The 72,089-nt window shown below is 33.7% G+C and overlaps 1 protein-coding gene and 1 pseudogene across 1 annotated transcript; both read right to left on the reverse strand.

The window, feature by feature from the left end:
* Positions 1 to 34,235: 34,235 nt before the first annotated feature.
* On the reverse strand, positions 34,236 to 39,365 carry LOC107627897 (ATP-dependent DNA helicase PIF1-like; annotated as a pseudogene).
* Positions 39,366 to 62,317: 22,952 nt separating this feature from the next.
* Positions 62,318 to 71,663, reverse strand: LOC107626038 (disease resistance protein RML1B-like). Its single transcript, XM_016328809.3, has 5 exons — positions 71,121 to 71,663; positions 64,566 to 65,661; positions 64,180 to 64,479; positions 62,685 to 64,071; positions 62,318 to 62,583 (listed from the first exon to the last, which is right to left on the reverse strand). Exons 1-4 carry the CDS (start codon positions 71,615 to 71,617, stop codon positions 62,719 to 62,721), a joined length of 3,246 nt encoding a protein of 1,081 aa, XP_016184295.1. The 5' UTR covers positions 71,618 to 71,663; the 3' UTR covers positions 62,318 to 62,583; positions 62,685 to 62,718.
* Between the last annotated feature and the right edge of the window lie 426 nt (positions 71,664 to 72,089).

Raw genomic sequence — 72,089 nt, forward strand, 5'->3', positions numbered from 1 at the left:
CACCTCTCAATCTAGTGCACAGGGTTCAAATTAGACAAGGCCAGCTCAGCCCTATTGTCTTCAGTGTGGGAGTTACCATTCCGGTATATGTTTCAAGGCTACTGGTGCATGTTTTGGTTGTGGTCAATCTGGTCATCTTAGGAGGGATTGTCCAAATCCTAAAGGAGGCTTTGCTCCAGGTATTGCACATCCTACAACACCAATGCCATCATCTTCAGCTATGTCTATTGGGAATTCTTCTGGTCCTAGTGGCAGAGGAGCTGGTGGTAGGGGTCAGACTTATAACAGAGGAGGGAGCCAAAGAGGAAGAGGTCAGACACGTGTGTATGCTTTAACACGTCAAGATGCTCAAGCTTCTAATGCTGTGGTGGCAGGTACTTTACAAGTTTGTTCTTTAGATGCTCGAGTGTTATTTGATACGGGTTCTCATTATTCATATGTATCTCCACATCTTGCATCTCGTTTCAATAAACAACCTGAACTGTTATCCCACCCATTTCATGTTGGCACTCCACTTGGAGTTTCCACGGTGGTTCGAGTCGTGTTTCGGTCTTGTGTTGTTAGAATTAATACCGTTGAAACCTTAGCTGATTTAATCCTTTTAGAACCAATGGAAGATATTGATGTCATCTTAGGCATGGATTGGTTAGTAGCTTGTCATGCTGATGTGGGCTGTTACTCCAAAACTGTGAAGTTTGACATACCGGGTATCTCACCTTTTGTTTTTAAGGGTGATGACTGTCCCACTTTAGCTAGCATCATCTCATCTATGAGTGCTATGCAATTGATGGATAAGGGAAACCAAGGATTTCTGGCAGTTGTTAGAGATGTTGATGCCGAAGTGCCTAGTCTTGATCAGGTTCCTATTGTTAGAGAATTCCCTGACGTGTTCCCTGATGAGCTACCGGGGATGCCGCCTGACCGTGAAGTTGAGTTTTCCATAGAATTAGCTCCGGGAGTCCAACCTGTGTCCATTCCTCCCTATCGTATGGCTCCAACTGAGTTACGAGAATTAAAAGTTCAATTGGAAGATATGCTAGAGAAAGGATTCATTCGTCCTAGCACTTCTCCGTGGGGAGCTCCTGTTCTATTCGTAAAGAAGAAGGATGGAACGATGCGACTATGTGTGGATTATCGTCAGCTCAATAAGATAACTGTTCGCAACAAGTATCCATTGCCCAGGATTGATGATCTGTTTGATCAACTTCAAGGAGCTACCTGTTTCTCAAAAATCGACCTGCGTTCAGGGTACCATCAATTGAAGATAAAAGAGGAAGACATTCCAAAAACTGCTTTTCGTACTCGCTATGGGCACTATGAGTTCTTAGTAATGTCCTTTGGTCTGACGAATGCGCCTGCAGCTTTCATGGACTTAATGAATCGAGTCTTCAAACCTTTCTTAGATCGCTTTGTTATCGTCTTCATCGATGATATCTTGGTGTATTCGAAAAGTGCTACGGAGCATGAGTATCATTTGAGGATTGTGTTACAAACCTTAAGGGATCACAAGCTCTATGCTAAGTTTTCTAAATGTGAGTTTTGGCTTGATCAAGTGACATTCTTGGGGCATGTGGTATCAAAAGATGGAATCATGGTGGATCCAAAGAAGGTTGAAGCCGTTCAGAAGTGGCCAAGGCCTACTACAGTGACAGAAATTCGTAGCTTTCTAGGGTTGGCCGGCTACTATCGGCGATTCATCAAGGACTTCTCAAGAATTTCAGCACCATTAACCAAGTTAACTCAGAAGAATGTGAAGTTTCAATGGTCAGAAGCTTGTGAGGGAAGTTTTCAGACACTTAAGTCTTGTCTAACCTCAGCACCAATTCTTGTTTTACCTTCTGGGTCTGGGGGATTCTCAGTCTTTTGCGATGTATCTCGGATAGGACTTGGTTGTGTATTAATGCATCATGGCCGCGTCATTGCCTATGCCTCGCGACAACTCAAGAAGCATGAGCAGAATTATCCAACTCATGACCTGGAAATGGCAGCGGTCGTCTTTGCTTTAAAAATTTGGAGACACTACCTTTATGGTGAGACTTGTGAAATCTATACGGATCACAAGAGTTTGAAGTATATATTTCAACAGAAGGATTTAAATTTGAGGCAACGGAGATGGATGGAGTTGCTAAAAGATTACGATTGTACCATTTTGTATCATCCTGGAAAGGCAAATGTTGTAGCAGATGCCCTCAGTAGAAAATCTATGGGTAGCTTGGCCCATATCACTCTTGGAAGGAGACCAATTGTTGAAGAAGTCCATCAATTGGAGGCTAGTGGAATTCAATTTGATCTTGGAGAATCAGGAGTTTTCTTAGCACATGTTCGAGCCCAATCTTCCCTGATAGAACAGATCAAGGTTGCACAAAGTGATGATCTGAAACTAAGAAAGCTTATGGAAGATGTTCGCAATGGGAGGAACTCAGACTTTTCTCTTGATCAAGATGTATTGCGTCACGGTCAACGCTTATGTGTGCCAGATAACCACAACTTGAAGAAAGCTATTTTGGAAGAGGCTCACAATTCGAAGTACACAGTTCATCCGGGCTCTAATAAGATGTATCGAGATTTGAAACAATTATTTTGGTGGGAAGGCATGAAGAAAGACATAGGAGTTTTTGTTTCTCATTGCTTAACTTGCCAACAGGTTAAAGCTGAACATCAAAGACCTGCTGGGTTATTGCAACAAATTGAGATACCTGAATGGAAGTGGGAAAGGATTACGATGGATTTTGTAACAGGTTTACCTCGTAGCTTTAAGGGTTTTGATTCAATTTGGGTAATTGTGGATAGAATGACAAAGTCAGCTCACTTTCTTCCGGTAAAAACAACTTTCAGTGCAGCTCGATATGCTCAACTTTATGTTGATGAGATAGTTAAGTTACATGGAATTCCAGTGTCCATTATTTCAGATCGCGGGCCCCAGTTTACCTCTCATTTTTGGAAATCTTTTCAAAAAGCGTTAGGAACTCGTTTGGATCTTAGCACAGCTTTTCACCCTCAAACCGATGGACAATCAGAGAGGACGATCCAGACATTGGAAGACATGTTAAGGTGTTGTGTTCTAGATTTTGGTGGGAATTGGGACAACTATCTACCTTTGATCGAGTTCTCTTATAATAATAGTTATCAAGCCAGCATTCAAATGGCACCATTTGAGGCTCTTTATGGGAGAAGATGCAGGTCACCTATTGGGTGGTTTGAGGTTGGTGAGGTTAAGCTTTTGGGGCCAAATTTGGTACAAGATGCGGTTGAGAAGGTTCGCATAATAAGAGAACGTTTATTAGCAGCTCAGAGTAGGCAGAAGGCTTATGTTGATAACAGAAGGCGTAACTTAGAGTTTTCAGTGGGTGATCAGGTATTTCTGAGAGTGTCGCCTATGAAGGGAGTGATGAGGTTTGGGAAAAGAGGCAAGCTTAGTTCTCGATACATTGGTCCATTTGAGATACTGGACAGAATAGGTGCAGTTGCTTACCGCTTGGCATTGCCGCCTGAGTTGTCTATGATTCATCCAGTCTTTCATGTATCAATGTTGCGCAAATACCTTCCCGACCCATCTCATGTGCTTGCACCACAAGCCATAGAGCTAAAGAAAGATTTATCATTTGAAGAGGAACCGGTGGCTATAGTTGATCGCCAAGTAAAGAAACTACGTTCTAAGGAGATAGCATCTGTGAAAGTTGTTTGGAAGAATCATTCAATAGAAGAAGCAACTTGGGAAGTGGAGAACGCTATGCACGACAAATATCCGTATTTGTTTGAGTCTGCAGGTAACTATCACACTTATAACCAAAAAAAAAAAGGATGGAAAGCACGTGGGGGGCACATGCCCCCACTTAAATTTTCTCCCCTTCTCCCCCATCTGTCGAAGACTCCCGTCCCCCCTTTCCTTCTTTCATTTTCTTTTATTTCCTTCCAACAAAACCTAAAACCCTCTTCTCCTCTTCCCTTCTTTCTCATTCATCTCTCCCATCTTCTCATCTCTTCTTCTTGCAAATACACACCATCATTAAACCCACTTCTTTCATCTTAATTCCTTCTCCTTCTCTTCTCTATTTTATTCATTCAAATTTCTTTTATCACAACCATAAATCATGGAGCTTCAACCTACTTGGTGAAGAAAGTATTCAACTTTTGAGTTCTGGTTATTATTGAGGCTTCAAGGTAACTCTTTGACTCAATAATTAGCCATATCTCCAATTTTTGTCATCTCTATATTTATAGGTATATATAAATCCGAATTAGGGTTATTAGGGGTTAGAAAATTTGGGGCTTTTTTCAAGGTGAGTAAGATTATATTAATTGACAACATTAGTAACTCACAAATATCATTATTGTCATATTTCTAGAGTTGTAGAATTATTGGACATCATTTGGTAGCTCGTTGACGCGCTCAGAGTTGCTTCCGGTTCTTTGGAATCAAGTTGTGAGTGGATATTATATCTATAATTGTTTTTAAATATATTATTATCAATATCTATGTTGAATCATTAATTTTGGAGTTGAAAATATTTTATTATTGTGATTTCTAAAATTTTTTAAAATAAATATTGATTTGTGAAACTTACAATTTTATAAAAATACACACGAGACGATATTTATATATTTTGTAAAGTATAAATGTTTTCTTATTTGACCTTATGTAAATTTTAATTAAATTTTAGTATGCAATCCTATATATATTGATTTGCTATGGAATTTAGTAGTATGTTATAAGCACTAGAGATTTTTATAAGTGATTTGGTTTGGATTGGTTTGGGAGACTCTGACTAGAAAACCGTAGTTAACGGCGGTTATGACGTTAACCTAGATGCATCTGGCTCAGACCTCAGCTAGCAGGGGGGTTGCTAGCCTAACGTGTAGGCCACACGTTGGATCTGTTATACCGTACGGGCACACTAGAGGAAAGGGCTACCCTTAGAGGTGGAGCCGTCCTAGGTGTGTAATATTTGATTTGATTTGACTTCTGGAATGAGAACTCCCATTTCAGTTCATCCGCTTAACTATTTATCTAATGTTGGTATAATTAATTAATATGAATTTCTCATCTCTGAAAAGAAATATAATTTTCAAGGTAAACTCTGTATTGTCTCGTGTGGGTTATAGATGTAATGTTTGCTCACTGAGTTGCAAAACTCACCCTATTATATTCCCATGTTTTTCAGATACAGGAGTCATTCCAGGTTCCATTCCACCTGCTCCTCAGTAGATCTTAGTCATTTTGGTGAGCCCTTCTTCTTTCCAAGGGCTAAGTAATTATGTAATGGAACCTTTGCTCAAAATCTAGATTATGTCAATGCTCCATATGTCACAGGCAGGATCCTCGTGTGGGTTATGTTATTTTGAATCTTGAACTGTTTAGGTAGTAATTATGATTTGGTTATGTAAGACTTATGGTTTTAACTATATACTCTAGTTATCAACTTGATATATATATATATATATATATGATGCGTATTTTGGATATATTTGGTTGTGGATATAATTTGGAGTATGTTGTTGTTGTTGTCTTGGAAATGGAGGTTTATTATTAATACAGGGAGTTAATATTTATGTTGGTAAGGTCCTAGAAACAGAGGAGATTCTGTCCATTTTTCTGAAAATTTGGTCGTTTGGCTTGCTGAGGGACTTGTCCCTTGAGCGCCAGTCATGGCTTTGTTCGGGTCATGACACAGAGCTTGGTCTCAAAGAGATCAAGCTTTGCAGCTTGGAGTAAAGATCCTCATGGCAGAAAACAGTGGCTCAAATGTGGTGTCCTACAATCTTATCGAAGGACAGTCAAGCAACAGACCGCCTCTTTTCAATGGGAAAAACTATACCTATTGGAAAGAGAGAATGAAGATCTTTGTGCAAGCAGTAGACTACAAACTTTGGAAGATCATCTTGGAAGGCCCTCAATTTCCAACTAACACAAGTGCTGAAGGAATAGTCTCTCTCAAACCAGAAGCAAGCTGGACCGAGGAAGATAGGAAGAAGGTGGAGTTAAATGCCAAGGCAGTAAACCTGCTCAACTGTGCTATCAGCTTCGAGGAGTACCGACGAGTATCAAGATGCACAACGGCAAAGGAAATCTGGGACAAATTGCAAATCACCCATGAAGGAACCACCATTGTAAAGAAGACTCGGACAGACATGTTGAATAGAGAGTATGAAATGTTTGCAATGAAGGAAGGAGAGTCTATTGATGAGTTGTTTGAACGATTCAACATCATCATTGTTGGCTTAGATGCTCTGGGAATTACATATCCTGATTCTGTGCTAGTAAGGAGAGTGCTGAGATGTCTCACAAAAGAGTGGAAAACAAAAGCTTTAATTATTTCTGAGAGCAGTGGCTTAGATTCTATGACAGTTGATGATTTGAGAGGAAATCTTCTTGCTTTTGAAAATACATATTTAAAAAAAGATTCAAAAAAGAAAGGAATCGCTTTCTCTTCTATGACTAACTCTCTGAATGATGAATCCAGTGATAACTCCTCTGAACATGAATTTGTATTCTTTGCCAAAAAATTCAGGAAAATGATGAAGCTCAAAGGTAAAGGCAGCAGCTCAAGGAAAGTGAAGAAAGACCTTAGCAAAGTAACCTGTTACAACTGCAAAGAAATGGGGCATTTCAAATCTGATTGTCCCAAGTTAAAGAAGGAGGAGAAGCCGAAAAGAGGAAAGAAGAAGGGACGGATGGCTTCATGGGAAGATTTGGAAAATGACTTGGATGATGATGATGATGAGGAATCCGAGACCAAGTCACAACCTTGTCTCATGGCAGATCACATAGATCAGGTAGTCTTTCATAACCCTAACACTGAAGATCTTCATCTTATGATAGACCACCTTTCTGAAAAAATAAGATGTTTTCTGTTAGAAAATCAAGAACTTGAACAACAAATCACCATTCTTAAAGCTGAAAACAGTTTTCTTAAAGAGAAAGTGAGAGAGGCCGAAACTGCTTGTGATATTGTTGAAGAAAATAAGCAGTTAAGAGCCCAAATTAAGAGCTGTGAAAGTAATCATTCCGTTCTTGCATATGTGGATTGTTTTAAGCAAAATGAAGAGTTGCTTAAAGAGGTTAAAAGACTTAAGGAAGACTTAGCCAAGTTCACCCAAAGTTCTGAAAATCTGAATCAAATCTTGGCTAGTCAAAAACCTCTTTATGATAAGGCTGGGTTGGGGTTTTATAAATCTGAAAAATCTCATTTTGAAAACATTGCTTCATCTTCAAATGATACAAGGTATCAAGACCCAACCTACTTTAACAAAACAACAACTCCAAGATTTTGTAGACTATGCAACCGAAATGGACACTTTCCCATTCAATATTTTTTTGGTGAAAGAATGATTGGTGATAAGGTTTATAAAATTGTTTTTGATTACAATGGCTTAGGACATAGAAGATGGTTTAACGTAAAAGGATCCAAAAAGATTTGGATATCTAAGGTCACTTAAGCTTGTTTTTTAGGTATGCCTAGCATCCAAACGGAAGGAAAATATGTGGTATATGGATAGCGGATGCTCTAGGCATATGACCAGAAAGACAACCTTCTTCATAAAGCTTGATGATTATGATGGAGGACTTGTCACATTCGGTGATGATGCAAAAGGAAACATTGTGGCTGTTGGAAAAGTGGGTAAAAGTTTCTCATCTTGTATAAATGATGTCCTTCTTGTACATGGCTTGAAACATAACTTACTTAGTGTTAGTCAATTATGTGATTTGGGTTTTGAAGTTATTTTTAAGAAGTTTGTTTGTTTAGTTGTTTGTGAGAAAACTGGAGATGTTCTTTTTGAAGCTAAAAGATGCAACAATGTGTATGGATTAACTCTTGAGGATTTAAAGGAAAAAAATGTAACATGCTTTACATCTTTTGAATCTGAGAAATGGCTTTGGCATAGAAAGTTGGGACATGCTAGCATGTATCAAATTTCTAAGCTAGTCAAAAGAAATTTGGTTAGAGGAATTCCAAACATCAAGTTTGATAAGGATCTTACTTGTGATGCTTGTCAATTGGGCAAACAAGTAAAATCCTCTTTTAAATCAAAAGATAGAATCTCAACCAAAAGGCTATTGGAGATGTTACATATTGATCTCTTTGGTCCTACTAGAACTCGAAGTTTAGGAGGTAAACACTATGGTCTTGTGGTGGTAGATGATTACTCTAGATTTGGTTGGGTAATTTTCCTTGCCCATAAGAAAGAGAATTTGAAAATCAAGATTTTGAAAAATTCTGAGATGACTTAGGAATTTCTCATAATTTTTCATGTCCTAGAACCCCCCAACAAAATGGGGTGGTTGAAAGAAGGAATAGAAGCCTTCAAGAAATGATTAGGGCTATGTTATGTGAGAGTGAAATTCCTAAATTATTATGGGCCGAAGCTGTGAACACAGCATGTTATATTTTGAATAGAACAATCATTAGAAAAGGGTTAAAGAAAACACCTTATGAGTTATGGAAAGGAACCCCTCCAAATCTTAAGTATTTTCATGTTTTTGGATGCAAATGCTTTGTGTTCAACAATAAGGAAAACCTTGGAAAATTTGATCCAAAATCCTATGAAGGAATGTTTGTTGGATATTCCACCACAAGCAAGGCCTATAGAGTTTATCTCAAAGAGCATAGAACCATAGAGGAATCCATACATGTTACTTTTTGTGATTCTAACTTAATTCCCAGTATTATGAAGGATATTGATTCAGATTGTGAAGAGGTTGGAACAAATAAAGAAAATCCCAAATCTGTGCAAAATGAAGAATCTGTCAGCCCAGTTTTGTCTCGTCAGATTGGAGGAGACATTTCCATTTTGTCTCCTGAGCAGGCACGAGCAACTGAAACAGTGAGACCACCAGAAGTTCATCAAAGCTCTACACCTGTCTGAAAGCCTAGAGAATGGAAGTCTATGAGGGGTTATCCTCATGACTTCATCATTGGTGATCCCTCTCATGGTGTAATAACAAGATCCTCCACCAAAAGGCAAACCGAACCTAGCAACTTTACCTTCTTGTCACAAATGGAGCCCAACAATGTCAAACAAGCTCTTGAAGATCCATCATGGGTCAAGGCCATGCAAGAGGAGCTAGCTCAATTTGACAAGAATGAGATTTGGACACTAGTACCTTATCTGGATGGTAAGAAGGTAACGGGTACTAAGTGGGTATTTAAAAACAAACTTGGTGAGGATGGACAAGTTGTTCGTAACAAGGCTAGATTAGTGGCCCAAGGTTATGATCAAGAAGAGGGTATAGATTTTGATGAGTCTTTTGCTCCGGTAGCTAGAATAGAAGCAATTAGATTGCTTCTTGCCTATGCCGCCCATAAAGGTTTCAAAATATTTCAAATGGATGTTAAGTGTGCTTTCCTTAATGGCTTTATTGATAGAGAAGTGTATGTGGCACAACCCCCCGGTTTTGAACATAAAGAGTTTCCTAATCATGTTTTCAAATTAACTAAGGCTCTTTATGGTCTTAGACAAGCTCCAAGAGCTTGGTATGAAAGGCTTAGTGCCTTCTTGTTGGAAAATCAATTTCAAAGGGGTACCACCGACACTACTTTATTTATTAAAGCATCTAATGATGATATACTCCTTGTTCAAGTTTATGTTGATGACATTGTATTTGGATCGGCCAACATTTTCTTATGTGAAGAGTTTGGAAAACTCATGACTAGTGAGTTTGAGATGAGTTTAATGGGAGAGCTTACTTTCTTTCTTGGCCTCCAAATTAAACAAACTCCTAGTGGTACCTTTATTTACCAAGGAAAGTATGCAAAAGAACTTATCAAAAAATTTGGCCTAGAAAATTCCAAATCAATGGGTACTCCTATGCATCCTAATACAAAACTTGAAAGAGATGATGATGGCCAAGATGTGGATGAAACAAGGTATAGAGGAATGATAGGATCGCTTATGTATCTTACATCCTCTAGACCGGATATAGTCCAAAGTGTGGGTGTATATTCAAGGTTTCAATCTCATCCAAAAGAATCCCACCTTACGGCCGTTAAGCGCATCATTAGATACATTAAGGGAACTTGTGATTATGGGCTATGGTATCCTAAATCTAATGACTTTTGTGCAGTAGGGTTTTGTGATGCAGATTTTGCGGGAGATAGAGTGGATAGACGAAGCACATCCGGCATGTGTTGCTTCCTTGGAAGCTCACTCAATATGTGGTCAAGCAAAAAGCAAGCCACAGTGGCTTTATCCACAGCTGAAGCAGAATACATTTTCGCATCTGCATGTTGCTCACAATTAATTTGGCTAAAAACACAATTAAAAGATTACAAATTAAAAATCAATAGTATACCCTTATTTTGTGATAATATGAGTGCTATAAACATTTCAAAAAATCCTGTTCTGCACTCAAGAACCAAGCACATTGAGATAAAATATCATTTCATTAGAGAACATGTGCAAAAGGGAACTATTGATATTCAATTTGTAAAATCTGAAGACCAAATTGCTGATATTTTTACAAAACCCCTCTGTGAAGACAGATTCTGTACCTTGAGAAAAAGTTTGATTTAAGTTTCATTAAAAATTTGTGAATTTTTTAACTCTGTTCAGTTTTGTCTCGTAGGTTTGGACGAGATAAAAATGCGGGCTCGATGGAGGAGCTATGATCAAGGGGGAGGCAACGCAGATTTAAATTTTTGGGTCCCACCTAATAATTCCTGACCCCACTTTACCGTTATGGTAGTTATTTCTCTATGCAAATAAGAATCTTCTTCCTGTGTCATCATATCTTTGGAAGTGGTTATTGTCAAATCAAATCCCTCTCTCCATCTAATCCCTTGATTTAAGGCAACAACTTTTTAGATTTTTGATTTCAAAAATAAAAAGGGAAATCATTTTTGGGTAATAACTACACCATAATGGTCATTAACCGTCCACTAATGGTCATTACTTCCACTAAATTCTCTCTCCAGTCCTCATTTAATGTGTCTCTCACCTTCCTTCTCCCCCACTCAATTCGGTTTCTTCACCCTTTCATATTCGATTTCTATTCTCTCCTAACCATGTAAAAGAAAACTGCTCCCAGAAAAAGTGAAAGGCTCTTATTCTCTCAAAAACATCCTACTCCACAATCACACACTCACATTCACATTCATTCTACATCATCTTCATCACCCTCACCCCCTTCAAAACACACAGACACAATGAGAAGAAAGGTCATTGCCACAAAAACTTCCTCAAGGAAGAAGAAAGACCGTGTTCCTGTGGAAGAAGAAGAAGAGTCTCATACTTCTCCCATTCCTTCCCCTCCACAATCACCACCAAAGAGATCAACTCCCCATGCATCCGGGAAGAGTGCTCAAAAGACTAATGGTTTTGCTCTTCACGACACCACTGAACCTCCAAATTTGGAATCCTTGGAATTCAGAAACAAGTATGGCAAGACTCACTCCCACTTTGATCCGAGCAGATTCAACTCTTGTACCTCTTTTGAGTTTCACAATGAGGTTATGGAAAAACGTCACTTGTGTGCAACCTACCTTGTTAGTCTCGACACTCTCACTAACAAAGGCATCAACATCTCCTCTCTGTTTGAACTCCTCAACTGGAAGCCACTTCTTCTCATTCAGAAACCAGTCTATCCTGGCCTAGTCCGAGAGTTCTACGCCAATATGCGACTCATTGACGGCACTCTTCATTCCTATGTCAAAAGGGTTCAAATAGCCCTTGATTCTGAGACCATTGGAGCGGCCCTGGGCTTCAAGGATGAAGGACCGCGAGCGTACATGGTAGACAAATGGGATACACAAGTCGGCGTTTCATACAAAACGGTTCTTCAGCACATCTGCGAGAATCTTTCTGGCTTGCATGGAACAATTCCAACCCACAAAGCTCTAGGACCAGTCAACTCTCTGCTTCACCGAATCATCACCCATATTCTGACCCCCCAAAGTGGCTCACACAACCGAGTAACATTTTCTGACTGTCTCATATTATTTGCTTTGGTTACCTCTACTCCGATATCCTTTGGCTATATTATGATTAGGCATATGTGGGATTCTGTTAGAAGCACCAAAAAGACTAACCTGCCTTATGGTATATTTTTAACTAGAATTTTTGAATACTTTAAAGTTGATCTGTTGAATGAGGCAGTAGAGAACAAAGTATCCTCAATCAGAGGAGGAGGAGCGACTAAGGGAACCAAAGGGGGCAAATCTGTTGCATCGGATAGTGACAATGAGACCCGGCCAGAGTCTTCCAAAACAGTCAAATCCATCAAAGAAATTTTGGGTGAATTCTCAAACATGGCAGACATGATGATTCAATCTCACAAAGAGGCTCGCAAGCAAGCCTCTGAGAGCGAGAAAGCTTGGAAAAATTGCAAAGAAAGGGTCGGCCTGATGTTAGCAACTCTTAAGGAGGATCTGGGCGATAATAGTGAAGAAGGCGCTGAGGACTCTGCTTTTCATCTATCAGATGATTGATGACTGTTGTTTTATGTTATTTGATATTGGCATGATTAGGCTTAATCTTTTTTTTGTAGTAGCATGACTTGATACTCACTGCTTCTTGACACTTTGACATATTTGACATCTTATGAATATTTTGTTATATTGTCACTGCTTTCTTGCTGCAGGTACATAATGCCCCTTGATGCCAAAAGGGGGAGGAAATGATCCAAAATTGAAACTGAAAAAACAGGGGATGAAATTCTCTTTGAGAACTCATGATCACCCTTGTTGATAATGGATAATGCATTGTGAAAATGAATTAGGATTATGGTTGATGATGTTTTGATTTGATGATGTCTTGATAATTTAGCATTCGGTTCTACATTTTTTTACTGCCATTACTTGATGATTATCTTGGTGAAATATGTGAATTACCTTGATAGAATGATTGATGATTGAACTTATTTTTGGCAGTTCCTTTAGTTTGAAATAATGAAAGTTGCTGTGTTTGGAAAGAATATATCATGTTGATGAAAAATATTTTTTCCACCATAACCATGATTGCTCTGATTTAGTGAAAAATATTTGAACAGCAAAATCATTTTCCAATGTTGTTTGAGCAGAAAATCAAACTTGTGATAGCAAATAAGTTTTGTATATCATTCAAATCTGCTCATAAATCAAGCATTCAACATTTCAAAATTAATATGTTGAATAACATTGTTTCTTGAAGCTTGATTAAATTGTTACAAGTTAGTGCTTCCCTTGGTAAGAATAGCATATATCAAGGGAGAGCCATGTGATATTTTGAAATGGGAGAAATTCAATCTTCAAAGGGAGCTCTCCTACTCAATTTTATTTTCAAAAAAAAAAATTCTTTCCATTTCAATTTTAATAATGTTTGTCATCAAGGGGGAGATTGATGAGTTTGGAAAACTCTAAACTAAATTGATGATGATCAAACATTATTAACAGCAAAATTATTAATCTAATTTTGATTGATATATTAATTAAATTAATTTTGCTGTGCAGTTTTTTATTGGGCCGAGAATAAATGAAAAGACAGCAAGCCCAAAATTAAAACTTGCAATCAACCTTGCTTAATGTTTCTTACATTTTGGCTGAATGGTTATAATAGATGTTGGGCAGGAATAAATCTTATTACTTCAAAGTCCAAAGAATGCTTTCCCATTTGCTCATGGCTTGATCCAAATTTCATCAGGAAAACAAATGTTATTATTGGGCCAGAAATTAAATGTTGTTGCAACTAAGCCCAACTTCACATTTGATGAGAGTTCCTCATGCATGATCCGAAACAAATGAAAAAGAAAGCAAAAATGCTTCCAACGGATCCAAGCACTTCACCATGTGATGGATTCCAAAATTCATTACATTGTCATTTATTGCATGGGAACTATGAGAGAGAAAGTTGCAGCTGAATTGATTGATGGCCATAGTGCTACACGCCACTCTAGCTAGGGAAGTAAAAGCAACTCGTTTGAATTAATTTATTCAAACACTAGATTGTTTTTTCTTTCACAATTTCTTCTCTCTCATCTCTTTCTCTCTTCTTCTTCGGTCCTTGTCCAGGAAATTATGGATGCTATGTTCATCTACCAAGAAAAAGAAGAAGTTGCATGCTTCAAGACCATCATGAAGATGGCAAGAAAACACAAAAAATATAGTGGCTGAGATTCTTATCACATATGGTAAGATATGGTGATGATATCTTAGCCTCTCCATACCAAAAATGGAGGATGAAGATTCGGCCAGCAAGGAGGAGATTCTTGAAGCATGGCTTGTCTTTGATTCTGCTCAACCACCACAGGAAGTAGCTAGAGTGGCGAAGTGATGGTTGAGGCAGAGATTGAAGCAGATGAAGTCATCATCATCATGAAGCATCAAGGGCCAGAAATCCATCTTGGAGAGCAAGCCAAGGATGGAGAGCTCGTATTGATGAAGAGTGATGATCAAGAAAGGACTAGAGGTAATTGCATGTTGGGTTTTGCATGGTTATCTCTTCTCTCTCTATGTGGCCGAACCGGTTCTGTTTCTTGAAGGAGTTAGAAGTTAAGCTTGGCTTTTGGCTTCAATAGTGGAGGCTTCCCTCTTCTTTAAAAAGAGAGAACAACCACTGTTTGGAGCAAGGAGTAAGATTTGAGAGTGCAAGGCACAGAAGTCTCAGAGCTACCTAAGCTAGCAGTTTTTCTTCTCCTTCAATGTATTCTGTTTTGTATTTTTCTGTTTAATTTTGTCATGTCTTGAGTCTCATGGAAAAAGGCAAACAGTGAGGTTTGTATGTAAAAGCCATAGAGCGAAAAAAGGCAGAGAGTGCAAAATTAAAAGAAAAAGCCATAGATGTCTTAGAGTTCCTTTGTTCATCTATGTTGTGTTTCATGATTCTGTGGGAATCCCCTTGTAAGTTGGGTTAGCACTTTACAGTTTGTAATCAGGTTGATTATAGTGAAATTCCATCATTGTTGTGATAGAGACTGGATGTAGACTGCACTGCACTTAGCAGCTGAACCAGGATATATCTGGGTGTAATCTTCTACTCTTCTCTACTACATTTCTGTTTCTACTGTACAGGAGCAAAAACAAAAAATATCTCGTGCCAAGTGACGAGACAAAAAGAAAAGTCTCGTGGCTAGGGACGAGACAAAAGAAAAAGTCTCGTGTGAAATGATGAGATAAAAAAACAAAAAGTTTCCTGAATTGGTTTCACAAGTCAACAAGGGTTATCAAGCAAAAAAAGAAGGCTAAGATTCAACCCCCTTCTCTTAGCCACCGTAACCATCATACCTTTTAAATGTAATACTATACAAATATTAATACTTTTAATGTGAGATTTTTCTATCACACTCATCTTTAAAATTAAAAAAAAAAAATTGGTTATTGCTTGTTAAAACTAAAACATTAATTTTTTTTTAAATTACTTTGGTGTGTGCACGCAGTAATATGTGTATACAAAATTTTGTTATATATATTTCATATTATTATTAAAAGAATTTATTTTAAATTAAAGTGTTAATAATATAACATGTTTTTTTATTAATAACTTATGTAATTATTCTATTCTATATAAATAATACAGAACAATACTTTTCAAACATAGCATATAATGTCAAATAGTTTTTTATTCCGTATGATGACCATAATTATAATTTTGATAAAAGGTGCTTACATATTTCTTATTAAAATAATTAAATTACTTCTTATTCTAATAAAATGTACTTTTATAAGTAAATCCAAACATAAAATATTTTTATTTTTGGTTTTAAAAATTTTTCAATTGTACAAACAATAAAAAAAATAAAAAGTTGGATAGTTGGTCCTCTAAGGTTGAATCCACACGGACAGTTATGTATTAGTGTCCGTAGAGAGTGACTCGCAAGTCATTATAAACTAAAAACAAAAAATTTTTTAAGAGATTAAAGGTGAGTTTGAATTAGCTTTTAAAAAAATTATTTATTTTTTTTATCTTTTGAAAAGAAAACTTTTACATACAAATATTATTTTATATTTAAATAAGTTTTTAAAAATAATTTTTAAATATTAAAAATATATTTTGTTTCTACTTTTTACAAATAAGGTATTGTTAATTTAAAAAAAATTAAATAATTTACTTTTTTTTAATAAAAATATTTTTTTAAAAAACGTATTTAAATAAGTTTTAATAAATAAAAGTATTTTATTAAAAAAATATATTTTTTTACTCAAAAAAATCAATCCAAACTAACACTAATTTATCAAAATATTTTAAAAGCAAATAATAATTACATAATTACATAAGCATTATTAATGGAGAACCAACTTGCATTGTAAGTGAATAGAATAATCCCCCAAAATATGTATGTGGGGTTCATTTACGTAAAATATATGGTGTGAAAGCACAGAGTCTGTATGATGTTTTTACGTGTTTAGTGGTGATCTTTTGTATTTCATTTTGCTTAATGATGCTGTTCTCAACTTTTCTTCATTGCCGTGATGCAACATGATCAAAATATACCAATCATTCTATCTGTATAATAAAAATCAATCACTAATCAATTAATTAATATATAAAAATATGTATTTATTATTTTAATTATTTTTATATTATTATAAATATATTTTATTAAAAAAATATATAAATTAATAAGTCAACTCCAAACTAATAAATCATGTTAGCTTCTTCCACAACTTGCTTCCTCTTTCATATCTATCGGTTCTATTATTATTGAGTTCTGTTAGGGAGACAATGGCTTATTTGAAATGAACATCCTTCATGAGTACTAGGAATAATAAACATTTTTTCAAAAGATTAAATTGATTTTCAAGTTCACTAAGAATCAAACTCTTGACCTTTCGGATTTAAAGCTCTAATATCATGTCATGATACCACTTATTCCAAAAACTTCAGTTGATGAGAAAATGTAACATTAATGGTTCTCCATAAACTTCTATTGTACAAATATTTCATTGGCTCCTCATACTTTCCCAATATTATTTTATTCTTCGTTGCTTTCGGTTATTGTATCTTTCGCAAATGGTTCAAGAATGTGAGAAAGTAGAAACAAAATATAAAAATAACACGCTTTTGGTCTTATGGCAATTACCAAGTGGTTACCACCAAGAAGCTTTTGTCATTTGTTATAAATTTCAGGTTTATTACCTATTGTCTCTATATTATTTACTCAATTTTATATTATATCACTATAACCTTAAAGATTAGAATTGAGTTCATATTTTGAATTCAAATTTATAATAAAGTCCTTTAAATAATTTTATTAGTAGTTATTACCAAAAAATGGTTAGGTATGTTATTAGGTAAAAATTCGTATATAATTATTTTTTTTGTAAAATTAATAAATAACTAAATTGTCAATCATTTACATGGCAATCTCTCAAAGAAGATCATGTGAGTAGCTTATATGGGCTTCACTCATTCAATTAATACACGCCGTGTCTCTATATCCCTTTGTGTATTACAATTTCTATGTTCTTTCCCTCTTTATATTCCAGTTCAAAAGTTTTAAGTCACCATACAGTGTGGTTGGTTGATTTTTTTTTTTTTTTTAATTAAGTTAGCATATATAGCGTGTGCTTCTTTTTCTCTAATAAACATGCTTGTCTATTAAAATAAGTTTGCCTACTACAATTGAATGAACTCCAACCACAACATGCTTTTATTTCAATAATTAAGGAGCACAAAATTCTTTGAAATATAGTCACCGGTAGCTGAGGTGAAAGGGGAACATATACCTTAGAAAGCAACCAAAATGCATGACATGAATGTTAGTTATTTTAATTGCGGTCTAATCAGTTAGCAAAGCCAGTAAATGAAACAAACAACAGAATCTCAACCCAACAAGTAGAAATCACAAATCAAAGATGAATTGCTAGTCATGATGAATTGCATCCTAAACTAACTGCCAAAATTGTTGTTTTGGTCAGAGTTCTTGAAAACAAATAATTTTAAACTGTTTCTGATTTCAATGATTTGATATGAGGATGTATCAAAGATTACCATACACAACTGAAAATGATGAAATTGTAATAGGAATGTTTAATTGAATATTCACTTCCCTTTACATTAAATGCTATAAGCACTTAAATAAATTAAATCATTTACCAAAAATTATCTGACAATTTTGTTTTAATTTTTAAGGTTATCCAATCTCTTCAATAAAATTATGTGGATTGAAATTGAGTAGGGTTTAAATGGAATAATACATAAATTGAAAATTCAGAACAGAAACTCCTCATTTATGTAAAATTATTGATGTATCTTAATTTGAATCATCAAAATAAAGAAAAAAGAGCATATATATAGTTTGTTTACCATAGCTTTAGAAAAAAGGTGTCGCAGTACCAAGAATCATAACAAAAAGTGGTTCAATTACAAGTACAGTATTCAGACAGCCATTGAGATACACAAACTAAAGCAGAATTTTGAAGAACACAAAAGTGAATGAACTGCATCTGTTTGTATGCAAACTTTCAAAGAGTAGTACAAGGTGGGAATTAGAGGCATGAAGTTTTATAAAGCTATGGTTAGTGATTAACCAACCACAAATTAAACAGATCAAGCTTTTCCAATATTTATATTAGAAGTATCTGAAATTCTTTGGTTAAATTTCTGCAGAATACAATAGTTAGCAAATAATATAAGTCTGCTTAAACTTTTTATAGTTGGCAATGATTAGAATGAATTCACATAATTGATAAAATTGAATTTTCTTATTATTAGCATAAATAATTTCATACTGCCTATATTCTATTTGGAATGTAAGAAATATTGCTATATGCATAGCTTAAATGTAAAAAGTGAAATAGGGATCTCTTATTGAAAAAGAAAAAAAAAAAATCTAGATTGTAATGCTCTTAAAGATTTAGATAGCATACAATAGACTTTTATTTAGAGCCTGTTGTCTGATCAATCAAATGTTTCTGTCTATGAGACTTGAGTTGTTGAATCATTGCTCATGCAAAATAATTTCTTAATATATAAAAATATAAAGGTAAGCAGTTGCAAAAGCAGGGGAAGTAAGGGGCAATTAATTGAAGCAAACTGAACTGTCTCTGCAACAGAAAGATCGGTTTAAGCAAGAAGGCCCTACAATAATTAAAAATATCTGCGAAAGATTGATAAGTATTTTTTCACCCCAAAGAAGCTTACCTAATGATGGAAGTAAGGAGGCATTAATTCCATCATTTTATCTTCTTCCCATGGCCATCCAGGTTCTTCCATGACTTCCAATTATCTGAGTTGGAGTTTTGATTTTCCTCTAATCTTCCAGATCATCTCACTTTTCAGTGCCTGTAGATTCATCAGCCTTGTGATGAGAGTTCAACTTCAGATCCAATTCAAAGCTTCCTTGACAATCAAAGCTTTGGAAGTTTGTCATAAAATCTTTGAATCATCAACTACACATACTATTTACTACAATGTTTATCGACCATTGTATATTCAACCATATTAGATATACATTAAAATCGTCATCAAAATTAGTAACTAATATAAAATACATATTAAAATATAAAATATATATTTAAAATAAATTAAACTACACATGTATTGATATAAAAAAATAGTATATAATTAATTTTAGTAACTAATTTTAATATATAAATAGCACTCTTGTTATAACATTAGGTTACCCATCTTATAATTCTAGCTATGAAACAAAACATCTTCTACCTTACTCTAACCGACAAGTTCTAGTGTTCCACAATCAAATCTTTATCTTTTATACATTCTTATATTATTGGAAGGTTATCAGGTGTACCGAGAACACCGGTGTTCCAGTTGTTTTAACCGTTGATCTTAATTATAAAAAATATATATAATATATATTAATTAAAATCAACGGTTAAAACAACTGGAACACCGATATTCCTCGGTACACCTGATAATTTTCCTATATTATTTGATGAAACTACTACATAGATTAAACTTTCTTTAGCTATAACCATATGTATGTTCTGGCTTCTTCTTCCACAAATTATTCATAACTTGTATGCAAGACGACTATATAAATGAAATAATAACCAGCTTGATTCATTACAATTTATTTATACATAACACAAAAAATCATATGTTGGCTACATGAATAACATATGAGTAATTTTGTTTAAATATAATTTTTGGTGTGTATCTTGAGTTCTTCTTCTAATTATTTGACATGACTTAAAGGTGTTAAGATTCGATATATGCTTAAATTTAGAATGTTTGATGTTGTCAAATTCATTTTTTTATTTAGCTTTACTACTTGACCAGAGAGTTACTAGTCCACCGTTCTAACTTGTCAATTAAAAAATTATAAACTCATATTTTGTTTAGATTCACTGTATTAACTCTAAATTTTAGTGTGACTCTACACATCTTAATATCCAATTTTTTGATTTTCTTATTTTATCTTCAGATTAGACTATAATGTTTCAATAAATGTTTTATTTTTAAATGCATAAATCATAACTCACAAAGTATAAATTGGTTTTATGATGACTCGTGCGATGATATAGCTAAGTATTGAATAAATTAGGCCTAATTTTGAAATGATGAGAGACAAATGAAGTTGATTCTATTTACACTGCTGTTGAGCAACAATAATGAGAGTGTGTATATGTAGGTAGAGAGACAGAGAAATAAAACTTAGTAATGATGCATTTCTTGAAAATTCAATGGAGGCAAGCTTGGATTATTGGTCGTATTATATTGGTTTCGGGGCTTAAATGAATACTCAAACCATAATAAATTAAAATCGCGTGAATTTGAGAAGGCTTTACATGCAGTAATACATAAATTAAAACTTAAAGAATAAAAACTCCCCACTTATGTAAAAAAAAAGTGTGGCAACAAAAGAATCATAACAAAAAGTGGTTCAATTACATTAGGATACACAAATCAAATAAGAGTTTTACAAGATCACAAAAGTGAATGCGGGTGCTTCTGTTTGTACAAACTTTCAAATAGTTGTACAAGGTGGGAATTAGAGGCATGAATCTTTTGCTGACATTGAAAATCAAATGCAGTGGTAGTACTCCCCAGATTACTCTACAAATGAATAAAATAAGTGCATTTCAATAACATCTCAAATTAAATGTGCACACTCTATATAATTATAAATTTATAATCATCTTAGAATGTGAGCAGAGTCGATTGAGATGATGAGAACGGAGGATCTGACTTGGGAGAGGAGGACGGAGATGATGGAGCTGCATGTTGTTTTTCCAACTCCCCCTTTTCCTCCCACGAACACCCACTTCAGTGTCTCTTCTTCTAGAATGTTCCTCACCGTACCTTCCACCTCTGAAGTCTTCTCCATTCTATGATTATATAACAAACACACCCACTTCTCTCTCTCTTTCTCTCCGTGATGTGGTTTTTGGTTTGATGATTGAATGAATGAATCTGGAGACAGAGAGAAGACGGGGTGGTTCGTTTTCTGTTATTGTGCTTGTTTGTTTGTTTATGAAGAAATCTAAGCTGAGAAAAGTAAACTTTTATTTGTTCCTTTCTCAGATTCTGGAAATATTCAAGAGGAAATGGAAATCTTACGTGAAAATATATGATGAGTTTGGAAAACTCTAAATTAATATTAGTGATGATTAAATATTATTAATATGATTAATTGTAAAATTATTAATTTGATTTTAATTCATATGTGTTAATTAAAATAATTTTGTTCTGCAGGTTTTGATTGGGGCGAAAAGAAAAGAAAAATTGTTGCAAGCCAAAAAATGAATTTTACTTTCAACCTTGGTTAAATTGTTTGGCTGAATCAATATTTTGTTAATGGGCCAGATTCTATTAACATTATTATTAGCCCAATTCAAATTTTAGTTGGAAACCCAAGGCTTGGTCCGAAACCAATTTTGAGAGAAAGCAAATGCCAATGAGCCTTGGTTCTAATGACATTTCTCCCCCTCCCCACTTCAAAGGTCTAGGGTTCAAACCCTAGAGAATGCAATTGAGGAAAAATGTGATAAAAATGTGTGAGGAGTGTGTGGGTGTGTTGTGTACTTAGGATTGGGGGTTGTCCAATCCACCGACCAAAAAATGTGGTGGATTTCAAAATCCTCTTTGCTTGAATTAATTGTCTTGGAAACATGAGAGAGAAAATGTCAAAGTGATTTGATGGCATTTAGAGTAGCTTACACGCTACTACACAAGAAGCATGGGGAGTTGATCTTAATTAACTTAAAACATTCATTACTCTCATGCTTTGCTTTTTCTTTCTTTTCTCTCTACTCTTTCTTCTCTTTTGGTCATTTCAACAGAGAAAGCATAGAAGCTAAAGCTAGCTACCGAAAAGAAGAAGAAGCAAGCAATAAGACCATCGCAATGATGGAAAGAAAAAGAAAACAAAAAGTATGTTGTGGCTGAGATCTTCACCAAAATAAGGTAAGATTTGGTGAAGTAAGCTCAAGCTCTCCATACCAAAAATGGAAGAGGAGATCTCGGTCAAAGAAAGAAGATCCTTAAGGGATGATTTGTCTCAGCTTTTGATCAATTGTCACAGGAGGTAGCCACTGTAGCTACGTGGAGAAGATGCAGAAGTTTGAGCAGAAGAAGCTATCATGCATCAAGAAGCATCAATGGTAGGAGTCTGATGAGCGGATAATTTATACGCTTTTTGACATTGTTTTTACATAGTTTTTAATATGTTTTAGTTACTTTTTCGTATATTTTTATTAGTTTTTATGCAAAAATCACATTTCTGAACTTTACTATGAGTTTGTGTGTTTTTCTATGATTTCAGGTATTTTCTAGCTGAAATTGAGGGACCTGAGCAAAAATCTGATTCAGAGGCTGAGAAAGGACTGAAGATGCCGTTGGATTCTGACCTCCCTGCACTCGAAGTGGATTTTCTCGAGCTACAAAAGCCCAATTGGCACGCTCTTAATTGTGTTGGAAAGTAGACATCTTGGGCTTTCCAGCATGTATAATAGTTCATACTTTACCCGATCTGATGGCCCAAACTGGCGTCCAAACGCCCACCAGAGACCCTTTTCTGGCGTAAAACGCCATAACTGGCACCAAAGCTGGAGTTAAATGCCCAAATTGGCACCAAAACTCGCGTTTAAACTCCAAGAAGAGCCTATGCACGTGAAAGCTTCAATGCTCAGCCCAAACACACACCAAGTGGGCCCCGAAAGTGCATTTATACTATCTACACTTAGTTACTCATTTTCTGTAAACCTAGTTTACTAGTTTAGTATAAATAACACTTTTCACTATTGTATTCATATCTTTAGATCATTTTTGAGACTATCTTTGGATCACTTTTGATCTCTTGATCACGTTTTGGGGGCTGGCCATTCGGCCATGCCTGGACCTTCATCACTTATGTATTTTCAACGGTGGAGTTTCTACACCTCATAGATTAAGATGTGGAGCTCAGCTATTCCTCATGAATTAATGCAAAGTACTATTGTTTTTCTATTCAATTCACGCTTATTCTTGTTCTAAGATATTCACTCGTACTTCAACCTGATGGATGTGATGATCCGTGACACTCATCATCATCCTCCCTTATGAACGTGTGCCTGACAACCACCTCCGTTCTATCTGCAAGAGCTTGAGTGTGTATCTCTTGGCCTCCTGGTTCACGACGCATGGTTGCCTCTCCTGACAACAGAGCCTTCCATTCCGTGAGATCAGAGTCTTCGTGGTATAAGCTAGAATCAATTGGCAGTATTCTTGAGATCTGAAAAGTCTAAACCTTGTCTGTGGTATTCCGAATAGGATCTGGGATGGGATGACTGTGACGAGCTTCAAAACTCGTGACTGTTGGGCGCAGTGACAGTGTGCAAAAGGATCAATGGATCTTATTCTGACACGATCGAGAACCGACAACTGATTAGCCATGCGAGAAACCGTAGCGGATATGTTTTCACTGAGAGGACGGATGGTAGCCATTGACAACGGTGATCCACCAACATACAACTTGCCATGGAAGGGAGTACGCATGATTGGATGAGGACAATAGGAAAGCAGAGGCTCAGAGGGAACAAAGCATCTCCATACGCTTATCTGAAATTCCCACCAATGAACTGCATAAGTATCTCTATCCTATTTTATGTTTTATTTCTCGTTTAATCATCAAAACCTCAATAACCATTTGAACCCGCCTGACTGAGATTTACAAGATGACCATAGCTTGCTTCAAGCCGACAATCTCCGTGGGATCGACCCTTACTCACGTAAGGTATTAGTTGGACGATCCAGTGCACTTGCTGGTCAGCTGCGCGGAGTTGTGAGAAAAGTGTGAACTCACGATTTCGTGTACCAAGTTTTTGGCGCCGTTGCCGGGGATTGTTCGAGTTTGGACAACTGACGGTTTATCTTGTTGCTTAGATTAGGTAATTTTTATTCTTGTTTCTTGTTTGAGTCTAGTGTCAATTTTTAAGTTTGGTGTCAATTGCATGTTTTTATTTTTCTAGCATTTTTTGAAAATTCATGCATTATGTTCTTCATGATCTTCAAGTTGTTCTTGATGATTGTCTTTGTTTGATCTTGTGATTTTCTTGTTTTGTGTCCTTTCTTGTTTTTCATATGCATTTTTAATTTGTTAGTGTCTAAGCATAAAAAATTTTCTAAGTTTGGTGTCTTGCATGTGTTTTCTTTCTTAAAAATTTTTCAAAAATAAGTTTTTGATGTTCATCATGATCTTCAAAGTATTCTTGGTGTTCATCTTGACATTCAAAGTATTCTTGCATGTTTTCTTTGTGTTGATCTTAATTTTTCATGTCTTGAGTCAATTTGTTGTTTTTCTCTTTTCTCATTAAAATTCAAAAAATCAAAAAAAAATATCTTTTTCTTATTTCACTCATAAAATTTTGAAATTTTGGGTTGACTTAGTAAAAATTTTTTAAAAACTTAGTTGTTTCTTGTTAGTCAAGTCAAATTTCAATTTAAAAATTCTATCTTTTCAAATCTTTTTCAAAAATCAAATCTTTTTCATTTTTCTTCTTAATATTTTTGAAAATTTTAAAATTGATTTTCAAAATCTTTTTTTCTTATTTTCATTTCATATTTTCGATTACTTTACCAACAATTAATGTTTTGATTCAAAAATTTCAAGTTTGTTGCTTTCTTGTTAAGAAAGGTTCAATCTTTAAATTCTAGAATCATATCTTTTAGTTTCTTGTTAGTCAAGTCATCAACTTCAATTTTCAAAATCAAATCTTTTTAAATTTCTTTTTCAAATCTTTTTCAAAATAGATTTCAATCATATCTTTTTCAAAACTTAATTTCAAAATCTTTTTCTAACTTCTTATCTTTTCAAAATTTATTTTCAAATCTTTTTCAATTAACTACTTGACTTTTTTTTTTATTTAAAAAAAATTTTACTAATTCTTATCTTTTTCAGAACCACCTAACTACTTTTCTCTCTCTAATTTTCGAAAACCACTAACAACTTTTTCAAAAATCTTTTTAATTAACTAATTGTTTTAAACTCTAATTTTATTTTATTCCTTTTCTTAATTTTCGAATACTAACTAATTTTTAAAATAAAAACAAAAATATTTTTCTTTTTTATTTTATTTAATATTCGAATTCCCTCTCTCTCTCTCTCTCATCTCTTTCTATTTATTTTATTTATCTACTAACACTTTTCTTCTACTCATAATTCGAATCCTCTCTCTCCCTCTGTGTTCGAATTCTTCTCATTTTTCCTCTACCTCATTCTTCTCTTCTTCTCTTCTTCTACTAACATAAAGGAATCTCTATACTGTGACATAGAGGATTCATTTTCTTTTCTGTTCTCTTCTTTTTCACATGAGCAGGAACAAGGATAAGGATATTCTTGTTGAAGCCGATCCTGAACCTGAAAGGACTCTGAAGAGGAAGCTAAGAGAAGCTAAAGCACAACTCTCTGGAGAGGACCTGACAGAAATTTTCGAAAAAGAAGAAGACATGGCAACCGAAAATAATAACAACAATGCAAGGAAGATGCTTGGTGACTATGCTGCACCAACTTCCAACTTCTATGGAAGAAGCATCTCAATTCCTGCCATTAGAGTAAACAACTTTGAGCTTAAGCCTCAATTAGTTTCTCTAATGCAGCAGAACTGCAAGTTTCATGGACTTCCATCAGAAGATCCTCATCAGTTCTTATCTGAATTCTTGCAGATCTGTGATACTGTTAAGACCAATGGGGTTGATCCCGAGGTCTACAGACTTATGCTTTTTCCCTTTGTCGTGAGAGACAGAGCTACATGGTTGGACTCACAACCTAGAGAAAGCCTGAACTCTTGGGACAAGCTGGTCAATGCATTCTTAACCAAATTCTTTCCACCTCAAAAGATGAGTAAGCTCAAAGTGGATGTCCAAACCTTCAGACAGAAGGAAGGTGAATCCCTCTATGAAGCTTGGGAAAGATACAAGCAATTAACCAAAAGGCGTCCTTCTGACATGTTTCCAGAATGGAGCATCATATGTATATTTTATGATGGTCTGTCTGAGTTATCCAAGATGTCATTGGACCACTCTGCTGGTGGATCTCTTCATCTGAAAACACCTACAGAAGCCCAGGAACTCATTGAAATGGTTGCAAATAACCAGTTCATGTAGACCTCTGAGAGAAATCCTATGAATAATGGGGTGACTCAGAAGAAAGGAGTTCTTAAGATTGATACTCTGAATGCCATATTGGCTCAGAACAAAATATTGACTCAGCAAGTCAATATGATTTCTCAGAGTCTGACTGGATTGCAAGCTAAAGACGCCTCCTCTGAAGGAGAAGCTTATGACCTTGAGAATCCTGCAATGGAAGATGTGAATTACATGGGAGAATCCTATAGAAACACCTATAATCCTTCATGGAGGAATCATCCAAATTTCTCATGGAAGGATCACCAGAAGCCTCAACAAGGGTTTAATAACAATAATGGTGGGAGAAACAGGTTTGGCAATAGCAAGCCTTTCCCATCATCTTCTCAGCAACAGACAGAGAATTCTGAGCAGAGCCTCTCTAGCTTAGCAAACATAGTCTCTGATCTATCTAAGACCACCCTCAGTTTCATGACTGAGGCATAGTCCTCCATAAGAAATTTGGAGGCACAAGTGGGTCATCTGAGTAAAAGAATTACTGAAACTCCTCTTAGTATTCTCCCAAGCAATACAGAAGAGAATCCAAAAAGAGAGTGCAAGGCCATTAATACAACCAAAATGGCCGAACCTATAGAAGAGGAGGAGGACGTGATTCACAGTAAGGAAGACCTCATAGGATGTCCACTGGACTACAAGGAGTCCCCTATTGAGGAACCACAAGAATCTGAGGCTCATCTAGAGACCATAGAGATTCCACTGAACCTACTATTACCATTCATGAGCTTGACGAATATTCTTCCTCTGAAGAGGACGAAAATGTTACTGAAGAGCAAGTTGCTCAATATCTAGGAGTAATCATGAAGCTGAATGCCAGATTATTTGGTAATGAGACTAGGGAGGATGAACCTCCATTGCTCATCAATGAACTAAGTGCATTGGTTCAACTGAAGTTGCCTCAAAAGAAAGAGGATCCCGGAAGGTTCTTGATACCTTGCACCATAGGCACCATGACCTTTGAAAAGGCTCTGTGTAACCTAGGATCAAGTATCAACCTCATGCCACTCTATGTAATGGAAAAACTAGGGATCTTTGAGGTACAAGCTGCAAGAATCTCACTAGAGATGGCAGACAAATCAAAGAAACAGGCTTATGGACTTGTAGATGATGTCTTGGTAAAGGTTGAAGGCCTTTACATCCCTGCTGATTTCATAATCCTAGACACTGGAAAGGATGAGGATGAATCCATCATCCTTGGAAGACCCTTCCTAGCCACAGCAAAGGCTGTGATTGATGTAGACAGATGAGAGGTAGTCCTTCAGGTGAATGAGGACTACCTTGTGTTTAAGGCACAAAGATCTTCTTCTGTAAACATGGGGAAGAAGCATGAAAAGCTTCATTCAATTCTCTCCATGCAGAGTCAAGCAAAGCCCCCACATTCAAACTCTAAGTTTGGTGTTGGGAGGCCACAATCATGCTCTGAGCACCTGTGAAGCTCTGTATGAGCTTCCTGTCAAGCTATTGACATTAAAGAAACGCTTATTGGGAGGCAACACAATTTTATTTATCTATATTATTTACTCTTTTATTTTATTTTTCATTGTTATTTTATGTTTTCTTTAGGATGATGATCATGTGGAGTCACAAAAATAACTACAAAAATTAAAGCAAAATAAAAAACAACATCAAAAATAGCACACCCTGGAGGAAGAGCTTACTGGCGTTTAAACGCTAGTAAGGATACCAAAATGGGCGTTTAACGCCCAGCCTGGCACCATTCTGGGCGTTTAAACGCCAGAAATGGGCAGCAGTCTGGCATTTAAATGCCAGAACTGGCAGGCAAACTAGCGTTTGAATGCCAGTAAATGTATAAAAATGGGCGTTTAAACGCCTAGTCTGGCACCTTTCTGGGCGTTTAAACGCCAGAAAAGGGCATCAGCCCGACGTTTAAATGCCAGGAATGGCACATAGAGGGCGTTTACACGCCAGAATGGTGCAGGGATGAGAAATCCTTGACAACTCAAGATCTGTGGACCCCACAGGATCCCCACCTACCCCACCTCACTCTCTCTCCTCTTCACACTTCTCCATAACACTCTACCCAAAACTCCACTCTCGTATCAAATCTTACCCTCTTCCCCATATTCTCTTCACCACTCACATCCATTCCCTAATTCCCATAAACCCATCATACAAACCACCTACCCCCACCCACTCAAATTCAAACCTTTTCCCTCCCAAACCCAACCCTTCTCACACGAACCAACTCCCTCTCTTACACTATAAATACCCCTCCTTCCTCCTTCATTTTCACAAATCACATACACTCAAAACCCCCCTTGGCCAAACCCTCTCAAGCCTCCATCTCCCACTTTTCTTCTTCTTCTACTCTCTTCTTTCTTCTTTTGCTCGAGGACGAGCAAACCTCTTAAGTTTGGTGTGGAAAAAGCCTTGCTTTTTAATTTTCCATAACCATTAATGGCACCTAAGGCCGGAGAAACCTCAAGGAAGAGGAAAGGGAAGGAAATTGCCTCCACCTCCGAGTCATGGGAGATGGAAAGATTCATCTTAAAGGTCCATCAAGACCACTTCTATGAAGTTGTGGCCAAGAAGAAGGTGATCCCCGAGGTCCCCTTCAAGCTCAAAAGGAGTGAATATCCGGAGATCCGACATGAGATTAGGAGAAGAGGATGGGAAGCTCTCACCAATCCCATTCAACAAGTCAGAATCTTAATGGTTCAAGAGTTCTATGCTAATGCATGGATCACCAAGAACCATGATCAAAGTATGAACCCGAACCCAAAGAATTGGCTCACAATGGTTCGGGAGAAATACTTAGATTTCAGTCCAAAAAATGTGAGGTTGGCATTCAACTTGCCAATGATGCAAGGAGATCTTCATCCTTTCACAAGAAGGGTCAACTTTGATCAAAGGTTGGACCAAGTCCTCATGGACATCTGTATGGAAGGAGCCCAATGGAAGAGAGACTCCAAAGGCAAGCCGGTTCAACTAAGAAGGCTTGACCTTAAGCTTGTGGCTAGAGGATGGTTGGAGTTCATCCAACGCTCTATCATTCCTACTAGCAACCGATCCGAAGTAACTGTGGATCGGGCTATCATGATCCATAGCATCATGATTGGAGAGGAAGTGGAAGTTCATGAGATCATACCTCTAGAACTGTACAAAGTGGCTGACAGCCCTCCACTTTGGCAAGGTTAGCATTTCCTCATCTCATTTGTCACCTATGCAGTTTAGCTGGAATTGTCATAGAGGAAGACATCCTCATTGAAGAGGACAAGCCCATCACTAAAAAGAGGATGGAGCAAACAAGAGAGCCCACTCATGGACCTCAATAAATGCATGAGGAAGTCCCTTATCAAGAAATCCTTGAGATACCTTAAGGGATGCATTTTTCTCCACACAACTATTGGGAACAACTCAATACTTCTCTAAGAGATTTGAGTTCTAATATGGAGCAACTAAGGATGGAGCACCAAGAGCATTCCATCATCCTCCATGAAATTAGAGAAGACCAAAGAGCCATGAGGGAAGAACAACAAAGGCAAGGAAGAGACATTAAGGAGCTCAAGCACTCTATGGGATCTTCAAGAAGGAGAACTAGCCGCCATCACTAAGGTGGACCTGTTCTTTAATTTCCTTGTTATTTATTTTTCTATTTTTCGATTTTTTATGCTTTATGTTTGTCTATGTTTGTGTCTTTATTACATGATCATTAGTGTCTAGTGTCTATGCCTTGAAGCTATGAATGTCCCATAAATCCTTCACCTTTCTTAAATGAAAAATGTTCCTAATTACAAAAGAACAAGAAGTACATGGATTTCGACTTTTATCTTGAAATTAGTCTAATTATTTTGATGTGGTGGCAATACTTTTTGTTTTCTGAATGAATGCTTGAACAGTGCATGTTTTTTATAGTGAAGTTTATGAATGTTAAAATTGTTGTCTCTTGAAAGAATGATGAACAAAGAGAAATGTTATTGATAATCTGAAAAATCATAAAATTGACTCTTGAAGCAAGAAAAAGCAGTGAAAAACACAAGCTTGCGAAAAAAAATAGGCAAAAAAAATAAAGAAAAAGAAAAAGCAAGCAGAAAAAGCCAATAACCCTTTAACCAAAAGGCAAGGGTAAAGAGGATTCAAGGCTTTGAGTAGCAGTGGATAAGAGGGCCCAAAGGAATAAAATCCTGGCCTAAGCAGCTAAATCAAGCTGTCCCTAACCATGTGCTTGTGTCATGAAGGTCCAAGTGAAAAGCTTGAAACTGAGTGGTTAAAGTCGTAATCCAAAGCAAAAGAGTGTGCTTAAGAACTCTGGACACCTCTAACTGGGGACTCTAGCAAAGCTGAGTCACAATCTAAAAAGGTTCATCCAGTTATGTGTCTGTGGCATTTATGTATCCGGTGGTAATACTGGAAAACAAGATGCTTAGGGTCACGGCCAAGACTCATAAAGTAGCTGTGTTCAAGAATCAACATACTGAACTAGGAGAATCAATAACATTATCTAAATTCTGAGTTCTTAATGGATGCCAATCATTCTAAACTTCAAAAGATAAAGTGAGATGCCAAAACTGTTCAGAAGCAAAAAGCTACTAGCCCTGCTCATCTAATTGGGACTAAATTTCATTGATATTGTGAGATTTATTGTATATTCTCTTCTTTTTATCCTATTTTATTTTCATTTGTTTGGGGACAAGCAACAATTTAAGTTTGGTGTTGTGATGAGTTGATAATTTATATGCTTTTTGCCATTATTTTTACATAGTTTTTAATATGTTTTAGTTACTTTTTCGTATATTTTTATTAGTTTTTATGCAAAAATCACATTTCTGGACTTTACTATGAGTTTGTGTGTTTTTTTGTGATTTCAGGTATTTTCTGGCTGAAATTGAGGGACCTGAGCAAAAATCTGATTCAGAGGCTGAGAAAGGACTAAAGATGCTGTTGGATTCTGACCTCCCTGCACTTGAAGTGTACTTTCTCGAGCTATAGAAGCCCAATTGGCATGATCTCAATTGCGTTGAAAAGTAGACATCTTGGGCTTTCAAGCAATGTATAATAGTCCATACTTTTCCCGAGATCTGATGGCCCAAACTGGCGTCCAAACGCCCACTAGAGACCATTTTCTGGCGTAAAACGCCAGAACTGGCACCAAAGCTGGAGTTAAACGTCCAAACTGGCACCAAAACTGGCGTTTAAACTCCAAGAAGAGCCTATGCACGTGAAAGCTTCAATGCTCAGCCCAAACACACACCAAGTGGGCCCCGGAAGTGCATTTCTACACTATCTACACTTAGTTACTCATTTTCTGTAAACCTAGTTTACTAGTTTAGTATAAATAACACTTTTCACTATTTTATTCATATCTTTAGATCATTTTTGAGACTATCTTTGGATCACTTTTGATCTCTTGATCACATTTTGGGGGCTGGCCATTCGGCCATGCCTGGACCTTCATCACTTATGTATTTTTAACGGTGGAGTTTCTACACCTCATAGATTAAGGTGTGGAGCTCAGCTGTTCCTCATGAATTAATGCAAAGTACTATTGTTTTTCTATTCAATTCACGCTTATTCTTGTTCTAAGATATTCACTCGTACTTCAACCTGATGGATGTGATGATCCGTGACACTCATCATCATCCTCCCTTATGAACGCGTGCCTGACAACCACCTCCATTCTATCTGCAAGAGCTTGAGTGTGTATCTCTTGGCCTCCTGGTTCACGACGCATGGTTGCCTCTCCTGACAATAGAGCCTTCCATTCCGTGAGATCTTAGTCTTCGTAGTATAAGCTAGAATCAATTGGCAGCATTCTTGAGATCTAAAAAGTTTAAACCTTGTTTGTGGTATTCCGAGTAGGATCTGGGATGGGATGACTGTGACGAGCTTCAAGCTCGTGACTGTTGGGCGCAGTGACAGTGTGCAAAAGGATCAATGGATCTTATTCCGACACGATCGAGAACCAACAGCTGATTAGCCATGCGGGAAACTGTAGCGGATATGTTTTCACTGAGAGGACGGATGGTAGCCATTGACAACGGTGATCCACCAATATACAGTTTGCCATGGAAGGGAGTACGCATGATTGGATGAGGACATTAGGAAAGCAGAGGCTCAGAGGGAACAAAGCATCTCCATACGCTTATCTAAAATTCCCACCAATGAACTGCATAAGTATCTCTATCCTATTTTATGTTTTATTTGTCGTTTAATCATCAAAACCTCAATAACCATTTGAACCCACCTGACTGAGATTTACAAGACAACCATAGCTTGCTTCAAGCTAAAAATCTCCGTGGGATCGACCTTTATTCACGTAAGGTATTAGTTGGACGACCTAGTGCACTTGCTGGTCAGCTGCGCAGAGTTGTGAGAAAAGTGTAAACTCACGATTTTGTGTACCAGAGTCCTTCTTGGAGTGCAAGTCAAGAGGGATGGCTCAGATTGGTGAAGCTTGGTGTAAAGGGAAGACTTAGAGGTAATTGCATGTTGGATATAGCATTCGGTTATCTCTCCTCTCTCTCTGGCCGAACCAGTTTTCTTGAAGAAGAAGTTTAGCTTGGTTCAAATGGTTTCAACCGTGGAGGCTTCCCCCTTTTATAAATAAGGGAGAACAGCCAGGGCTTGATGCAAGGAGTGAGAGTGCAAGGCACAGTGTTCACATAGCTACCTAAGCTAACAGAAGTTCTTCTCCTTCAATGTTCTCTATTTTGTATTTTTCTGTTTAATTTTGTCTGTCTTGAGTCTCATGGAAAAAGACAAACGAGGTTTGTAAGAAAAAGCCATAGAGCGGAAAAAGGCAGAGTGCACAAAATTAAAAGAAAAAGCCATAGATGTCCTTAGAGGTCCTTTGTACATCTGTGTTGTGTTTCATGATTCTGTGGGAATCCCCTTGCAAGTTGGGTTATCACTTAGCAGTTGAAAGCTTGGCAGTGACCAAGTCAAGTTCAGTCTTTGGGTTTAGATTCTGGACTTGTCCCGGATAGGAAGGGTAGTTCCTAGGGAGAATTGGTGTTTGTAATCAAGGATGATTATAGTGAAATTCCATCAATGTTGTGATGGAGACTGGATGTAGACTGTATTGCACTTTGCAGCTGAACCAGGATATATCTTGGTGCAATTTTCTCTCTCTTTTACTCCATTTCTGATTCTGCTGCACAGGAGACAAAACTGAAAAATATCTCCTGGCTGGTCACGAGACAAAAACGAAAAAATCTCGTGGCTAGGCTCGAGACAAAAACAAGAAATATCTCCTCAAGTGTTCTGAAGGACAGCAAAGGTTACTAAGCAAAAAAAAGGGCTAAAGATTCAACCTCTCCCTTCTCTTAGCCACTGATAAACCATCAATATATTTTACTTTTTTTCTGAAAAAAAGGGGAAAAATGAAGAAAGAAACCAATTTTTTTACTTATTTTTCTGTTTAATTAAAAATAATTTCATGAATTAAAATAGTCCTTTATGTGGTTTTAATAGTCCTATAAGTGTAGACAAATCACAGGTAATAGGAATTATTAATGTGGTTTTAATTACACCAAATAATGATAATTATTATTATTGTTATTAGCGGCTTAACAGGCACTTCAGTAGTTTTTTTTTATGGGATTTAAAGTTAATTATTTTGATAAATTTTAAAATTTTAAATTCGAATAACATAAAAATAATAATATAAAATAATCAATGATAGTATAAAATGTTCAAATTAAAATAATCATATATTACCTATCTATAAACAATAACAATATGAAAATGATTTAATTATAATGAACATATACATCACCTATCTACAAATCTACAAATAACATAATCCGTAAAATAATTATTACAATAATATTTTATCTTCTTCTATCTAACTCAAAGTCATAAAAATAAATAGAAAAATACGATTGTTTACAAAAAATGAGCCATATTTAAAAGTCATATTTTTTTTCTTTGTTTAGGGACCTTTTTTAAGTGGTAGGCCAAAGTACGGATTTGTATTTGAATAATCTTTCTTGTGCCTACAAAAAGTGTAAAGAAGAAAAATAATTATGTCTTTTTGGTGATTATAGATCAAACTATAAGTAAAAACATTAAGATAAACCTGAAGTAATTTCTGAATTTGTACCGAAAAAAATCTTTAGCAATTCCTCATACATCTCCTTGTCAATAAATTCTTGAGCCTTGAAGAACTACAAAATTTAGAAATCAATAAAATATACCATATGCCAATACAAATTTCATTATATTTGAACAACAATTTAACAATAAAATAAATAAAACCTACAAAATTGAAATTTCTTGTTTGAGATTGGATTTCCTACACATGTACAACAAAAGAAGCCATTAAACCCTCTGTAGAGCATTCAAATCTATAATTATCCAATATTACCTCTATTTTGTGCGGTTTTTTAATCTAACATAAGTTGGTTCCGCTTCTGTGAGTTTGTTGCTGGAAAAAGAAAAATGTTTAATTTATTATCACTGGTTTAAAATTATTTTTTGCAACTTTATTCAACATGGGAAACATAATCTCCGTTGCAATTTCAGAGTTACTTTTTAATATTTTAGGCATAAACTCTTTCCCTTTATTTTATAAAAAATGAAGAATATAGAAGGGAGATAGATAATAGGCATATCAATTGTAAGGTCCCACATCGGTTGGGGAGGGGAACGAAGCATGCCTTATAAGGATGTTGATACCTCTCCCTAGCATGACGCATTTTGACGAGTGAATGTGGGGGGCTTCGGCTATCATCCCTATCGTCAAAGGCAAAACCGTGAGGCCTTGTGTGCCAAAGCGGACAATATCGTGCTAGCGGGTGGTATGGGCTGTTACAGATGGTATCAGAGCCGGAGCTCGGATCGATGTGCCAGCGAGGGCGCTAAGCTCCCTTAAGGGGGTGGATTGTAAGGCCCACATCGGTTAGAGAGGGGAACGAAGCATGTCTTATAAGGGTGTGGATACCTCTCCTTAGCATGACGCGTTTTGACAAGTGAGTGTGGGGGGCTTCGGCTAGCATCCCTATCGTCATAGGCAAAACCATGAGGCCTTGTGTGCCAAAGTGGACAATATCGTGCTAGCGGGTGGTCTGGGCTGTTACATCAATAACATTCTGATTACGATGATTGCATTACCTTGTATGTTGTTGGAACAGTATTTCCTTTTTTATCATCTTCCAGAATTGGGTCTTGTCTGTTTTAACCGTTCCTCCCCAACCAATAGAATAAATTTGAAGGGAATGAACCTATTAGATAACATATGATTATGATTACTAACATAGAAATAGAAGTATGTATATTTAATGCAATTTTCATAGTAATTAATTTAAAAAATTACTTTATTGTCTATTGGTTCGATTAATGCAATTCCTTGATCATCTTTCCATGCACTCCAGAGACTTTGGAATCCTTCTTCTTGTAATTGATATTTGTTAATATATTTCTAGTATATCTAGTATGTCTCAGTTAATGATAATTAGTACGTACCTGTTGCATAAAATAGATGTTCAAGTTTGTTGTCTTTATCTCCTGGCATATATTGATGAGCTCCTTTGAAATCAAATTGTCTATTAAAAAAATATAAGTCGTTAGTCGTCAATAAATTGAAGTTTGTAAACAAAAATATCTATATCACTGAAAGAGATTTAAAGATTAAAATAATATGAAGACTGAATTGTATCAAGAAGTAACTACACACAGATTTACTAAGAACATAAATTACCTGTGGTGAAGGTAACAATATTTCGTTGAAAACTATATTTATGGTAAATTCTCCACTTGTTCCATCTATTTTTCCTTCTTTGACTAAAACTTTTGTAGTTGACTGAGAAATACTTCGAGACAGAACAACATATAATTGGCCATGGCTAAATACATGTTTAGGGAGATAGATCCCTACTTTAGGAATGGTTTGTTCTTGTGATTTGTTTATTGTTATTGCAAAAGTCAACCTCACAGGAAATTACTTCCGGATAAGTATAAAAGGCAGTCCTGAATTTTCTGTTGTTTTGTGTTTTATCCGAGGCAAGAAAGCTCTTCTTCCACAGTGATAGCTGGTTAAAATTTCTACGTCCAACATGTTTTGAAAAGTTCCACGACATAGTAACCTTGTACCATTGCATAAGCCGGCCTTAGGGTCTATGTTTCTCAATAACATCAAAGGTGCACCTTTTTTTACCTTCAACACATGAGGTGGCAACCTGCCTGTAGAAACTGAGTTAAGGTATTCTTGTTGATATAAATTATTAACATCTCCTTCTACCTCATCAAATGAGACTAAATTTCGTTCTTGTCCTAGAAACTTGTTGATAATTATATCATTAAGCTGTTGCACATCATGATTTTTTGGCGTCAATATTGCCCTTTCTACCATGTAAGAAGCGTCCCACCCATGAGATTGTAAGTTTGAAAATATTTCTTCTATTAACTTGTGTAACGATGTTTCACCCTCCCATGAAATTGCCATATTTGTTTGTATCCGTACAAAGTCTTTATGTATGGTGGGCTCAATTCCATCACCAATGTGCACAAGATACTCAGCAAAAACAGGATCATTAGAAGATCGCATATTTTGTCGCAAATAGAGAATTTTAGTGGAAGCCCATAAATGAGACTTAACTATAGAAGCTGAAATCATTTGTGACTTACTACCTTTCGATACGACAGGCAGTACTTGGCGGAAATCTCCTCCCATCACCATCACTTTTCCTCCAAATGGCATATCGTTTGTTAATATGTCTCTCAGAGTGCGGTATAATGATTGCACTGATTCTTTATTTGCCATTGGTGCTTCATCCCAGATGATTGCCGTTGTTTGTCTAATCAGCTTTGCAAGATCTGATTGTTTGCTTATGTTACAAATGGATGATGGTTCTGCATTAATTGGGATCTTAAACCTAGAATGAGTTGTTCGACCCCCAGGCAATAATGCTGCGGCTATTCCTGATGATGCAGTTACCAAGACAATATGACCCTTATTTCTCAATTCTGCAATTATAGCTCTGTAAAGAAATGTTTTGCCTGATCCTCCTGGTCCATCAACAAAGAACACTCCACTTTCTCTTCGATCAATTGTATTCATAATGCACTTGAAAGCTTTAGATTGGTTATTGTTCAATCTTGCTACGAAACACAGGTCTTCCCAAGGTACTTCAACAGACAGTTCTTCTTGGATAACTCTGGGTATCGAGTTGTCATTGTCATTTTCATGAGTTAGAGCTGGCAAATCGTATTGTGTAATCTGTTTTCTATGCTGAAGGAGTATATCATTTATATCCCTGAGTAGCCGATTTGTGAACACTAAGGCTGTTGTGGTGCTGGTTGATGGATAATCATCCACCATATATGAAAAAAATTCATCCCATAAGCTTCTTACATCTGTAGGCTCACAAAATATTAAGATGGTAGCAAACAACCTTCGTAAAGCACATGGCAATCGTAAAACAGAAGCCTCAACCAAACACGCACGGATGCTACTGTCACTCTCTAACAATCCTTGGTGTTGAGCAGATTGCTTGAAGGACGAATATTGGATCCCATTCACTGTTAGCAAGTCATCCCAACTGATTGGTCCTCTAACGTTAGATAATAGAATACGCAAATAGAATTTTTCTCCTTCTGAAGGTGATACAGTATAAATTCGACCGATGGATCTCCTTTGTGTCTTGCGCCAACACCATTCTTTTTCCTTGTAGTGCCAAGTGTAATACTCTGGAATTTACTTGTACAGAAGATGCCTAGATTGTTGGTCTTCCTCACGATTTAGGGCAAAGAACTCCGTGAGCATTGTTCTAGAGAAATAATCATCATTAAGTATTTCAGGAATGGTTTGGTGATCATAGAAGCTCACTTGATGTTGATTTGGCAAATGAATTTGTAACCTTTCAACTGATGGATACATTCGGTAAAGGTTAAATTTAAATATTCTCCAACATGCCTCTGGAGCAGCGATCCATCTTGCGTCAACAAACTGTTGGACCTCGTCAACATTAGAACCGTTGTGAATTCCATTGCAATTCGGTCTAGATCCTTGTAGCAATATTTGTAGAGATACTTTATACTCTTGATACTACTACATATCTCAACATTAATATGGCAATCATACTTTAATAGTAGACAAGGGTTGTACAAAACTACCCATCTATTGTCAACTGTAACATTTTGGCTAATCGGTACTGGAGTGTCGAATCGTCGCCTATATTGCGGATATGAGTCGTCACCTCGTCGTGTTTCTGCTGTGAACTCTTTTGGGTAGTTGTATTTACATTGGCCATTTTTCATACAGGGTAAAGATTGATCAAGTGTACCGCAAGGACCATGAATCATATGTTTTAGCACTGCATCATGTAGGTGTGGTTCTACTTCTTTAGATAGTATCTATGTACGTACCAAACTATCATAATGCTCTGGGTCAATTAACTTGTCATTATTTTCTAAGATTAGCAATATATGTACATGTGGCAACCCTCTTTTTTGAAACTCAGTGACATAAATATAGCTCGTCACCTTTTCCAAGACACCCTTAGTAATTATATCCTCTTTCAGCTGTTCAAATTTGGCTCGAAAAATTCTTATTGTTAGATCTGGACGATCTTGTGGAGTTTGAACTGGGTTGAGTTCTGAAGTTATTTCAGTCTAAGATGGATTGCATGTCATTGTGAGAAAATATCTGGCTTGCCCTCTTTAAGAACAATTGCCATTCCATCTTCATATCATTGGGTCATGTCGCGACGGCTACCAATGAACGACGATGGTAATATTTTTCTTTTTCTTCCAACATTTTTCGAAGACAAATATATAGAGAAATATTATTAGTTTTTAATTATTTTGGGTAATTCTTAATGATTTACGAAGTAGCAATTAGATACAACAATATTTACCTGCATTGGTTTCTCCTGTGTACAACGCATCTTGTAACCTTTGGTATAATTCATCCCGTAATTTCTTCTGTCTAGTTCAAACCCATTTTAACTTTCCGGTTTTAATTTTCATATAGTTATCATCAACATATTGTTGTAGTAGTCACCCTACTTGCAATACAATGGAATGATCATCGGGGCGGATCTACAAATTTTTAAGAATTTGCAAAAAAGATTAGATACATTGAACAATTTTTTGGCAGAATTTTATTGAAGTCTATACTGCGTAGGAAATAGGGATTTGTACCTGGAGCATATAGCTATTATATGTTCGGCATGATACTTTGCCGCCACTTTGACTTCGGGTATTGATATCCCATCCATGAGTTCCAAAGGGAAAAATAAGAGGATATTGTAGTGGATCGTAATAGCCAACGAATTCCTGAATCCTTCATAGGCTACCAGCATGAGTTTGCACCTTAATATCTCGCCCACGAATCATTGTTTCAATGTCATCACCAACAATTATAGCTGCTACCTGCGATGCAGTTGGAAGACTATATTGTGGCTGATTAGCAGGTCGCTCTCTAATGACTAAACTACACTCATGTACATCTGACCATTGTGCAAACTGGCGAAACACATGGAAAAAAGGATTATACCGGTGTAGCAATTGTTGTAACTTGAAAACCAATGTTTCATGTAGTTGTGTGTTCTCCAGCATCCTATTCTGCAACTCGTGCTCAGTATCATATGTGTACAGTTGCAAAAACCGTGGCCGCATGCCCTGATCTGGATAAAATCCCCCTATACTGTGATATATTGAGCCTTGAGCACGAAATGTATATATACCACGACCTGTTATAGCCAGTTGTTCGTCTATGTGCACACCACACGAAGTGAAGGAAAATACATGATTGTATCCACGAATATGTTTTCTAAAATGGTTTCTTTCTGCAGAGGGGTCCAGGAAGATTTCAAGCAATTCCTGAGGAGCATTTACTTGGGGAAGAGAGACTTTTCCCCCATTACAGCACATCTCGAACGTCTCATGGTGAAATAGACGTGCGTTACAGTAATGACATGTCCTTGGGATTGGTAGCAGAGTTCGAATTATTGTTGCATCCTCTTGAAAATATCGAGCACAATTATGGGATGCTCGAACATTTTGTCTAATTTCTGTACTCGTATTAAATTTACATATATTTGGTTACATTCATAATAAAAATCAGAAAATGATTAATTTTGTAACAACTAAAAAATAGTTCTTTGTTAATTATAAATACAAAGAATTAGTTCCATTATAATGGTCATCATAAAAAAGAGATAAGTAACTATCAAATATTTAAGTGATGTTTCAATCATTTTTTTAACTTTGTTACACTGTATAATATTGTGATGTTGTTATGAATTATTTTTTTTAAATTAAATAGTCAATACAATATAGTTTGAGTCTGAAATAAATATTTTTTTTTAAAAATGCTATCTTTATATATCATAATTTTTTTTGTATAAATTTCTCTGTTGCATCAGTTGTCTTATAGCATTTTTTAGTTAATTATCTTATATAGGTATGACGATTTTTGCCTTTGGGCAAATTTTTTAGTTTGTATGTTTTGTTTCATATTTTTTAAATGTTTAGATATTACTGGTCGAAATAATACAATACATGACGATTACTGGTCGAAATAATACAATACATGACGATAATATTGGTTCATATTTTATTTGTTCTATTACTTTTAATAATTTTTATTTTGTATGCTTTCGCCTAGAGTTATCATTTTAATTTTTACTATTTATTTTATTTCTTAAAATATATTTTATTTAATTATTTTATTTTGTCATATTTGTGTGAATTATAATAAAATGATTCAACAAAATATAAAATTTTTTAAATTAAATATTTTTTGTTTTTGCTAAAGTTTACATATTTTTCATTTTAATTGGCAAATAAATATTTTAAGTATTATATTGGTTTTTATAAAATTTTTTGTGTATAGATTTTAATTTTTTTTGTTAGGAACTAGCACTCTTTTTTGATAATTGGTTCTTGTAATGATCTTAAATAAATAAATTTTTTAACATTTTATTTAATTATTTTATTTTTTCATGTTTGTGTGAATTATAACAAAATGATTCAACAAAATATAAAATTTTTTAAATTACGTATTTTTTTGTTTTTGCTAAAATTTACATATTTTTCATTTTAATTGACAAATAAATATTTTAAGTATTATATTGATTTTTATAATTTTTTGTGTGTATAGATTTTAATTTTTTTTGTTAGGCACTGGCACTCTTTTTTTTTATAATTGGTTCATGTAATGATCTTAAATAAATAAATTTTTTAACTTCAATTATGCTCACACTTAATGTTTACTATGAATACATTAATATGCTAACATATAAGGATAAAATAATAATTTTTTAATAAATTTATTTACCTATTAAAATTAGGTCACAATACTAAATATATAAAGAAAAAAAATAGAATACTAACCAGTTATATTTTCTTCACGTTTACTGTTTTGATCAGATCTATTTCTATGAATTTCTGATAGTATGTAAAAAGAATACATTAACAAAATTATAAAATTGTTCATTGAATTAAGCCTGTACATAATCAGTGGTAATTGAGAGGTTATTTTATAAGAAACAAATCATACAAAATTAAATTGATTGGAAGTAATAGAATATGTAGAATACCTATTAATATCATAATTATCCAAACTCTGAATAACTAAAAAAAATAGATAGTGACCGTGAAATACAAATACATGATAGCCAGTTTTAGTTCATGTAAAAAGGTACCATTTAAAAAATAATTCAAGTGTAACCGTATAATAGATTTATTAAGTGAAGAAATTATCATTTATTTTTTACAATGTTATATATATTTATTAAAAATATTTGAACCTTTTTTGTATATTAAATAAAACGTTTAAAAAAATTGTAGAATATTAAAAAAGATGTGAAATGTAAAATTCTATTAGATATTAATTGGACCACTATTATTATCAGTATTTGAATAATGGCAATCATATTATTGGAATGACTATAATTTATTTTAAATGATTATATTTTACAGTGTATAATTTTTTTTAGAGATAAGTAATTCGTGAATATAAAAATTATATTAAACTGGTAGCATAATAATTATATTAAAAATAGTAAATTTATCAATTTAAATTTATGTAGTGAAGAAATTGACACTTCTGATACATCTATTTTTATAAGAAAAAGTATAAAAAAATATCGAAATTATCAACTAATTTTTTTTGTTATATAGTGAAAAATTTAAGTTACAATTATATTATTAAACATATATCTAATATAATTTTTTTATAATGATACGGCGCGAGAACATTTTATTTATTCTTATAATAATATTATTTAGGTCAATAATGAAAGGTTTATTGAATCAAAATTTATGAAAAAATAAATTACTATTAATTAAATAAATATACCGGAGTTTTATCCATATTTATTACCATTCAGTCTATTACTTGAATCAGTTTTGCTTTTATTATGAGTATTTAAAAATTTAAAAAATTTATTATTAACATGGAAATAACGTAGGTTGAGAATTTAAGAGTACATTCGGTAGATAAATTACAGATAAATAATACTAAGAGTATATTAACCTAGAGATATTGTAGAAATAATTCAAATTAAATGACAAACTAAATTGTAGAAAAAATGTTAAAAAAATATACCAGAATTATCTACTAAGTCTTTTTGTTACAGAGTCAGAAAATTTAATAACAAATATATTATTAAACATTGAACATATATATTTTTCTTATAATAATACAGTTATAAAAATTTTATATTTGTATGATATTATATTAAAAAATTATTAAACTATTTAATAATTGAGATTATAATTATGTAAAGTACATTAAGACAATATAATAATATCTATAATAATATTATTTAGGTCAATAATAAAAGATTTATTGAATCAAAATTTAAAAAAAATAAATTATTATTAATTAAATAAATATAAATATATAGGATTCCTACCCATATTTGGACCGTTTGGGAACGACAATAATGTATTTTAAATTATTATATTTTACGGTGTGTAATTTTTCTTTAGAGATAAGTAATTCGTGAATATAAAAATTATATTAAACTGGTAGCATAATAATTATATTAAAAATAGTAAATTTATCAATTTAAATTTATGTAGTGGAGAAATTGACACTTCTGATATATCTATTTTTTATCAGAAAAAGTATAAAAAAAATATTGAGATTATCAACTAATTTTTTTTGTTATATAGTGAACAATTATATTATTAAACATATATCTAATATAATTTTTTTTATAATGATACGGCGCGAGAAAATTTTATTTATTCTTATAATAATATTATTTAGGACAATAATGAAAGGCTTATTGAATCAAAATTTATGAAAAACTAAATTATTATTAATAAATAAATATACAGGAGTCCTATCTATATTTATTATCATTCGGCAACCAGTTTTGCTTTTATTATGAGTATCTAAATATTTAAAAAATTTATTATTAACATGAAAATAATGTATGTTGAAAATTTAAGAGTACATTCGTTAGATAAATTACAGATAGATAGTACTAAGAGTACATTAATATGGAGATATTATAGAAATAATTCAAATTAAATGGCAAACTAAATTGTAAAAAAAAGGTTAAAAAAAAGTATATCAGAATTATCTACTAAGTTTTTTTGTTGCAGAGTCAAAAAATTTAATAACAAATATATTATTAAACATTGAACATATATATTTTTTTTTATAATAATACAGTTATAAAAATTTTATACTTATATGATATTATATTAAAAATTACTAAACTATTTAATAATTAAAATTATAATTATGTAAAGTACATTAAGACAAAATAATAATATTAAGTAGAAAATAAATTCTTATTAATTAAAATAAATATAAATACATATGATTCCTACCCATATTTAGATCGTTTGGTATATTACTTGAACCAGCTTCGGTGTTATTGTGAGTATCTGTATATGTAAAAAATTTATTATTAGGATGAAAATAATGTAATTTGATAATTTAAGGATATACTCAAGAAATAAATTATATATAATTGGTATGTACTAAGAGTTCAGTAACATAGATATATCGTAAAAAATAATTCATATTAAATGATAAACTAACACCATAAATTCATTAATGGGAAGTATAACTTAGAGTACGTCCATTTGATGTATCGATTTGTTTTCTTCGAATGAAAATGAAGTAGTAGAAAATTCTGTAACTGAAAGTAAGTTATTAAAAAGGATAAAAATGAAAAAAAAATATTAGACACCAAAATAGATTTTTTCATTATATATTGTTATAGATTATTTTCGTGTATATTCTTTTGTGAATTTTTTATTTTTGATATTAAAAGTGATTGATAGAAATATGAGATAAGATAAAAAACAATCTTCTATGCCATCAAAAATACAAAAAATGTGTGCATAAGAAGAAATAATAATGTAAACATCAGTTTTTTTTTCTAAAAAATGATTTTAAAAAAATTTTAAGAATTAGATGAGAAATCTAATAAGTTTACCTTGAATTCCAAGTGTATATATATAGCATATAAATGAAATAGCTATAGCCTATAGGCCTAGGGTGTTTGCGATTTTGAGATAAGAAAAGAAAATGGCTATATGAATAACATATGTTGCATTTTATATTGAGCTCAATAATAAAAGAGTTTCACATTCTCTATATATAGTAGGGGAGTTCTATGGTATGGATATTACGTGGAGACTTTTTTATTGAACACGTTTTTGTTGTCCATATTTACAAGAGAAGCTGATGGGACATTATGTGAGGGAGCAGCATATATTTTGCAGATGTACTATACGATCTAAGAAAATTAATAAGTATGATTAGGTGCTAATTATTTTTGGGAAATTGGGGCTATTGGGCAGGTTCTATTTTTTTTTTTTGTGTATGTGACTATGACTGGATTTTGGACTTGGGTCACTATTTTTTGTGCAAATGTGCAGAAAGAAATTTTGTTGTGGATAAAAAAAAGTAAAATGCAATATTAAAAAGGAATTAAAACCCATTAAGAAGTAAAATGTTCATGCCTATATCATTCACATTCATGATAAGTTAGAAAATTAACAAATTGTATAAATTGGAAATATAAGTACCATGTATATTATCATTTATTATGTATCTTAAGCTCTTTTATATATTAATTAATCGTCTTCAAGAAGTTATAAATTATACACTATAAGTTAAAGTTATCCGTTGATTTGTATTTTAAGGGAAGTTTAGGAAATTAAGTACTAAAGAGAGTCTTCATTGTATATAATTCATTTTCATAATATAAAGATCGAAAAAAAAAGTTTACATAAGTGTTATATACAAAGAATTATAGAATAATATATTTTAACGAAGCGATGATCATAGTATAATAGTATCATAATATACACTGTGATTCTCATTTCATTTTATAATAATAACGAAGCGATGATCATAGTCAAAAGAAGTTGATGGCTCGCATACAATTATTTTTAAGTAAAATTGATAATTAAAAATTATTATATAATAATTTAGTTAAATTTATTAAATTATTTAATAATATATAAATATCAACTTCACACAAAAATAATTATATACGAGCTTTCACTTTAAAAAAAAAGTATACTTATTATTTATTCAAAATTCAAAAGAAAGTTATTGATGATTATAAATAGAGAAAATCTTGTTTCTGCGAAGATTTTTTTTCCCCTAGGTAGGTCTAGTATATATATAATCTTAGAGGATAAAATTGGGACATTGGAGGCTGAAATAAATTCCGACTTAATTGTATCACATTAAGAAGTAAAATATTCTTAATGGGTTTTAATTCCTTTTTAATGCTACATTTTACTTCTTTTTATCCACAACAAAATTTCTTTCTGCACAGTGGCACAAAAAATGGTGACCCAAGTCCAAAATTCAGTTATGGTCACATACACACAAAAAAAAAAAAAAATAGAACCTGCCCAATAGCCCCAACTTCTCAAAAATAATTAACACCTAATCATACTTATTAATTTTCCTAGACCATGTAGTACATCTGTAAAATATTTGCTGCTCCCTAACATGATGTTCCATCAGCTTCTCTTGTGAACATGGGCAACAGAAACGTGTTCAATGAAAAAGGTCTCCACATAATATTCACAGGTATGGATATTTAATACCATCCACACCATAGAACTCCCCATTTATCTAATCCATTTTGTAGCGAAGACATAGTGGCAGTGATGTTTCATGTTTATGGCTGCACTTGTAAACGAAAGATGTCAATTTATTATATTCAGTGTTGATAGGATTAAGAAAGGGAAGAGAGTCGAAGAAGATGATGAAGATTATTTTATCAAACGCTGTGTTCAATTTGTCATAATCATTATTGATGGTATCAGTGGCTAAGAGAAAGGGGGTTGAATCTTAGCCATTTTTCACTTAATAACACTTGCTGGTCTTTGAAACAACTTTTGGAGACTTTTTTATTTTTGTCTCGTACCTAGCCACGAGACTTTTTCTTTTTATCTCGTGACCTGGCACGAGATATTTTTCAATTTTATCTCCTGTACAGCAGAAACAGAAATGGAGTAGAAGAGAGAGAAAATTACACCCAGATATATCCTGGTTCAGCTGCTAAGTGTAGTGCAGCCTACATCCAGTCTCCATCACAACAATGATGGAATTTTACTATAATCATCTTTGATTACAAACACCAATTCTCCCTAGGAACTACCCTTCCTATCTGCGACAAGTCCAGAATCTAAACCCAATCCTGAACTTGACTTGGTCACTGCCAAGCTTTCAACTGCTAAGTGCTAACCCAACTTGCAAAGGGATTCCCACAGAATCATGAAACACAACACAGATGTACAAAGGAATTCTAAGGACATCTATGGCTTTTTTTTTTTCTTTTAATTTTGCACTCTCTGTCTTTTTCCACTCTATGGCTTTTTCTTACAAACCTCACTGTTTGTCTTTTTCTATGAGACTCAAGACAGACAAAATTAAACAAAAAATTACAAAACAGAATACATTGAAAGAGAAGAACTTCTGTTAGCTCAGGTAGCTCTGAGAACTCTGTGCCTTGCACTCTCACTCCTTGTTTCAAGCCCTGGTTGTTCACCTTTATTTATAAAAGGAGAAGCCTCTATGGTTGAAACCAAAAACCAAGCTAAACTTCTTTTTCTTCATGCAAACCGGTTCGGCCAGAGAGAGAGGAGAGATAACTGAATGCAAAATCCAACATGAAATTACCTCTGGTTCTTCCTTCGTCACCAACAATCATCAATCCAAGCCTTCCATCTTGCCTTTCACTCCAAGATGAACTCCTAGCCCTTGATGCTTCATGATGATGACAGCTTCATCTGCTCCATCCTCTGCCTCTTCCATCACGTAGCCACTGTAGCTACCTCCTGTGGTGGTTGAGCAGAATCAGAGACAAGCCATCCCTCCAAGGATCTTCTTCCTCTGACTGAGATCTTCTCTTCTATTTTTGGTATGGAGAGGTCGAGATTACTTCACCAAATCTTACCTTTCTTGGTGAAGATCTCAGCCACTACATATTTTATGTTTTCTTTTTCTTGCCATCATTGTGATGGTCTTGTTGCTTGCATTTTTTTTTTTCGGTGACTCAAAGTTTCTTTCATGGCTGCTGTGTAATGACCGAAAACAAGAAGTAAGATGAGAGAGAGGAGAGAAAAATTTGAACACTAACTAATGGATTTTGATAAAGTAAATTAAATTTCCACTTCCCTTTGCTTTAGGTAGCATGCCTCATTAAGGCCATCAACCAAATCAACTACAATTTCTCTCTCATGGTTCCAAGGTCTGCATTAACTCATCTTAATAAAATTTGAATTCCATCACATAATGAAAAAATGAGATCCGTTGGAAGCAATAAAACTTTGCTTTCTTTGCTTAAAGGTTTCGGACCAAGCTTTGGTCTATTTAGCAAAGATTGTAATTGGGCTTGTAATAATAATCCCGTCTGGTCCAATAATAAAATAATGATTCAGCCACTCATTTTATTGAAAATTTGGACAAGACTGAAATTTTGATTTCATTGGGCTTAGGTGCTTTTCTTTTCTTTTCGGCCCAACAAGAATATGCACAAACAAAAATTATCAATCAATACATATGAATTAAAATCAAATTGATAATTTTTTATATTTTAATTAAATTAATAATGTTTGTTCATCTTCAAATTAAATTGAGTTTTCCAAACTCATCAATCTCCCCCTTGATGACAAACATTATTAAAAATTAAAATTGGAAAGAAATTAAAGATTAGAGTACTCCCTTTTAAATACTTGGATTTCTTCCTTTCCAATTGTTACATGGCTCCCCCTCAATGTATACTATTTTACCAAGAGAAGCTCTACATGTAACTTTTGAAATCAAGCTTAAGGCAACTATGTTATTCAACATGTAAAGTTTTGTAATGTTGAATGGCTTTATTTATGAGCAGAATTGGAGTGATAAACAAAATTCATTTGTTATCATAAAATTGATTTTCTGCTCAAACATACAAAGCAATTGAGTACATATCAACCAAAAATATTTTTTTTATGCTTCAAGAAGTTGCTATTGAAAATATTTTTTAATCAACATATCAGAGCAAAATAATCAGAGCATGGAAAATATTTTTAATCAAGCATGATCATCTCAAAACATGGCAACTATTAGAATTTATTTACATATCACAGCTTAAAGGAACTGCCAAAAATATTCTTAATTCAAAACACAGCAAAGTAAATCAAATGCCTCCACAAGATAAATCAAATGCATATTTCTAATCCAGAACATAACAGGCATATTTACAAAGATAAAACAAATACATCACAAGCATCAAGCAGATCACCACAATAAGTAATTGAAACAAGGGTGATCATAAATCCACAAAGGATTTCATCCCCTATTTTCTTAATTTTAAATTTTCAGCCATTTCTCCCCCTTTTGTCATCAAAGGGGCACCTGCAAAAAATGACATTGGAAGCTAAATATCCAAAATATAACCAAAATATCAAGAATTTATCACAGTGTCATAGGTCTAAAGTATCCAAGCATACTACTACAGTATCAAATTAAGCCATAACAAGCCAATATCAATATAAAAGAAAACAGTGATCAATCATCAGATAAATTGTAGTCAGAGCCATCTGCCTCATCATCACTGGCTGCACCCATCTCCTCCTCAAAACTCTGCAGCATTAGACCCACCCTGTCTTTGCACTTTATCCAAGCCATTTCGTTTTCATAAGCTAGCTTGCGGGCTTCCTTGTATGATTGCACCATGAGCTTGGACATGTTGGAGAATTCAGTAAGAATTTCCTTAATCGATTATACCGTCTTAGAGGACTCAGGTGGCCGACTCTCAAACTCACTGTCCGAGGCTACAGATTTCTTTCCTTTGGTACCCTTCATAGCTCCTCCTCCTTTAATCATTGAGACCTTATTTTCTACAACTTCATTTGTTAAATTAACTTTAAAAAATTCAAAAATACTGGTGAGAAACATGCCATAAGGTAAATTTACCTTTTTGGTACTTTTGACAGATTCCCACATGTGCCTAATCATAAGGTATCCAAATGAAATAGGAATAGAAGTAACAAGAGCAAAAAGTACAAGAGAGTTAGAAACAGTTACTCTGTTATGTGAACCACTTTGAGGACTTAGAATATGGGTGATGATCCTGTGTAGTAATGAGTTTGTAGGACCGAGTGCCTTGTGAGTGAGAATAGAGCCATCCAAGCCAGATAAGTTAGCACAAATGTGTTGCAGGGCAATCTTGTGTGTGACTCCAATCTGGGAATCCCATTTCTCAGTCATGTACGCTCTTGGTCCCTCATCTGTATAGCCTAGGGCAGCACTGATGATCTCCGAATTCAGAGTCATGTATACCCGCTTCACATAAGAGTGAATGGTACCATCGATCAGTCTCATATTAGCATAGAATTATCGTACCAATCCAGGGTAAACATGTTTCTGAATATGGAACAGAGGAGTCCATTGCAGAAGTTCAAACAGAGGAGAGACATTGATTCCTTTTGCCGTGAGTAAGTCCAGATTCACTAGGTAGGTGGGACAGAGGTGGCGTTTCTCCAACACTTCCTTGTGGAATTCATAGGAGGCACATTAATTGAATCTGGCTAGGTCATAGTGTGAGTGAGGTTTGTTGAACTTAGTTTTAAATTCCAATGATTCCAAGTTTGCTGGCTCCCTTGTGTTGTGTAACACGAAGCTCTTGGTCTTTTGTGAACTGTGTCCAGGGTTTGTCTTCTTTGGTGTGGGATTCTTCTTCCTCTTCAACCACGGGCTCCTTCTCCTTCTTTTTCCTTGAAGAAGTCTTCGTTGCTATTACTTTTCTTCTCATGGTGTCCGTGTGCTTGGATGATGGTGAGAGAGAAGATGAAGAAGTAGAATGAATGTGTATATGAGTGTGGGTTTCAGGAGTGGAAGGTTTTTGGGAGAGGAGGATTCGTTCACTTTTTCTTGGAGCAGTTTTCTTTTTCATGATAATGAAAATGGAGAAGTGGAAGCGGGAAGATAAAGAGAGAACCGAATTGAGTGGAGAGATGTGGGAGGTTAGAGGCGCATTAAATGTTGAGTGGTGACAGAATTGGAGGGAGTTAATGACCATTAATGAGCGGTTCTTAACCAAGGGAGGTTTCCTATTATTTGAAATTAAAACTAAAAAGTTATTTCCTAGAATCAAGGGATGAGAAGAGGGAAAAGATTTTATTTGACAATAACCTCTTCCAACAAGATTTGATGAGACAACAAAAAGGAATTGTGATTTACACAAAGAGGAACTAACAAAACGGTCAGAGTGGGGTCAAAGGAATTTGGTGGGGCCCAAAAGAATTAATGTCTGCGAAGTCTCCCCCTTGATCATAGCCCTTTCAACACATCCTGATTTTTATCTCCTGCTTTCCTACGAGACAAAACTGAACAGAATAAAAAATTTCACAAGTTATCAATAGAGCTTAAATTTATCATTCCCAAACTTTTTCTCAAAGTGCAGAATCTGTCTTCACAGAGGGGTTTTGTAAAAATGTCAGCAAGTTGGTCTTCAGATTTGACAAATTGAATATCAATAGTACCCTTTTGCACATGTTCTCTAATAAAATGATATTTAATTTCTATGTGCTTGGTTCTTGAGTGCAGAACAGGATTTTTAGAGATGTTTATGGCACTCATATTATCACAAAATAAGGGTATACTATTGATTTTTAGTTTGTAATCTTCCAACTGTGTTTTTAACCAAATTAGTTGTGAACAACATGCAGATGCAGAAATATATTTAGCTTCAGCTATGGATAGAGCCACTGTGGGTGCTTTTTGCTTGACCACATGTTGAGTGAGCTTCTAAGGAAGCAACACATGCCGGATGTGCTCCTTCTATCCACCCTATCTCCCGCATAATCTGCATCACAAAACCCTACTGCACAAAAATAATCAGATTTTGGATACCATAAGCCATAATCACTAGTTCCCTTAATGTATCTAATGATGCGCTTAACGGCTGAAAGATGGGATTCTTTTGGGTGAGATTGAAATCTTGAACATACACCCACACTTTGAACAATATCCGGTCTAGAGGAGGTGAGGTACATGAGTGAACCTATCATTCCTCTATACCTTGTTTCATCCACATCTTTCCCATTATCATCCTTTTCAAGTTTAGTGTTAGGATGCATTGGTGTTCCCATTGGTTTAGAATTTTCTAGGCCAAATTTCTAGATTAGTTCTAGTGCATACTTTCCTTGGTGAATAAAGGTGCCACTAGGAGTTTGTTTAATTTGGAGGCCAAGAAAGAAAGTTAACTCTCTCATTAAACTCATTTCAAACTCACTAGTCATGAGTTTTCCAAACTCTTCACACAAGGACTCATTGGCCGATCCAAACATAATGTCATCCACATAAACTTGAACTAAGAGAATATCATCATTAGATGCTTTAATAAATAAAGTAGTATCCGTGGTACCCCTTTGAAATTGATTTTCCAACAAGAAGGCACTAAGTCTTTCATACCAAGTTCTTGGAGCTTGTCTAAGGCCATAAAGAGCCTTAGAGAGTTTGAAAATATGGTTTGGAAATTCTTTATCTTCAAAACCGGGGGGTTGAGCCACATACACTTCTCTATCAATAAAGCCATTAAGGAAAGCACATTTAACATCCATTTGAAACATTTTGAAACCCTTATGGGCAGCATAGGCAAGAAGTAACCTGATTGCTTCCATTCTAGCTACCGGAGCAAAAGACTCATCAAAATCTATACCATCTTCTTGATCGTAACCTTGGGCCACTAATCTAGCCTTGTTACGAACAACTTGTCCATCCTCACCAAGTTTATTTTTAAAGACCCACTTAGTACCCGTTACCTTCTTACCATTCGGATGAGGTACTAGTGTCCAAACCTCATTCTTGTCAAATTGAGCAAGCTCTTCTTGCATGGCTTTGAGCCATGATGGATCTTCAAGAGCTTGTTTTACATTGTTGGGCTCCATTTGCAACAAGAGGGTAAAATTGCTAGGTTTGGATTGCCTTTTTATTGAGGATCTTGTTGTTACACCTTGAGAGAGATCACCAATGATAAAGTCATGAGGATAACTCCTCATGGACTTCCATTCTCTTGGCTTTCGGAGTGATGTTGAGCTTTGATGAGCTTCTGTGGGTTGCTTTGTTCCGGATTCTCTTGTTGGCTCAGGAGACAAAATGGAAATGTCTCCTCCATTCTGACGAGACAAAACTGGACGGACAGATTTTTCATTTTGAACAGACTTGGGATTTTCTTTATTTGTTTCTTTATTGACAACATCTTCATAATCTAAATCATTATCTATCACAGCACTGGGAATTGAATTAGAATCACAAAATGATACATGTATGGATTCCTCTATAGTTCTATGCTCTTTGAGGTAAATTCTATAAGCTTTGCTAGTGGTGGAGTATCCAACAAACATTCCCTCATATGATTTTGGATCAAATTTACTAAGATTTTCTTTGTTATTAAGCACAAAACATTTGCATCCAAAAACATGAAAATACTTAAGATTAGGAGGGGTTCCTTTCCATAGCTCATAAGGAGTTTTCTTCAACCCTTTTCTAATTATGGTCCTATTCAAAATATAACAAGTTGTATTCACAGCTTCAGCCCATAGAAATTTTGGAACCTCATTTTCACACAACATAGCCCTAGTAATTTCTTGAAGGCTTCTATTCCTTCTTTCAACAATCCCATTTTGTTGAGGTGTCCTAGGGCATGAAAAATTATGAGCAATTCCAAAATCATCACAGAATTTTTCAAAGTCTTGGTTTTCAAATTCCTTTCCGTGATCACTTCTCAAATGGGCAACTTTTAAATCTTTTTCATTTTGAATTCTTTTGCAAAGGGTTGAAAAGGCATGAAAAGCATCATTTTTATGAGCAAAAAAAAGTACCCAACCGAATCTAGAGTAATCATCCACCACTATTAAGCCATAGTGTTTCCCTCCTAAACTTTGAGTTCTTGTTGGTCCAAAGAGATCAATGTGTAACATCTCTAATGGCCTCTTGGTTGAAATTCTATCTTTTTCTTTAAAAGAGGATTTTACTTGTTTGCCTAATTGACAAACATCACAAGTAAGATCCTTATCAAATTTAATATTTGGAATTCCTCTTACCAAGCTTTTCTCAACTAGCTTAGAAATTTGGTACATGCTAGCATGTCCCAATTTCTTATGCCATAGCCATTTTTCTGATCCAAGAGAGGTAAAACATGTTACTTTTTTATCCTTCAAGTCCTCAAGAATTAACACATACACGTTATTACACATTTTAGCCTCAAATAAAATATTCCCAGATTTTTCACATACAACCAAACACACAAACTTTCTAAAAATAACTTCAAAGCCAAGATCACACAATTGGCTAACACTAAATAAATTATGTTTCAAACCATCAACAAGAAGAACATCATTTATACAAGAAGAAAAATTTTTACCAACTTTTTCAATGGCCACTATTTTTCCTTTACCATCATCACCAAAAGTGACAAACCCTCCATCATAATCATCAAGTTTTATGAAGAAGGTTGCCTTTCTGGTCATATGCCTAGAACATCCGCTGTCCATATACCACATGTTGTCTTTCCGTTTGGATGCTAGGCAAACCTACAAAATGAGCTCAAGTGACCTTAGGTATCCAAATCTTCTTGGATCCTTTCACGTTAAACCATCTCCTATGTCCCAAGCCATTGTAGTCAAAAACAACTTTGTAAATTTTGTCACCAATCATTCTTTCACCAAAAAAGCATTGAATGGGAAAGTGGCCATTTCGGTTGCATAGTCTACAAAACATTGGAGTTGCTGTTTTGTTAAAGCTTGTTGGATTTTGAAACCTTGTATAATTTGAAGATGAGGCTATGTTTTCCAAATAAGGTTTTTCAACAGATTTGAAATTCTTGTGAAATCCCAAGCCAGCTTTATCATACAATGGTTTTTGACTAGCCAAGATTTGATTTAAATTTTCAGAACTTTGAGTAAACTTGGCTAAGTCATTTTCAAGATTTTTAATCTTTTTCAGCAACTCTTCATTTTCTTTAAAACAGTTTACATATGCAACAACAGAATGGTCACTTTCACAAGCAGTTTCGGCCTCCCTTAGCTTTTTTTGAGAAAACCATTTTCTGCCTTAAGAATGGTGATTTGTTGTTCAAGATCTTGGTTATCAAGAAGGAAACATCTAATTTTTTTCAGAAAGGTGGTCTATCATAAGATGGAGATCTTCGGTGTTAGGGTTATGAAAGACTACCTGTTCAATGTGATCTGCCATGAGACATGGTTGAGACTTGGTTTCAGATTCTTCATCATCTTCTGCATCATTTTCTAAGTCCTCCCAGGAAGCCATCAGTCCTTTTTTCTTTCCCTTCTTTGGCTTCTCTTCCTTCTTCAACTTGGGACAATCGGACTTGAAATGTCCAGTCTCTTTGCAGTTGTAACATGTCACCTTACTGAAGTCTTTCTTTTGCTTTCTTGAGCTGCTTCCCTTTCCTCTCTCCTTGAACTTCACCATTTTCCTGAATTTTTTGGCAAACAACACAAACTCATTTTCAAAGGAATTATCACTCGATTCATCATCCAGGGGGTTAGTCACAGATGTAAAAGCAATTCCTTTCTTTTTTGAATCTTTTTTCAAATAAGTATTTTCAAAAGCAAGTAGGTTTCCTCTCAAGTCATCATATGTCATGGAATCTAAACTACTGTTCTCAGAAATGATTAATGCTTTAGTTTCCCACTCTTTAGTGAGACATCTCAAAACTCTTCTCACAAGCACAGAATCAGGATACGTAATTTCCATAGCATCCAAGCCAACAATGATGATGTTGAATCTTTTGAACAGCTCATCAATAGATTCTCCTTCCTTCATTGCAAATATTTCATACTCTCTGTTCAACATATCTATCCGAGTCTTCTTCACTATGGTGGTTCCTTCATGGGTGATTTGAAGTTTGTCCCAGATTTCCTTTGCCGTTATGCATCGTGATACCCGTCGGTATTCCTCGAAGCTGATAGCACAGTTGAGCAGATTGATAGCCTTGGCATTGAGCTCCACCTTCTTTCTGTCTTCTTCGGTCCAGATTGCTTCAGGTTTGAGAGAGATTACTCCTTCTGCACTTGTGGTGGTTGGGAATTGGGGACCCTCCAGGATGATCTTCCAAAGTCTGTAGTCTACTGCTTGCACAAAAATCCTCATTCTCTCCTTCCAATAGGTGTAGTTTTTTCCATTGAAAAGAGGAGGTCTGTTGCTTGACTGTCCCTCTATCAGGTTGTAGGAAACCAGATTCGAGCCACTGTTTTCTGTCATCTGGATCTTTTCTCCAAGCTGCAAAGCTTGATCTCTTTGAGACCAAGCTCTGATACCAATTCATGGTTTCAGTGGCTAAGAGAAGGGGGGTTGAATCTTAGCCACTTTTCACTTAATAACACTTGCTGGTCTTTGAAACAACTTCTAGAGACTTTTTGATTTTTGTCTCGTACCCAGTCACGAGACTTTTTCTTTTTATCTCGTGACCCGGCACGAGATATTTTTCAGTTTTATCTCCTGTGCAGCAGAAACAGAAATGGAGTAGAAGAGAGAGAAAATTACACCCAGATATATCCTGGTTCAGCTGCTAAGTGCAGTGCAGCCTACATCCAGTCTCCATCACAACAATGATGGAATTTCACTATAATCATCTTTGATTACAAACACCAATTCTCCCTAGGAACTACCCTTCCTATCTGGGACAAGTCCAGAATCTAAACCCAATCTTGAACTTGACTTGGTTACTGCCAAGCTTTCAACTGCTAAGTGCTAACCCAACTTGCAAGGGGATTCCCACAGAATCATGAAACACAACACAGATGTACAAAGGAACTCTAAGAACATCTATGGCTTTTTTCTTTTAATTTTGCACTCTCTGCCTTTTTCCGCTCTATGGCTTTTTCTTACAAACCTCACTGTTTGCCTTTTTCCATGAGACTCAAGACAGACAAAATTAAACAGAAAATTACAAAATAAAATACATTGAAGGAGAAGAACTTCTGTTAGCTCAGGTAGCTCTGAGAACTCTATGCCTTGCACTCTCACTCCTTGTTTCAAGCTCTGGTTGTTCACCTTTATTTATAAAAGGAGAAGCCTCCACGGTTGAAACAAAAAATCAAGCTAAACTTCTTCTTCTTCATGCAAACCGGATCGGCCAGAGAGAGAGAGGAGAGATAACTGAATGTAAAACCCAACATGCAATTACCTTTGGTTCTTCCTTGGTCACCAACAATCATCAATCCGAGCCTTCCATCTTGCCTTGCACTCCAAGATGAACTCCTAGCTCTTGATGCTTCATGATAATGACAGCTTCATTTGCTCCATCCTCTGCCTCTTCCATCACGTAGCCACTGTAGCTACCTCCTGTGGTGGTTAAGCAGAATCAGAGACAAACCATCCCTCCAAGGATCTTCTTCCTCTGACCAAGATCTTCTCTTTCATTTTTGGTATGGAGAGGTCGAGATTACTTCACCAAATCTTACCTTTCTTGGTGAAGATATCAGCCACTACATACTTTATGTTTTCTTTTTCTTGCCATCATTGTGATGGTCTTGTTGCTTGTATTTTTTTTCTTTTCGGTGACTCAAAGTTTCTTTCATGGCTGCTGTGTAATGACCGAAAATAAGAAGCAAGATGAGAGAGAGGGGAAAGAAATTTGAACACTAACTTATGGATTTTGATAAAGTAAATTAAATTTTCACTTCCCTTTGCTTTAGGTAGCGTGCCTTATTAAGGCCATCAATCAAATTAACTACAATTTCTCTCTCATGGTTCCAAGGTCTGCATTAACTCATCTTAATAAAATTTGAATTCCATCGCATGATGAAAAAATGAGATCCGTTGGAAGCAATGAAACTTTGCTTTCTTTGCTTAAAGGTTTCGGACCAAGATTTGGTCTATTTAGCAAAGATTGTAATTGGGCTTGTAATAATAATTCCATCTGGCCCAATAATAAAATAATGATTCAGCCACTCATTTTATTGAAAATTTGGACAAGGCTGAAATTTTGATTTCATTGGGTTTAGGTGCTTTTCTTTTCTTTTCGGCCCAACAAGAATCTGCACAAACAAAAATTATCAATCAATACATATGAATTAAAATCAAATTGATAATTTTTTGTATTTCAATTAAATTAATAATATTTGTTCATCATCAAATTAAATTAAATTTTCCAAACTCATTAATAATAATAATAATAATAATAATAATAATAATAATAATAATTATTATTATTATTATTATTATTATTATTATTATTATTATTATTTGTTTTTTAATGTATATATGCATATGAACATTGAACTGTCTTATAAATTATATGTTACTATATAGGGGAGTTCTATGGTATGGATGGTATTAAATATCTACACCTGTGGATATTATGTGGAGACTTTTTTCATTGAACACGTTTTAGTTGCCCATGTTCACAAGAGAAGCTGATGAGACATCATTTCAGAGAGCAGCAGATATTTTGCAGATGTACTGCACGGTCTAGGAAAACTAATAAATATGATTAAGTGCTAATTATTTTTGAAAAGTTGGGGCTATTGGGCAGGTTCTATTTTTTTTTTTTTTTTTTGTATGTGACCATGACTGAATTTTAGACTTGGGTCACCATTTTTTGTGCCACTGTCCAAAAAGAAATTTTATTGTGAATAAAAAGAAGTAAAATGTAGCATTAAAAAGGAATTGAAACACATTAAGAACATTTTACTTCTTAATGTGATACAGTAAAGTTGGAATTTATTTCAGCCTCCAATGTCTCAATTTTATCCTCTAAGATTACATATATACTAGACCTACCTAGGAAAAAAAAATCTTTGCAAAAACAAGATTTTCTCTATTTATAATCATCAATAACTTTCTTTTCAATTTTGAATAAATAATAAGTATACTTTTTTTTAGAGTGAAAACTCGTATATAATTATTTTTGTGTGAAGTTGATATTTATATATTATTAAATAATTTAATAAATTTAACTAAATTATTATATAATAATTTTTAATTATCAATTTTACTTAAAAATAATTGTATGCGAGCCATCAACTTCTTTTGACTATAATCATCGCTTCGTTATTATTATAAAATGAAATGAGAATCACAGTGTATATTATGATACTATTATACTATAATCATCGCTTCGTTAAAATATATTATTCTATAATTCTTTGTATACAACACTTATGTAAACTTTCTTTTTCGTTCTTTATATTATGAAAATGAATTATATACCATGAAGACTCTCTTTAGTACTTAGTTTTCTAAACTTCCCTTAAAACACAAATCAACTGGAGGATTGTTTTAACTTTAACTTGTAGTGTATAATTTATAACTTCTTGAAGACGATTAATTAATATATAAAAGAGCTTAAGATACATAATAAATGATAATGTACATGGTACTTATATTTCCAACTTATACAATTTGTTAATTTTCTAACTTATCATGAATGTGAATGATATAGGCATGAACATTTTACTTTTTAATGGTTTCAATTCCTTTTTAATGTTACATTTTACTTTTTTTTATCCACAACAAAATTTCTTTCTGCACAGTTGCACAAAAAATGGTGACCCAAACCTTTCCAAAAATAATTAGCACCTAATCATACTTATTAATTTTCCTAGACCGTGCAGTACATTTGTGAAATATCTGCTGCTCTCTGACATGATGTCCCATCAGCTTCTCTTGTGAACATGAACAACAGAAACGTGTTCAATGAAAAAGGTCTCCACATAATATCCACAGATGTGGATATTTAATACCATCCACACCATAGAACTCTCCTCTTTTGTGTTGATACATTTTAAAATGAGAAATTCTTGAAAGCCATTAGTTTTTTTTTTTTTAATTTTGATTATTATTTTATCAAGATAAATATTAAATTTATATTCAACAAATAAAATTTATTAATTTATATGTACAAACTCTAAAAATACGATGTGCATTGTGTAGATTGGAGTGAGACTAATGCTTTTAGCTGAGAAAAGAAGACTATGTCATTTGAGTTATAGTTCGTTGGTATGAAGAGGTAAATTAATTATACTATATAGTGTATTTTAAAAATTAAAGTGTTATATTATTTAAAAATTGATCAGATAATATATAAATTAATGTTAAATTTAAATTATTTATATTAAAAATATTTTGCAGAATATTTATTTAATAATTTGTATAATATAATTATATATAATTATTCAACTAAAATATCATATAAATTAAAATATAGTTTATTAATTTAAAAATTTGAATTTTTTTCTTAAAAATATAGATGTTTTATATTAAAGTTATATAAAATTATATTTTTATTTATTGTTTTTATTTTTACATTTGTTAACTTGATATCATTCAAAGAGAAAATTTAATTTAAATTTATTGTATAAAGAATGGGTATCAATTTTTATATAATAAAAATAGACGTAGCTTTAAAATTGTGTAGAGCTATTGATTATAATTTTTAGTTTGGCCTATACATGTATCAATCTCTTTATCACTTAAGTTTTTAAATTTTGATGACAACTCAACAATTAAATCAGAAGATAAACATAAAAGCATTGCATAAAAAAAAATATAGGGTACCAATATATTATTTGTCAATTTATTGTCAATAATAATTAATTATTATATTTTAAACACATCTATAAAGAGACATTTCTAAAAAATATATTTATAAAGATACTTCTATTAAACACAACTATAAAAAAGATATTTTTATTAGACACATCTACGAAGACACTTCTATTAAACATAGAGTAGCGGGATTGAAAAAAAAAAAACAAAAAACAAAATAAAATCGGTAAGAGATAAGAGAGAAAATCTTTAAAAATTGAGAAGCATTCAATTTGTTGAGTCACTTAGCTGTACGAGAATGTAAAATGAACGGTTCCTTGACAATGACTGCTTTAGAAGTTTGTCCTAAAATCTTTGAATCAACCGCACATACTAATACTATGAACAAAACATCTTCTAGCTCATCTATCTAACCGACAAGTTCTAGTGTTCCACAATCAAATATTTATCTTTTTTTACATTATTTTTATATTATTTGATGAAACTACTACATAGATTAAACTTTCTTTAGCTATAACCATATGTATGCTCTGGCTTCTTCTTTCACAAATTATTCATAACTTGTATGCAAGACGACTATATAACCATTATTTTGACCCTTTTCCCTTTCTGGAGTTCAAAGCCATTGTCTTCGTCACAATTTCACAGAAGAGAGAAAGCTAAGATGGTTGGAACTTGTAACTTGGAAGTTAATATTATATAAGCCAAGATATAAAGAGGAGAAAGAGAGAGAATGGGGGGCACGATGCTTGTGAGGGTCAGTTTTGACGGTTATTCAGGACAATACAGGGGGTTGTGGAACAACAACAAAAGGAGCAACAAGATATGGAAATATTTATGAATTTTTTTAATACGGAATAAAATGTGTTTTTTGTTTTATTTTTTAAGAATAATTTTAAGCATTCCTAGCTAGCTAATAATTAGTTTAAAAATAATTTCATTCTTGACAGTAATTTTGTTTAAATATAATTTTCAGTGTGTATCTTGATATTAATTATCGGTTGAATTCTTTTAATTATTTGACATGACTTAAAAGTGTTAAGATTCGATATATACTTAAATTTTGAAGGTTTGATGTTGTCAAATTCTTTTCTTTAATTATTTTTACTACTTGACTCGAGAGTTATTAGTCCATTGTTCTAACTTGTCAATTAAAAAATTTTAAACTCATATTTTGTTTACATTCACTATATTAACTTTAAATTTTAGTGTGACTCTGCACATTTTAATATTCAGTTTTTTTGGTTTTTTATTTTATCTCTAGATTGGATTATAGTATGTCAATAAATATTTTATTTTTAAATGCATAAATCATCACTCACTCAAAGTATAAATTAGTTTTATGATGAGTTGATGTAGCTAAGTATTGAATAAATTAGACCTAGTTTTGAAATGGTGAGAGACAAATGAAGTTGATTCTATTTACACTGCTGGGGCTGCAGTTGAGCAACAATAATGAGAGTGTGTATATGTAGGTCGAGAGACAGAGAAATAAAACTTGGTAATGATGCATTTCTTGAAAATTCAATGGAGGCAAGCTTGGATTATTGGTCGTATTATATTGGTTTCGGGGCTTAAATGATTACTCAAACCATATACTCATGCCTGCTAACAGAATCTATATAATTAATGAAAATGTATCATGCTATTAAAATTGAAACAAGAACCTTTGATTGAATGCTAGAAGTACCATAATAAATTAAAATCGCGTGATTTTGAGAAGGCTTTACGTGCAGTAATACATAAATTGAACCTTAAGAATAGAAACTCCTCACTAATGTAAATTATTGATGTCTTCTAATTTAAAATATAAAAAAATAAACAGGGGAGCATGTATGTAGTTTGTTTGCCTCTTCTTCAGAAAAAAGTGTGGCATTCCCAAGAATCATGACAAAAGTGTGGCATTCCCAAGAATCATGACAAAAATTGTTCAATTACATTAGGATACACAAATCAAATAAGAGTTTTACAAGATCACAAAAGTGAATGCGGGTGCATCTGTTTCTACAAACTTTCAAATACTAGTCCAAAGTGGAATTAGAGGCATGAATCTTTTGCTGATGTTGAAAATGAAAATTAAATGCAGTGGTAGTACTCCCCCTGCTGCCTTTTAAATCCAGATTACTCTGCAAATGAATAAAATAAGTACATTTCAATAACATCTCAAATTAAATGTGCACACTCTATATAATTATAATCATCTTAGAATGTGCCTGATTAATAATACCTTTGATCAAGCAGCTTTCTTTCACTATTCTTTGTCATGCAACTTCTTCACGAGTTCGATGTGATTTTCCTTTAATCTTCCGGATCATCTTGCTTTTCAGTTTGTCTACACCCAGCCATGTGATGGAGTTATGATGAGGGTTCAACTCGAACTCCAATTCAAGTTTTTGAATGACATCCACGACAGTTGAGGCATACATTGGTAAAACCCCACACCCTTTGATAAAAACCTGTTTTTTCCTTTCTTCTACTCTCTTCCCATATTCATCAGGTCTATCAACACTGAATCTGAATGACATCTTTTGGTTGCTAGTACTGTCATCATCATCACACATTTCAATTTCCCTAAACATGTCTTCATCAGGAAATTGATAAGTCCAAATAATAACGTGATCTTCAGAGATCCGTTGTCTTTCGTGAACGAACTCTGACCTTGTAATTAGAAATGTGTGCTTTACATCATCTCCGAAGTGGCTGTATTCACACCTGATATTGAGAACACCCCATTTATTAAAAAAAGGAGGAGGTAAGTTTTGAGAAACAACACAAGAGAAGATGAAACCCAACAACTGGTAGTAAGGTTGATCAAGTTCAATTGTTATGGACGCTTCTGTTGTCTGACATCCAAACCACTCTGGAACTTTGTACCCTGGATAACGAACACGAGCTTCCATTCTAGGATAAAGACGATAATTCATCATCTGATATCGACCTGCTGACCAAAACAAAACATTTCTGAATATTGTGAGATTGGCATCTTCCATAATATCATTCAGTGACTCCTCTTCCAATTTCACGCAATTTTCAAAGGAGATATATCTCCTATTCAAACTAAATACTGCTTTCAAACTGAATATTCTTTCCAGTGATGTGCACTCATTAGCAAGAAGCACTTCAATAGATGGTGGAAGCTCCGGTATAGATCGAAGACTACAACAACCACTTATGTCAAGACCCATTAGCCTTGATAGCGTTTTGATGCTGTGTGGAAGCTCAATTAGCTCTCTGCATTCGTTAAGACAAAGATACCCAAGATATATAGAGCAACAGAATTCATTTGGTAGACTCTTAATTCTCAAATAAGTCAAATACGCAAGCCACAGTTTCTCTGATGATATCGAAATTTCCTCCAGACTTGGGCAAAGTTGAACCCCGAGTTTTGTAAGAGACTTCAAAGCTATGTTGCCTTTTACACTCTTCAATTTTTTGCAACCATCAAGGAACAATTCCTCAAGTGTTTGGATGGATAAAATAGATGGATGAAGTTGACATAGATTTTCACAACACAAAAGGTTTAACGTTTTAAGCTTTGTTGCTTTACTGAAGTCTGGGAGCTCTACCAACTTTTTACATCTACCAAGGTCAAGCTCTATCAAATTCACAAGATCCTATAACAATTTAGAGATACATTCATCATATTCTGCAAAAATCCTTGATTTCCAGTCAAAAGAAAACAGATAAAAAAGAAGTTCATATTAGACTATTAGTATTAGTACCTGTGCTCCATCCCAGAGTTTAGAAATTTGACTGTTACACATCCTAAGCTTAACAAGTTTCTCTACACAAAACCTTGATGGTAGAGAATTCAGAGGACAACTATCCCACTCCAAATAGACGAGTTTTGCAGGAAACGGGTCCAGGGTTGTGGGAACATAGACTTCGCACTGTCTTCGAAACCAAGGAGCATAAAACTTAAGAAATCTTAGATGGGGCATATTTTTAAAGGTGTCCGATTTCAAGTGTAGATCTCCAATTTGGGACAAGTCTATCATAATGCCTTCTACTAAACTTTTTTCCTGAAAACCAAAAAAGAGTACTAACAAAATGCTACTGTAATGGTTTAATGCAAGCAAAAACAAAAATAGGTGTACCGTTTCCTTACCTCACTATTTTTCAATAAGTTGCAGAAATCTTCAGGTTTATTTATTCGAGTGAGCTTTCCAGAATTTTTATTTGATTCTTGGCGAACGACTTCCCAACCCATTTGTTGTATCAAGTCATGCATATCTATTATATCGCCAACAATAGTTATAAGAGCTTTACGCTCAAGAGTGCTTATACCAATGTCGCCAAAGAAACCACAACAGTCTAGAAAGCTTATAACATTATCCTTGTATTCTCCTCTGAAAAAGAATGCAATGTCAAGGAATATATTCTTATCTAAATCATCTAAACCATCATAACTCAATTTTAAGACATTGTAGATGTCCACATTGGGATGAACCCTGAGTTTTTTCAATGCACTTTCCCATTCTTTTATGCTCCTTGAGTGTAGAAAGGATCCCAATACTTTCAATGCTAATGGAATGCCTTCTGTATAATTAACTGCCATTTCTGAAAGCTCTTCATATCCATGTTCAGGATAGCTTTTGTGAAAGGCTTTTAAGCAAAAAAGCTCAAGGGAACTCTCAAAGCTCAATCCCCAAACCTTGTATCTTATATCCACTCCTTCATTGGCAATTAGAATTTGCTCGTCTTTTGTTGTTACAATGACCCTACTACCAGCTCCCAGACAGATTGATTCTCTTGTTAGATAATCTAACTTGTCTAATGCATCCACATCATCAAGCACTATGAGCACCTTTTTCCGACTCAACCTTCTCTTGACATCAATAGATCTTGCATGGGTTGATCCCTTCACAAGATGTTCTCCCTCAAGTAGTTCAGAAATAAGTTTTTCATATAAGCTGTGTTTACCAGACTTTTGTGACTCTTCTCTTACATTTTCTAGAAAGCAGCAACCTTCATATCGAGAGGCATATCTATCAAATATTGCTCTAGCAATTGTTGTTTTACCTATGCCTCCCATCCCCCAAATCCCCACCGTTCGAACTTCATCAGACTCCATTGTCATTAAAGGTTGAAAAAATTTAAAATGTTCATCAATTCCGACAAGGTCTTGGGGTGCATTTGAAAAAAGATGCGACAATTTTTCCGAAATATTCTTGACAATATCTTGGATGAGTTCTGATTCATTTCTATCGTATATGGAAAAGAAAAGGAGAAAGTATATCATAGTACAAGTAAAATTAGACAAGAATAAGAAGAGGGAAAAAAAAACAATAATAATGGAGACGAGTAATAAAAAAGAAAATGAGCAAGTTTAAGCTGGTGATTTTAGTGAATTTATATTTTAATACTAATTATATCAAGCAATTTAGATATTTAGTAAAATATATTAAATTAATTTTTAACTTTTTTTTTCATAAAAGTGAATTTTTTTTCCATGTGTAGCTAACTTTTTTAATATCTAAAGTAACTAAATAGTATTATTTATTGCTGTTTCTTATTCTAATGTGCATTTACTCTCATCCAACAGAGTATGAAAATCATGCAAATCTTTGTCAGTTTGCTTTTCTCAATTGAAACAGATATGACCAACTTAAGGTGAATGCATAATTCTGTTTATTTGTACAATTTAGTATGAAACTAGATCTATATCCGCGCATGTCACGAAATTTAGATAGATATATAAATTAATATAAAATTTAACAATTATGTAATTACAAATTTATAAAGCTATGTGAAAATTTATGAAAATATTTAATTCAAAACTGTTTATGTAACTTTATTCAATTTAGAATACTAAGATAATAATAATTATGATATTAAAATATTTTTTTTTTTTACTAAAGATTGGGAGACTCAAACCCGCAGATAAATATGGAGAAACTATTTTTTTTTTTTACCAAAGATAGGAGACTCGAACTCGCAACCTCTTAGATGAGTATGGGGAGACTATGCCATTTGAGCTATTACTCATTGGCAAATATGGAAAAACTATACCATTTGAGCTATAGCTCATTGATATTAAAATATTTTTATTCTTATACTAATATTTTTATGTATGTGTGAAATAATATTTTTTTTTAATCAAAACCAAATTTCGAATACAACTAAACAAAGTTAATGTTAAAAGGTAATTTATTTGATTCCTTTTAAAACGAATCCTAAATTTAACATTTTAAAATTAAAAAAAAAAGTATTCTAGTATTAGTAAATTGATACTTCTAATTTTTAATATAATAAAATAATTTTAACTTAGAAAGGATATTTTAATCTTTTAAAATTAATTATTTTTCTCAAAGATAGATATTTTATTGATTAATAAAATAAATAGATGGTCTAGAATAGTTTTTTTTTTATTTTAAATATTAGAGAGGAATATATCTTTTGTTGTATTATGAAAGTGAGAAATTTATCATGAAATTGTGGAAGACAATTAAAATAAATTCTAAACATCAAATTTTGATATCAAAAGCTTATGGTTAGGTTTGGGTTTATGAATTTTTTATTTTTTTAAATAAAAAATTTAAATATCAGATTTGTGTTTATAAATTTTTTATCATTTTAAAATCATAAATATGTATTTTTTATTTGTGTACTTACAAAATTTACATCTTAGCCATTATAAAATTTGACCCTCAAATTTCTTTTAAAGTTTTAATACGCTCAAATTTGATGATCTGATTTGATAATTCAATTTAAAAAATGAATTTTTATATTAAAAAAAAAACACCAAACTTACCCATAATAATGGATAATACAACAGCATGCTCATCCATTTCTAAAAAAAAATTAGCCGAATAGGACAACAACACAAGAATGTGGATTTCTCCAAAATAATGAACAATAACTAAAAAAAGAAGAAAGTGAGACTATTGGAGATATTTCAGACACTAGTACACTACTAGTCTACTATATAGGTTTAATTATTTGCTCGATTTTTATAATTTTACTGAATTTTTAATTAGATTTTTATATATATTTTTTTAATTAAGTCTTTATACTATATCAGATTTTGTAATTAAGTTTTGTCGTAACAAAAAGTTGGAATTAACAGAATATTTCGATAAATAAAACGAATATAAAAAAAAGTATAGGGACCTAATTAAAAATTCGATGAAACTATAGGTATCGACAGAATAATTAAACCATTTATAAAGTCTTTTAAAATTAATCCTGAAAAGGTATTTTAGTTTTTTAAAATATGATTAAGAGGATCTTTTAGTATCTCATGTTTTAAATTTATAATACAATTAAACAAATTAAATTTTAAAAAGGTAATTAAATCTTTTTTGATGAGTTTGGAAAACTCTAATTTAATTTTGATGATGAACAAACATTATTAAAATAATTAATTACAAAATTATTAATTTGATTACACATATGTTAACTAATAATTTTTGTGATACAGATTTTGATTGGGCCAAAAACAAAATTCTGATGCAAGCCCAATTATATTTAGTTTTGGTTTAATATGGCTGAATTGTTTATTGTGCTCCATGGGCCAGATTGAGTTATTATTGCTACAAGCCCAAAATGAATGCTTTCATGTTTGCTCAATGCATGATCCGAAAAATATTCATCAGGAAAGCAAATGTTATTAATTGGACCAGGTTAAATGATTGTTGCAACTAAGCCCAAGTTCATATGTGATGAGAGTTCCTCATGCATGATCCGAAACCAATAGAAAAAGAAAGCAAAAATGCTTCCAACGGATCCAAGCATTTCACCATGTGATGGATTCCAAAATTCATTACATTGTCATTTATCGCATGGAAACTATGAGAGAGAAAACAAGACACTTGATTTGATTGTAGCACTTATGGCTACACGCTACTCAGCAAGGAAAGAATCATTTCACTTAATCTCATTCTCTTTCCTAATTCAATGCTTTTCAAATTTCTCTCTTCTCTCTCTATTTGCTTCTCTTCTTCGGTTATTATACAGGAAACAATGGGTGCCATGGAAGCTACATTGAGCTACCGAAGTGAAGAAAGAGCAAGCTACAAGACCATCACAATGATGGCAAGAAAACATACCAAAATAAAAGTATGATGTGGCTGAGATTTTCACCAAATATGGTTAGATTTGGTGAAGAAATCTTGAGCTCTTCATGCTCAAAAAGGAAGAAGAAGATTCGGCCAGCAAGGAGGAGACTCTTGGAGGCATGACTTGTCTTTGATTCTGCTCAACCACCACAGGAAGTAGCTAGAGTGGCGAAGTGATGGTAGAGGCAGAGATTGAAGCAGATGAAGTCATCATCATCATGAAACATCAAGGGCCAGAAATTCATCTTGGAGAGCAAGCCAAGGATGGAGAGCTTGGATTGATGAAGAATGGTGACCAAGAAAGGACTAGAGGTAATTGCATGTTGGGTTTTGCATGGTTATCTCTTCTCTCTCTATGTGGCCGAACCGGTTCTGTTTCTTGAAGAAGAAGAAGTTGGCTTGGGTTTTGGCTTCAAATGTGGAGGCTTCTCTCTTCTATAAAAAGGGAGAACAACCACTGTTTGGAGCAAGGAGTTAGAAGTAAGCAGTGAGAGTGCAAGGCACAGGATTCTCAGAGCTACCTAAGCTTACAGATTTTCTTCTCCTTCAATGTATTCTGTTTAGTATTTTTCTGTTTAATTTTGTCATGTCTTGAGTCTCATGGAAAAAGGCAAACAGTGAGGTTTGTAATGAAAAAGCCATAGAGCGGAAAAAGGCAGAGAGTGAAAAATTAAAAGAAAAAGCCATAGATGTCTTAGAGTTCCTTTGTTCATCTATGTTGTGTTTCATGATTCTATAGGAATCCCCTTGTAAGTTGGGTTAGCACTTTACAGATTGTAATCAGGATGATTATAGTGAAATTCCATCATGTTTGTGATGGAGACTGGATGTAGGCTGCACTGCACTTAGCAGCTGAACCAGGATATATCTGGGTGTAACTTTCTCTCTTCTCTACTCCATTTCTGTTTCTACTGCACAGGAGCAAAAACCAAAAATATCTCGTGCCAAGTGACGAGACAAAAAGAAAAGTCTCGTGATTAGGGACGAGACAAAAGAAAAAGTCTCGTGGCCAGTAACGAGATAAAAAGACAAAAAGTTTTCTGAATTGGTCTCTTAGGTCAGCAAGTGTTCAGAAGCAAAAAGGGGGCTAAGATTCAACCCCCCCTTCTCTTAGCCACTGAAACCATCAATTAATAATTTTGTAATTAATTATTTCAATAATGTTTATTCATCATCAAAATTAAATTAGAATTTTCCAAATTCATCATTTTCAAAATTAACTATAAAGTTATTTTATTTTAATCTTTCTAAAATCAAATTCAATTTTTTAATACAATTAAACAACTTTAATTCTAGAAGGTATTATTTTAGTCTTTTTATTATTAAAGTCAAGTTCCTTATTTCTAATAAAACCAAATAATCTTTATTCATCCTATAGTATTTTAATATTTTTCAAATTAATCCTAAAAGATTATTTAGTCTTTAGAAAATTAATTATAAAAATATTTTAGTCTTTTAAAATTAATTCTCGATCGAAAGGTATTTTAATTTCTTAAAATGAACTCTTTCCGTGTTTTAATCATTTTAAAATTAAATTTAAATACCTAATTTTTCATACAATCAAACAATATTAATTAGTCATATATATAAGGATATTTAGTGTTTATAAAACTTAATCCTAAAAAGTGATTTTATTTTTTTAAATTAATTATAGGGATATTTTAATATTTTTAAATACTCAAATTTATAATTTTAAATATATTTAAACAAAATTAATTCTAAAAAGGTATTTTAGTCTTTTAAAAATGAACTACGAGTGTATTTTAGTCTTTTCAATATAAAATTAAAATTTATATTTTCTAATAAAATTAAATAATTATTTTCTGTGGATATTTTAATATTTTTAAAATTCTATTCAAATTTTAATTCTAATATCATTTAATAATCTTTAACTTAAAATGGTATTTTAGTTTTTTATTAATACTAAAAGGTTGTTTTTGTTATAATGTTAAAAACGATGCTCTAAATCTTTTGTAACATTACTCAAAATAATATTCTAGTCTTTTATAAATAATTAAAAGGATATTCTAGAATAAGATAAACTGTGATATATTTTTAAATTAATTAATATTTTAAATAAAAGTATACAAATATGAATATTGAGATTTAAAATATAATTTATTAATTATTGATTAATGATATAATATTAAATTAAATTCAAATAAATTCAACTAGAAAGAATAATTTTTATTCTTAATTAAGAGGGATACGATAAAACTCACCTATGTATATTCCTTCCTAGTTGCTATGATTGCTGCTTGCTAGATAGTAGTACATATCTCTCTCTCTCCTCTCTCTTTTTTAATTTAAATTTTAGCCAACAATACTTAAAGAAAGAATATTATTTGTATTTTTGTGTACACTTTTTTATACATTTTTAACTTTAATATTAGAAGTGATTTATAAGAAATAAAAAAAATAAAAAAATTGAATTTTTTTACCTAAAAATATATGATTTCTCTATTAGTCTATTTAAAGTAAACTAATTTGATGTAAGAGCAGTGATGAACTCACTATAAGGGTAATACATATAAAATTAAATAACAAACATTAAAAGAGACTAAATAACAAAAGCATATATTTTTATGGATGAAAAAATTTACCGATATTTCGATGGATAATGAATTCCAGATAAATTTGCCGTCTTCTCGAGAACAGATTTCCAATTCTGCATAATTTCCTCCTCATATCTCTTTTTGTGGACATCAAAAGCTTCTGCAAAAGTTCCTTTTTGATGCCTTACATGAGAAGGATCAACATTATAAAAAACAGGTATCACAATCCTTTTATACTGTTCCATGCATTCAATAATCTTCACAAGCTCCTCCAAACACCATCTTGAAGAAGCATAGTGTTCCGAGAAGATGACCAATGAAATGTATGATTGCTCGATTGCTCGAAGGAGGGTGGATGAAATCTCATCTCCAGGATGAAGCTTTTCATCGTCAACAAAGAAATCAATTTGATTACGCTTCAAGTTTGTTGCCAAATGACTAAGAAAAGAAGTGCGAATGTCTGTTCCTCGAAAACTGACGAAGAGATCATGTTTGATTAGAGGAACATTGAAAGCAGATGAACTAGAGAAAGGAGAATATGCCATCGAATGTTTTGTGTGTGTGTTTGTTAGTGTCGTGTAATTCTTGGCTAAAGCCTAAGGTTTTATAAAGAGCCAAGTGAAGTCAAGCAGTCAACCATAATAATAACGAGGTGGCTAGGTTCTTCCTGGTTGTTTCTTGGTTGATTCCTCTCCCTTGTTAAAACTTAAAACTTAAAATCATAATAGAGATAGCTTTGCTTTACTTTTCTTGGTTGATTCCTCTTCATATATGATCCTCATTTTAAGACATACAAGAATAAGAAGTACTAAAAAATTAAATACTTATTTTATATTTTGAGTTTTTTATTTGTACTTTTTTTTTTTAAAAAAAAAGTAAGGAAGAAAAATTTTTTCTTTTACAATTTTTGAAAAGCACATAACTAATGTATTCCTGAGTTATCTATTTGAACATTTTTTTTAAAAAAAAAATATTAATTTACTAATGTATTCCTATATTTCTGCTGAAAGATAAGTT

Source organism: Arachis ipaensis, chromosome B2, assembly GCF_059453495.1.
Source record: "Arachis ipaensis isolate K30076 ecotype BB chromosome B2, ASM5945349v1, whole genome shotgun sequence".
Classification (NCBI taxonomy): Eukaryota; Viridiplantae; Streptophyta; class Magnoliopsida; order Fabales; family Fabaceae; genus Arachis; species Arachis ipaensis.

Coding starts and splice junctions, on each gene's coding strand:
- LOC107626038 (XM_016328809.3), bottom strand. CDS start 71,617: ATGGCATATTCTCCTTTCTCTAGTTCATCTGCTTTCAATGTTCCTCTA. Junction 64,480..64,565: donor ACTTATTGAAAAATAGTGAG/GTAAGGAAACGG, acceptor TTTGGTTTTCAG/GAAAAAAGTTTAGTAGAAGG. Junction 64,072..64,179: donor AACTCTGGGATGGAGCACAG/GTACTAATACTA, acceptor AAATTGTTATAG/GATCTTGTGAATTTGATAGA.